The sequence below is a fragment of the Triticum aestivum genome, chromosome 4B (assembly GCF_018294505.1).
Source record: "Triticum aestivum cultivar Chinese Spring chromosome 4B, IWGSC CS RefSeq v2.1, whole genome shotgun sequence".
In the NCBI taxonomy this organism is placed as follows: Eukaryota; Viridiplantae; Streptophyta; class Magnoliopsida; order Poales; family Poaceae; genus Triticum; species Triticum aestivum.
In genome coordinates this window covers 474,457,943-474,530,031 of record NC_057804.1, presented here as the reverse complement: position 1 = coordinate 474,530,031, position 72,089 = coordinate 474,457,943, and the positions used below count along the sequence as shown (strand labels likewise).

At 45.4% G+C, this 72,089-nt stretch overlaps 1 protein-coding gene across 1 annotated transcript; it reads left to right on the top strand.

The window, feature by feature from the left end:
- The first annotated feature begins 39,485 nt into the window (after nt 1–39,485).
- On the top strand, nt 39,486–48,619 carry LOC123092793 (acyl-CoA-binding domain-containing protein 5). The gene is made up of 5 exons (XM_044514620.1): nt 39,486–40,976; nt 47,401–47,506; nt 47,607–47,695; nt 47,958–48,019; nt 48,268–48,619. Exons 1-5 carry the CDS (start codon nt 39,664–39,666, stop codon nt 48,294–48,296), a joined length of 1,599 nt encoding a protein of 532 aa, XP_044370555.1. The 5' UTR covers nt 39,486–39,663; the 3' UTR covers nt 48,297–48,619.
- The last annotated feature ends 23,470 nt before the right edge of the window (nt 48,620–72,089 follow it).

Here is a 72,089-nt window from a genome sequence, read left to right as displayed (position 1 = left end):
TTTAATTCTTTCTACAAAAGATATGCCCACGCTCTAACAAATAAGTGAAGCAAAAGAGCATTCTACAAATGGCGGTTTTCTATGTGTAAAGAAACAGGCAATCCAAACTTCAAATGATATAAATGAAGCACCTGAAGCATTCTATAAAGCCATACTCAAAAGTTATAAGTGAAGTGCATAGAGCATTCTATAAATCAACCAAGGACTATCTCATACCAGCATGGTGCACTACTAAAATAAAAATAAAAAGCACACGACGCTCCAAGATTTATGCATATCATGTGATGAATAAAAATATAGCTCCAAGTAAAATTACCGATGATCGTTAAAAGAAAGAGGGGATGCCTTCCGTGGCATCCCCAAGCTTAGTTGCTTGGGAGTCCTTGAATATTACCTTGGGGTGCCTCGGGCATCCCCAAGCTTAGGCTCTTGCACTCCTTATTCCTTCATCCATCATGATTTCACCCAAAACTTGAAAACTTCGATCACACAAAACTTAACAAAAACCCTCGTGAGGTCCGTTAGTATAATAAAACAAATCACCACTTTAAGTACTATTGCAAACCCATTCATATTTCATTTTTGCATTTTAGCTACTGTATTATAACTCCTCGATGGCTTATACCACCAATAAAATCGATAGTTTTATCAAAACAAGCAAAACAATGCATCAAAAACAGAATATGTCTTAAACAGGAGAGTTTGTAGCAATCTGAACATCTACCATGCGTTTGTAACTCCAAAAATTCTGCAACATTAGGAAAAAATAAAAAGTTTGTATAGAAGTAATGTGCAAAAAGTTTCAGAACCGTTTGACTTCCCAATAAAACATGTAAATTCACGCGCTACAACCAAAGTTTTTGTTTTTCCACTGCACATACCAAACAAGCAATCTAATCATCCTAAAGGAAAATCTTGGCACATTATTTTTATAATACAATGAATTTATACAAGGGTATAATTATTTTTGTTCAAAAGTTTCTATAATTCAAGATTTGCAAAATTTCCGTCGGCATGAAAAAAGTTCAAGGAGCTCCCCCACTTCAACGATGCCCGTCCTTCTTACTTTCACTTTTATTTTTGAAAAGTTTTAGGTTTCCCACTTTATTTTTTTGTTTTTAAACTTTATAAAAGCACTCAACAGAAATAAATGACTCTCTAAAACTTTCGGGTTGTCTCCTGATGTCTACTACACAACCTTGTTCTTGTAGACGTTGTTGGGCCTGCAAGTGCACAGGTTTGTAGGACAGTAGCAAATTTCCCTCAAGTGGATGACCTAAGGTTTATCAATCCATAGGAGGCGTAGGATGAAGATGGTCTCTCTCAAGCAACCCTGTAACCAAATAACAAAGAGTCTCTTGTGTCCCCAACACACCCAATACAATGGTAAATTGTATAGGTGCACTAGTTCGGCGAAGAGATGAAGATACAAGTGCAAAATAGATAGTAGATATAGGTTTTTGTAATCTGAAATAATAAAAAAACAGCAAGGTAACAAGTGGTAAAAGTGAGCGTAAACGGTATTGCAATGATAGGAAACAAGGCCTAGGGTTCATACTTTCACTAGTGCAAGTTCTCTTAACAATAATAACATAGATAGATCATATAACAAGCCCTCACCATGCAACAAAGAGTCACTCCAAAGCCACTAATAGCGGAGAACAAACATAGAGATTATTGTAGGGTACGAAACCACCTCAAAGTTATTCTTTCGGATCGATCTATAAAAGAGTTTGTACTAGAATAACACCTTAAGACACAAATCAACCAAAACCCTAATGTCACCTAGATACTCCATTGTCACCTCAAGTATCCGTGGGCATGATTATATGATATGCATCACACAATCTCAGATTCATCCAACCAACATAAAAGTACTTCAGGAGTGCCCCAAAGCTACTACCGGAGAGTCAAGAACGTGTGTCAACCCCTATGCATAGGTTCCCAATGTCATGAAACCCGCAAGTTGATCACCAAAACATACATCAAGTGGATCACAAGAAATACATCAAGTGTTCTCATAAAAGACTCGATCCAATAAGATAACTTCAAAGGGGAAACTCAATTCATCACAAGAGAGTAGAGGGGGAGAAACATCATAAGATCCAACTACAATAGCAAAGCTCGGGATACATCAAGATCGTGCCATAGAGGAACACGAGAGAGAGAGATCAAACACACAGCTACTGGTACATACCCTCAGCCCCGAGGGTGAACTACTCCCTTCTCGTCATGGATAGCGCCGGGATGATGAAGATGGCCACCAGTGATGGGATCCCCCTCCGGCAGGGTGCCGGGAAGGGCTCCCGAGAGGTTTTTGGTGGCTACAGAGGCTTTCGGCGGCGGAACTCCCGATCTATCTTCTGTTCTGGAAGTTTTAGGGTACGTAGGTATATATGGGTGCAGGGGGTACGTCGGTGGACCTCTGGGGTGCTCACAAGGCAGGGGGCGCGCCCAGGGGGGCGCCCCCCACCCTCGTGGGCAGCCTGGGACTCCCCTGACATGCACTCCAAGTCCATCAGGTTGCTTTCCTTCCAAAAATAACTTCTCCAGTTGATTTCGTTCCGTTTTGACTCCGTCTGATATTCCTTTTCCTCGAAACACTGAAATAGGCATAAAACAGCAAATCCGGGCTGGGCCTCCGGTTAATAGGTTAGTCCCAAAAATAATATAAAAGTGGATAATAAAGCCCAATATAGTCCAAAACAGTAGATAAAGTAGCATTGAGCAATCAAAAATTATAGATACATTGGAGACGTATCAAGCATCCCCAAGCTTAATTCCTGCTCGTCCTCGAGTAGGTAAATGATAAAAAAGAATTTTTGATGCGGAGTGATACTTTGGCCTAATTTCAATGTAAATCTTCTTAATTGTGTCATGAATATTCAGATCCATAAGATTCAAGACAAAAGTTCATATTGACATAAAAGTAATAATACTTCAAGCATACTAATAAAGCAATTATGTCTTCTCAAAATAACATGGCAAAAGAAAGTTCATCCCTACAAAATCATAGAGTTAGGCTATGCTTCATTTTCATCACACGAAGATGTTCCCAACTTCTATACCCCCGATGACAAGCCAAGCAATTGTTGCATACTTAAATAATCTCAAACTTTTTCAACCTTCACGCAATGTATGAGCGTGAGCCATGGATATAGCACTATGGGTGGAATGGAATATGATGATGGGGATTGTGTGGAGAAGACAAAAAAGGAGAAAGTCTCATATTGACGAGGATAATCAACGGGCTATGGAGATGCCCATCAATTGATGTCAACATGAGGAGTAGGGATTGCCATGCAACGGATGCACTAGAGCTATGAATGCTCAACAAAAGAAAACTAGTGGGTGTGCATCCCACTTGCTTGCTCATGAAGACCTAGGGCATTTGAGGAAGCCCATCGTAGGAATATGCAAGCCAAGTTCTATAATGAAAAATTCCCACTAGTATAAAAAATACAACTTACGAGACTCACTACATGAAGAACAAGGTGCTACTTTGAAGCACAATATATGAGACTCACTACATGAAGAACAAGGTGCTACTTTGAAGCACAAGTGTGGAAAAAGAGATAATAGCATTGCCCTTTTTATTTATTTTCTCGTTTTTTGGGCCTTTCTCTTCTTTTTTTTGGCCTTTCTCTTTTTTTTTGTTTGGGCAATGCTCTAATAATGATGATCATCACACTTCTATTTATTACAACATAAGGATTATGACTCAAAACTTAGAACAAGATATGACTCTATATGAATGCCTCCGGTGGTGTACCGGGATATGCAATGAATCAAGAGCGACATGTATGAAAATTATGAAGGTGGCCTTGCCACAAATACAATGTCAACTACAAGTTCATGCGAAAAGCAGTATGACAAAAGTAATGTATGTCATATGAACGGAACGGTGGAAAGTTGCATGGCAATATATCTCGGAATGGCTATGGAAATGCCATGATAGGTAGGTATGGTGGCTGTTTTGAGGAAGGTATATGGTGAGTGTATGGTACCGGCGAAAGTTGCGCGGCACAAGAGAGGCTAGCAATAATGGAAGGGTGAAAGGGTGCGTATAATCCATGGACTCAACATTAATCAAAAGAACTCATGCACTTGTTGCAAAAATTTAGAAGTCATCAAAAATTAAGTACTACGTACATGCTCCTAGGGGGATAGATTGGTAGGAAAAGACCATCACTCGTCCCCGACCACCACTCATAAGGATGCACAAGCCAGGTACACTTCATGTTTCAAATTTGTTACACAACTTTAACCATACGTGCATGCTACGGGACTTGCTAACTTCAACACAAGCATTCTTTAAATTCATAATCACCCAACTAGTATGACTTTAATATCACTACCTCCATATCTCAAAACAATTATCAAGCATCAAACTTATCTTAGTATTCAACGCACTCAAAAGAAAGTTTCACATATCTTGAATACCAAGTATATTAATATTAAGAAAATTACCATGCTATTAACGACTCTCAAAATAATATAAGTGAATCATGAGAGTTCATCTATTTCTTCAAAATAAAACTACCACCATGCTCTAAAAGATATAAGTGAAGCACTAGAGCAAATGACAAACTACTCCGAAAGATATAAGTGAAGATCAATGAGTAGTCGGATAATTGTGCAACTATGTGAAGACTCTCTAACATTAAAGAATTTCAGATATTGATACTTTATTCAAACAGCAAGCAAAGCTAAAGAAAACTACATTGCAAGGATAGCACAACTCATGTGAAGAAGCAAAAACTTAGGCTCAACCGATACTAATCGATAGTTGTTGAAGAAGAAAGGTGGGATGCCTACTGGGACATCCCCAAGCTTAGATACTTGAGACTTCTTGAAATATTATCTTGGGGTGCCTTGGGCATCCCCAAGCTTGAACTTTTGTGTCTCCTTAATTCCTCTCATATCATGGTTTCTCTTTTTATCAAAAGCTTCATTCACAATAGACTCAACAATAACTCGTGAGATAGGTTAGTATAAACCAATGCAAAACCTTATCATTTTCTACTGTAACAAATCACTTAAATTATTATTCAACATTGCATACTAAATGCCTCTGTATATTTAATACTCCTATCCTCAAATAGAATCATTAAAGAAGCAAACATACGCAAACAATGCAAACATAACAGCAATCTGCCAAAATAGTACAGTCTGTAAAGAATGCAAAAGTATCAATACTTCCCTGACCCCAAAAATTATGAACTAAAATTCCCACTGTAATAAATTTATCAGAGCTTAATATGCAAAAATATTCAACGTTATACCATTCTCTGACTTTTCTAGGGAATTTTTGCAACAGCGGTAAACTTTCTGTTTTCAAACAGCAACATGCATACTAGCAAAATAAGCATGGCAAAGGCTATCCTTGACTTTTTTATTGAAACTAAATATTAAAAACATTATTATAACTAACAGCAAGCAAAAACTAGCAAAATAAAATGACGCTCCAAGCAAAACACATATCATATGGCAAATAAAAATATAGCTCCAAGTAAAGCTACCGATGAACGAAGACGAAAGAGGGGATGCCTTCCGGGGCATCCCCAAGCTTAGTTGCTTGGTTGTCCTTTAATATTACCTTGGGGTGCCTTGGGCATCCCCAAGCTTAGGCTCTTGCCACTCCTTATTCCATAGTCCATCGAATCCTTACACAAAACTTGAAAACTTCAACCACAAAAAACTCAACACAAAACTTGTAAGCTCCGTTAGTATAAGAAAATAAAACCACCACTTAGGTACTGTAATGGACTCATTCTAAATTCATTGGTGTAATATCTACTGCATTCTAACTTCTCTATGATTCATACCCTCCGATACTACTCATAGATGCATCAAAATAAGCAAACAACACAATGAAAACAGAATCTGTCAAAAACAGAACAGTCTGTAGTAATCTGTATAAAACGTATACTTCTGGAACCCCAAAAATTATGAATTAAATTTCTGGACCTGAGCAATTTGTCTATTAATCATCTGCAAAAAGAATCAACCTAAAAGCACTCTCCAGTAAAAAAATGGCAGCTAATCTCGTGAGCGCTAAAGTTTCTGTTTTTCACAGCAAGATCACATAAACTTCACCCAAGTCTTCCCAAAGGTTCTACTTGGCACTTTATTGAAACAAAAGCTATAAAACATGATTACTACAGTAGCATAATCATGTGGACACACAAAAACAGTATGGATAAATATTGGGTTGCCTCTCAACAAGCGCTTTTCTTTAATGCCTTTCTAGCTAGGCATGATGATGACAATGATGCTCACAAAAAAGATAAGAATTGAAACATAACGGGAGCATCATGAAGCATATGACTAGCACATTTAACTCTAACCCACTTCCTATGCATAGGGATTTTGTGATCAAACAACTTATGGGAACAATAATCAACTAGCATAGGAAGGTAAGACAAGCATAGCTTCAAGAATTTAAGCACATAGGGAGGAAACTTGACATTATTGCAATTCCTACAAGCATATGTTCCTCTCTCATAATAATTTTCAGTAGCATCATGAACGAATTCAAAAATATAACGAGCACCTAAAGCATTTTTTTCATGATCTACTTGCATATAAAATTTACTACTCTCAACATAAGCAAATTTCTTTTTATGAATAGTAGTGGGAGCAAACTCAACAAAATAACTATCATGTGATTGAAAATTAAGATCAAGATGACACATTTCATGGTTATCATTATTCTTTAAAGCATACGTGTCATCACAATAATCATCATAGATAGAAGGCATGCTTTCATCATAGTAAATTTGTTCACCAAAGCTTGGGGGACAAAAAATATCATCTTCATCAAACATAGCTTGCCCAAGCTTGTGGCTTTGCATATCATTAGCATCATGGATATTCAAGGAATTCATACTAACAACATTGCAATCATGCTCATCATTCAAATATTTAGTTCCAAACATTCTATAGATTTCTTCTTCTAGCACTTGAGCACAATTATCCTTTCCATCATACTCACGAAAGATATTAAAAAGGTGAAGCGTATGAGACAAACTCAACTCCATTTTTTTGTAATTTTCTTTTATAAACTAGACTAGTGCTAAAACAAGAAACAAAAAGATTCGATTGCAAGATCTAAAGATATACCTTCAAGCGCTAACCTCCCCGGCAACGGCACCAGAAAAGAGCTTAGTTGGCGGAGTGTGAGTACCCTTTACCTAGCCTCCCCGGCAACAGCGCTAGAAAAGAGCTTGATGTCTACTACACAACCTTCTTCTTGTAGACGTTGTTGGTCCTGCAAGTGCACAGGTTTGTAGGACAGTAGCAAATTTCCCTCAAGTGGATGACCTAAGGTTTATCAATCTGTAGTAGGCGTAGGATGAAGATGGTCTCTCTCAAGCAACCCTGCAACCAAATAACAAAGAGTCTCTTATGTCCCCAACACACCCAATACAATGGTAAATTGTATAGGTGCACTAGTTCGGCGAAGAGATGAAGATACAAGTGCAAAATAGATAGTAGATATAGGTTTTTGTAATCTGAAATAATAAAAACAGCAAGGTATAAAGTGGTAAAAGTGAGCGTAAACGGTATTGCAATGATAAGAAACAAGGCCTAGGGTTCATACTTTCACTAGTGCAAGTTCTCTCAACAATAATAACATAGATAGATCATATAACAAGCCCTCAACATGCAACAAAGAGTCACTCCAAAGCCACTAATAGCGGAGAACAAATGTAGAGATTATGGTAGGGTATGAAACCACCTCAAAGTTATTCTTTCGGATCGATCTATAAAAGAGTTCGTACTAGAATAACACCTTAAGACACAAATCAACCAAAACCCTAATGTCACCTAGATACTCCATTGTCACCTCAAGTATCCGTGGGCATGATTATACGTTATGCATCACACAATCTCAGATTCATCCAACCAACATAAAAGTACTTCAAAGAGTGCCCCAAAGCTACTACCGGAGAGTCAAGAACTTGTGCCAACCCCTATGCATAGGTTCCCAATGTCACGAAACCCGGAAGTTGATCACCAAAACATACATCAAGTGGATCGCAAGACATACATCAAGTGTTCTCATAAAAGACTCAATCCGATAAGATAACTTCAAATGGGAAACTCAATTCATCACAAGAGAGTAGAGGGGGAGAAACATCATAAGATCCAACTACAATAGCAAAGCTCGGGATACATCAAGATCGTGCCATAGAGGAACACGAGAGAGAACACGAGAGAGAGAGAGAGATCAAACACATAGCTACTGGTACATACCCTCAGCCCCGAGGGTGAACTACTCCCTCCTCATCATGGATAGCGCCGGGATGATGAAGATGGCCACCGGTGATGGGATCCCCCCTCCGGCAGGGTGCCGGGAAGGGCTCTCGAGAGGTTTTTTGTGGCTACAGATTCTTGCGGCGACGGAACTCCCGATCTATCTTCTGTTCTGGAAGTTTTAGGGTACGTAGGTATATATGGGTGCAGGGGGTACATCGGTGGACCTCCGGGGTGCTCACGAGGCAGGGGGCGCGCCCAGGGGGCTCCCCCCACCCTCGTGGGCAGCTCGGGACTCCCTTGACGTGCACTCCAAGTCCATCAGGTTTCTTTCCTTCCAAAAATAACTTCTCTAGTTGATTTCGTTCTGTTTTGACTCCGTCTGATATTCCTTTTCCTCGAAACACTGAAATAGGCATAAAACAGCAAATCTGGGCTGGGCCTCCGGTTAATAGGTTAGTCCCAAAAATAATATAAAAGTGGATAATAAAGCCCAATATAGTCCAAAATAGTAGATAAAGTAGCATGGAGCAATAAAAAATTAAACGTATCATCTCCCTGGCAGCGCTTTCTTTAAAGCCATTAAGCTAGGCATATAGTGCTCAAGTAATGGATCCACCCGGATCCCAAGGTATATCAAAGCCAATTTTAATTAACAATGATTTTCAATTTAGTAGTGAGCACAAAGTAACATATATCATGTAATGACAAAGTCTAACTCTCTTCCTATGCATCGGCATGTCATAAAAGAACAATTTATGCACACAAAGTAAAGGCCAATGCATAGTATAAACAGTTTCTTGCAATTTTATCATATTTGAAACATAGAGAGGCGGAGATGTAGTTCCTCTTTCATAATAATTGCAAGTAGGAGCAGCAAGCACATGCATATTATATTTATCAAAATCATCATGTGCAATAGTAGAACGCAACCCATCAATATAATCCTTAATAAGCACAAACTTCTCTGATATAGTGTAGTTGGGAGAATTCAAAAAGATAATAGGACTATCATGTCTGGGTGCAATAGTAAAAATTTCATTCTTAACATAAGGAACTATAGAAAGTTCATCTCCATAAGCATCATTCATATTGGCATCGTGGCCACAAGCATAGCAAGCATCAAGTTCATCAAAAAAGGATATTTCAAACAAATTAAAGGGATCATAGCAATTATCATAACAATCATCCTTCGGTAAGCACGAAGGGAAATCAAACAATGTATGAGTTGAAGAGTTACTCTCATTACAAGGTGGGCACAGATAGCTAATCCGCTCTTCCTCCTTTTTTTCTTCGCTCTCCTCATCATCTTTTTCATCCAATGAGCTCACAATTCCTGTATTTTCTTCTTCCATAGATTCCTGCAACATATTAGTCTCTTCTTGGACACAGAGACTTCCTCAATAAATGCATCAATATCGACATTATATTCATAATTCTCATAGCAATATTTAAGTATAGAATAATTTTAGGCCTATAAACATCATCATCAAAAGCTTCACACTTTTCAAACAAAGATTCAATTTCATAAGCACCCTTAAAAGCAACGAATTCTTCTATTTGTCCACATCATAGTAATCATATATACCATTAGCACAAGAAGCCAAGGTTTCATTATCATTAACTCTACAAGAAAAGGGAGGGTCTCGAGCCTTCATCCTAGAGCAACAAGTATAATCATATCTCTGGCATAAATTCCAAGCATACCGATGCAACATATAAATTTGATCCCATAATAATTCCCCTTTTTGAGTCAAGCAATAATCTCTAAAGTATTCAGGTTGATGCAACGTATCTCCCATTATATAGTTGAATGGGGTTTTGTCAGGATTATTAAAGTAGTGCATAATATCTCTCACATAATGAGCATCGAGGGTTTTAGGAGGTTCCCCATCTCCATGAGTAGCAAGTACACCTAATTTGTTTGCTATTTCGTGTTCCATATCCATAACTAATGATAGAGAACAACTTAAATAGCAAATAAAATCTACCTAGTGATAAAGCAAACAAGCACACACGAGAATATTCACCCCACGCTATTGCTCCCCGGCAACAGCGCCAGAAAAGGTCTTGATAACCCACAAGTATAGGGGATCAGTTATAGCCTCTTTCGATAAGTAAGAGTGTCGAACCCAATGAGGAACTAAAGGTAGAACAAATATTCCTCAAGTTCTATCGACCACCGATACAACTCTACGCATGCTTAATGTTCGCTTTACCTAGAATAAGTATGAATTTAGAAGTATTTTGTAGGTGTTGTAGGATAGGTTTGCAAGATAATAAAGAGCGCATAAATAAAAAGCAGGGGTTGTTCAGATAAAGAAGCAACTAAATTAGTTATAGTAGAGAGCTTTTTGTCACGAGAAAGTTATTAGTCCCTAGGTAGTCGATAACTAGACCGGTAATCGGTATTGCAATTTTATATGAGGGAGGCATAAGCTAACACACTTTCTCTTCTTGGATCATATGCACTTATGATTGAAACTCTAGCAAACATCCGTAACTACTAAAGATCATTAAAGTAAAACCCAACCATAACATTAAAGTATCAAGTCCTCTTTATTCCCATACGCAAACAACCTCCTTACTTGGGTCTATGCTTATGTCACTCACGCCACCCACCATAAGAAAATCATGAACATATTGCAAACCCTACAACAGGGATCCCTCACGCTTGCGCAACACAGAGAGCACCATAGGACAACACCAATAATTAAACATGCAACTCAAACCAATCATGATCACCAATCAACCCATAGGACAAAATGGATCTACTCAAACATCAAAGGATAGCCATACATCATTGGGAAATAATATATAGCATTGAGCACCATGTTCAAGTACAGATTACAACGGGGAGAAGAGGTGTTACACCACTGCATAGTGTTGGAAATATGCCCTAGAGGCAATAATAAAAGGATTATTATTATATTTCCTTGTTTATGATAAGTGTCTTTTATTCATGCTATAATTGTATTATCCGGAAATCGTAATACACGTGTGAATACATAGACCACAATATGTCCCTAGTGAGCCTCTAGTTGACTAGCTCGTTGATCAACAGATAGTCATGGTTTCCTGACTATGGACATTAGATGTCATTGATAACGGGATCACATCATTAGGAGAATGATGTGATGAACAAGACCCAATCCTAAGCATAGCACAAGATCGTGTAGATCGTTTTGCTAGAGCTTTTCCAATGTCAAGTATCTTTTCCTTAGACCATGAGATCGTGTAACTCCCGGATACCGTAGGAGTGCTTTGGGTGTACCAAATGTCACAACGTAATTGGGTGACTATAAAGGTGCACTACAGGTATCTCCGAAAGTGTCTGTTGGGTTGATACGGATCGAAACTGGGATTTGTCACTCCATATGACGGAGAGGTATCTCTGGGCCCACTCGGTAATGCATCATCATAATGAGCTCAAAGTGACCAAGTGTCTGGTCACGGGATCATGCATTATGGTACGAGTAAAGTGACTTGCCGGTAACGAGATTGAACGAGGTATTGGGATACCGACGATCGAATCTCGGGCAAGTAACGTACCGATTGACAAAGGGAATTGTATACGGGGTTGCTTAAATCCTCGACATCGTGGTTCATCCGATGAGATCATTGAGGAGCATGTGGGAGCCAACATGGGTATCCAGATCCCGCTGTTGGTTATTGACTGGAGAGCCGTCTCGGTCATGTCTACATGTCTCCCGAACCCGTAGGGTCTACACACTTAAGGTTCGGTGATGCTAGGGTTGTATGAATATGAGTATGCAGCAAACCGAAAGTTTTTCGGAGTCCCGGATGAGATCCCGGACGTCACGAGGAGTTCCGGAATAGTCAGGAGGTAAAGAATTATATATAGGAAGTGCAGTTTCGGCCATCGGGAGAGTTTCGGGGGTCACCGGTATTGTACCGGGACCACCGGAAGGGTCCCGGGGGTCCACCGGGTGGGGCCACCTATCCCGGAGGGCCCCGTGGGCTGAAGTGGGGAGGGGACCAGCCCCTGGTGGGCTGGTGCGCCCCCCTTGGGGCCTCCTGCGCCTAGGGTTGGAAACCCTAGGGTGGGGGGTGCCTCCACTTGCCTTGGGGGGCACTCCACCCCCCTGGCCGCCGCCCCCCTTGGGAGATCTCATCTCCAGGGCTGGCCCCCCCTGGGGGCCTATATAAAGGAAGGGGGAGGGAGGGCAGCCGCACCCTGAAGTCTTGGCGCCTCCCTCTCCCTGCTACACCTCTCCCTCTCGCAGAAGCTCGGCGAAGCTCTGCCAGAATACTGCTGCATCCACCACCACGCCGTCGTGCTGCTGGATCTTCATCAACCTCTCCTTCCCCCTTGTTGGATCAAGAAGGAGGAGACGTCATCCGCTCCGTACGTGTGTTGAGCGCGGAGGTGTTGTTCATTCGGCACTTGGTCATCGGTGATTTGGATCACGACGAGTACGACTACTTCAACCCCGTTCTCTTGAACGCTTCCGCATGCGATCTACAAGGGTATGTAGATGCACTCCTCTCTCTCGTTGCTAGATGAACTCATAGATTGATCTTGGTGAACGTAGGAAATTTTTTATTTTATGCAACGTTCCCCAATAGTGGTATCAGAGCTAGATCTATGCATAATTCTCTATTGCACGAGTAGAACACAAATCAGTTGTGGGCGTAGATCTTGTCAACTTGCTTGCCACTACTAGTCTTATTTTGCTTCAGCGGTATTGTGGGATGAAGCGGCCTGGACCTACCTTACACGTACGCTTACGTGAGACAGGTTCCACCGACTAACATGCACTATTTGCATAAGGTGGCTAGCGGGTGTCTGTCTCTCCCACTTTAGTTGGAGCGGATTCGATGAAAAGGGTCCTTATGAAGGGTAAATAGAAGTTGAAAAAATCACGTTGTGGTTATTCATAGGTAAGAAAACGTTCTTGCTAGAACCCAATTGCAGACACGTAAAAGATGCAACAACAATTAGAGGACGTCTAACTTGTTTTTGCAGCAATTGCTATGTGATGTGATATGGCCAAAAGTTGTGATGAATGATGAATGATATATTGTGATGTATGAGATCATGTTCTTGTAATAGGAATCACGACTTGCATGTCGATGAGTATGACAACCGGCAAGAGCCATAGGAGTTGTCTTAATTATTGTATGACCTGCGTGTCAATGATTTAATGCCATGTAATTACTTTACTTTATTGCTAAATCGTTAGCCATAGTAGTAGAAGTAATAGTTGGCGAGCAACTTCATGGAGACACGATGATGGAGATCATGGTGTCATGCCGGTGACGAAGATGATCATGGAGCCCCGAAGATGGAGATCAAAGGAGCTATATGATATTGGCCATATCATGTCACTACTATATAATTGCATGTGATGTTTATTATGTTTATGCATCTTGTTTACTTAGAACGACGGTAGTAAATAAGATGATCCCTTATAACAATTTCAAGAAAGTGTTCTCCCCTAACTGTGCGCCGTTGCTAAAGTTCGTCGTTTCGAAGCACCACGTGATGATCGGGTGTGATAGATTCTTACGTTCACATACAACCGGTGTAAGACAGTTTTAACTTGATGAGCCTAGCATGTACAGACATGGCCTCGGAACACAGAGACCGAAAGGTCGAACATGAGTCATATGGAAGATGCGATCAACATGAAGATGTTCACCGATGATAACTAGTCCGTCTCACGTGATGATCGGACATAGCCTAGTCGACTCGGATCGTGTAACACTTAGATGACTAGAGGGATGTCTAATCTGAGTGGGAGTTCATTAAATAATTTGATTAGATGAACTTAATTATCATGAACTTAGTCTAAAATCTTTGCAAAATATGTCTTGTAGATCAAATGGCCAACGCTCATGTCAACATGAACTTCAACGCGTTCCTAGAGAAAACCAAGCTGAAAGATGATGGCAGCAACTATTCGGACTGGGTCCGGAACCTGAGGATCATCCTCATAGCTGCCAAGAAAGCATATGTCCTAGAAGGACCGCTAGGTGAAGCACCCATCCTAGAGAACCAAGACGTTATGAACGCTTGGCAGTCACGTGCTGATGATTACTCCCTCGTTCAGTGTGGCATGCTTTACAGCTTAGAACCGGGGCTCCAAAAGTGTTTTGAGCGACACGGAGCATATGAGATGTTCGAGGAGCTGAAAATGGTTTTCCAAGCTCATGCCCGGGTCGAGAGATATGAAGTCTCCGACAAGTTCTATAGTTGTAAGATGGAGGAAAACAGTTCTGTCAGTGAGCACATACTCAAAATGTCTGGGTTGCATAACCGCCTGTCCCAGCTGGACATTAACCTCCCGGACGAGGCGGTCATTGACAGAATCCTTCAGTCGCTCCCACCGAGCTACAAGAGCTTTGTGATGAACTACAATATGCAGGGGATGGTGAAAACTATTCCTGAAGTATTTTCAATGCTGAAGTCAGCAGAGGTAGAAATCAAGAAAGAACATCAAGTGTTGATGGTCAATAAAACCACCAAGTTCAAGAAGGGCAAGGGAAAGAAGAACTTCAAGAAGGACGGCAAAGATGTTGCCGCGCCCGGTAAGCCAGTTGCCGGGAAGAAGTCAAGGAATGGACCCAAGCCTGAGACTGAGTGCTTTTATTGCAAAGGGAAGGGTCACTGGAAGCGGAACTGCCCCAAATACTTAGCGGACAAGAAGGCCGGCAATACTAAAGGTATATTTGATATACATGTAATTGATGTGTACCTTACCAGTACTCGTAGTAACTCCTGGGTATTTGATACCGGTGTCGTTGCTCATATTTGTAACTCACAGCAGGAGCTGTGGAATAAGCGGAGACTGGCGAAGGACGAGGTGACGATGCGCATCGGGAATGGTTCCAAGGTCGATGTGATCGCCGTCGGCACGCTACCTCTACATTTACTCATGGGATTAGTTTTGAACCTCAATAATTGTTAATTAGTGCCAAATTTGAGCATGAACATTGTATCTGGATCTCGTTTGATGCGAGATAGCTACTCATTTAAATCCGAGAATAATGGTTGTTCTATTTATATGAGAGATATGTTTTATGGTCATGCCCCGATGGTCAATGGTTTATTCTTAATGAATCTCGAATGTAATGTTACACATCCTATATACCTAAGAAGTTCACCCCCACTATCCTATTTATCTCAACATGCAAACTGTCCACATCAGCAACCATGCCATCTAAGCAAAAACTGATTTCATTTGCAGCCACATCAGCAGTACCCCAACAGCGCTGCCGCCGACACAACTCCGTCAACAAATCATACGACTTGGTTTTTCTTTAGTACGCAACGATCCTGGTCACCGAAGCGACCCGTCATTTGCATATGATTAACCTTTTCTTAGTAACGCAGCCATCCATCTCGTTCGCTGAACTGATCCGTCGTTTCCTTCGGATTCAATTTTTAATTGATGCGTTGTAGTCTTGCTCAGCGAAGTAACCCATCGTTTCCTATTCATAACGGACCATGCATCCTTTTATAACTTGAAGAGCCCAGATGCATCATCTCTCACTTCCCGACGCATCTCATCTTCCCTCCTATAGTATTTCGCCGAGTTGCGGCTGTCGGAACCCAGCTCCGGCGTGAGCGACCACGATGGCAAGATGGGGTTGGATGTTGCGCCACAGCTCTGTCCCTGGACTGAACCATCACACGCCCATAGTGTGTCGCTTGCTCTCGCATGTGCGCACTCGGCACTCCTCGGTGATGCGGCCGTGCCTACGTCGCCAGCTCCATCCGGGCAGTTGTACGTACGGCTCGCCGGCATGGCTCCAAACGAGCACGTTGATTCTCTGGTCTCTGCTCCTAGCGTTTTGCACTCTTACCCCATGAATCAGTGGTCAGACCGTGGAGAAGAAAGCGAAACCAGTCAATTGAGTACTGCGAAGGAAATCAATTGAGTAAGGGATCGGTTGCATCAATACACATGTACATCAGTTGCATCTACAGTCCAACTGAACCGGCGCAGGAGGACTGCTGGCCGGTGCGGTCGGAGCTACGCATGAGGGTGGGCAGAGCAGGATGAAGAGCTTGACGCTCGATTCTTCCTCACACCCCGTGCTCGCTCTCCCTCCTTCTCAACCGATCCCCTCCTCAATCTCAGGAGAAGCCGTTGCCGGCTAACTCAATTTCAGGCCTTGAGGGTGGGCTATCGGAGCAGGGGGTTGCTCGAGGAGCGGCAGGATGGGAACCGAAGGGCTGGAGGGGCAGCGGGGTGGCGGTTGCGCCGCTGCACCATGCCTGGCCGAATCGTCGCATGCCCATAGTACGTCGCTGGCTCCCATATGGGTTTCACTCAGTCGACCACCACCAACCGGCTACATGGGCTTCAGTGCTTCAGCCGCCCCCGGCTGCCTGCCACCCCCACAGCCCGCACCATCGCGGCGCCATCAAGAATCTTGCCACTGCCTGCCGCCCTGCCGTACAACCCTCAATACCTCCTCATTTTCCTTCGGCCTGGAGCACGGCGAGCCGGTCGGCATGGTGTGCAGTGCCGCGGTGGGAGAGGAAGAAGAGGGCCTATATTCGCAGTTGGGACCTGCTCGCATGTACTACCAATCTGCTTTCCTTACTCATGTCTCTTCTATTTTCCCAATGCCACTAGAGCCAGTTTAAGCACGTGGGATTTTATTCGGCAATGATAAAACCCGAACGTCCAGATTTTAAGCATGGCAACCCCAACGTTTTTTATGGCAACTTTAGTTCACGTATGGTTGACAAACATTGCAATTTTCTGACAAAAAAATGAACTGAGACAAAGTTGTCATGCCTTAACAATTAAAGTTGCCATGTAAAAACGTTCGAACTTCTCCCTATCATTGGCGCATTGTTCCTGTGCGCAAGGTAAATGAAAATGCATGACTCTTTACCTAATTTACTTTTCATTATCAAATCTAAAGGTCAATAATGTTACTATTGATATATATTGCACTTGATCTTCTTTTTTTGCGGGGTATATTGCACATGAACTTGAATTGGTAACCAATTAACCATCACATATAAGGATTGAAGGTTGGTACTTGACAACTCTTCCATAACCAAGATAACCTCTTGGCAATGAAGCATTGATAATCCAACAAGATGAAAGGTTGATACATACTCTGTCCATGTCACATTGTTCTTGGAATTGTCAATGTCAATTTAGTGTTATATTTCTCATTTACAACAAGATCCTTAATGTCAGCTATGAGTACCACAACAATGCACGGTGTATCATCGTATCCTACATAACCAAATTGATTATTCCAGTAATATATTTCTCTTAACATGTACACACACAACCTTAACAAACAAATACAATAAATCATATTTATTTTTTAGTTTTACTTCTCGGATTAGCAATCAAATATTCATCTTTAAAAAAACAAATTTCATCAAAATATATTGTAACCAATTCCCGCAGCAACGCGCGGGGTATTATCTAGTATTCATAGTGTGAATACCAAAAGATGTAAAGTTGATAACGATAGTCCCACATACTTGTGGCACTGCCGCCTTGGTCACATTGGTGTCAAGCGCATGAAGAAGCTCCATGCTGATGGACTTTTAGAGTCTCTCAATTATGAATCATTTGACACATGCGAACCATGCCTCATGGGCAAAATGACCAAGACTCCGTTCTCCGGAACAATGGAGCGAGCAACCAACTTATTGGAAATCATACATACCGATGTGTGCGGTCCAATGAGCGTTGAGGCTCGCGGAGGATATCATTATGTTCTCACTCTCACTGATGACTTGAGTAGATATGGGTATGTCTACTTGATGAAACACAAGTCTGAGACCTATGAAAAGTTCAAGGAATTTCAGAGTGAAGTAGAGAATCAACGTGACCGAAAGATAAAATTCTTACGATCAGATCATGAAGGAGAATATTTAAGTCACGAATTTGGTACACACTTAAGAAAATGTGGAATCGTTTCACAACTCATGCCGCCTGGAACACCTCAGCGTAACGGTGTGTCCGAACATCACAATCGCACTCTATTGGATATGCTGCGATCTATGATATCTCTTACCGATTTACCGCTATCATTTTGGGGATACGCTCTAGAGACAACTACATTCACTTTAAATAGGGCTCCGTCTAAATCCGTTGAGACGACACCGTATGAATTATGGTTTGGGAAGAAACCTAAGCTGTCGTTTCTAAAAGTTTGGGGATGCGATGCTTATGTCAAGAAACTTCAACCTGAAAAGCTCGAACCCAAGTCGGAAAAATGCGTCTTCATAGGATACCCTAAGGAAACCATTGGGTATACCTTCTACTTAAGATCCGAGGGAAAGATCTTTGTTGCCAAGAACGGATCCTTTCTGGAAAAAGAGTTTCTCTCGAAAGAAGTAAGTGGGAGGGAAGTAGAACTCGATGAAGTACTACCTCTTGAACCGGAAAGTAGTGCAGCTCAGGAAAATGTTCATGTGGTGCCTACACCGACTAGGGAGGAAATTAATGGTGATGATCAAGGTACTTCGGATCAAGTTGCTACTGAACTTCGTAGGTCCACTAGGACACGTTCCACATCAGAGTGGTATGGCAACCCTGTCCTGGAAATCATGTTGTTAGACAACAGTGAACCTTCGAACTATGAGGAAGCAATGGCAGGCCCAGATTCCAACAAATGGCTTGAAGCCATGCAATCCGAGATAGAATCCATGTATGAAAACAAAGTATGGACTTTGACAGACTTGCCCGATGATCGGCGAGCGATAGAAAACAAATGGATCTTTAAGAAGAAGACGGACGCGGATGGTAATGTTACCATCTATAAAGCTCGACATGTCGCTAAGGGTTATCGGCAAGTTCAAGGGGTTGACTACGATGAGACTTTCTCTCCCGTAATAAAGCTAAAGTCCGTCCGAATCATGTTAGCAATTGCCGCATACTATGATTATGAGATATGGCACATGGACGTCAAAACGACATTCCTTAACGGCTATCTTAAGGAAGAACTGTATATGATGCAGCCGGAGGGTTTTGTCGATCCTAAGAATGCTAACAAAGTATGCAAGCTCCAGTGATCCATTTATGGGATGGTGCAAGCATCTCGGAGTTGGAACATTCGATTTGATGAGATGATCAAAGCGTTTGGGTTTATGCAGACTTATGGAGAAGCCTGCATTTACAAGAAAGTGAGTGGGAGCTCTGTAGCATTTCTCATATTATATGTAGATGACATACTTTTGATGGGAAATGATATAGAACTTTTGGACAGCATTAAGGCCTACTTGAATAAGTGTTTTTCAATGAAGGACCTTGGAGAAGCTGCTTACATATTAGGCATCAAGATCTATAGGGATAGATTGAGACGCCTCATAGGTCTTTCACAAAGCACATACCTTGATAAGATTTTGAAGAAGTTCAAAATGGATCAGTCCAAGAAAGGGTTCTTGCCTGTATTACAAGGTGTGAGATTGAGCTCGGCTCAATGCCCGACCACGGAAAAAGATAAAGAAGAGATGAGTGTCATCCCCTATGCCTCGGCCATAGGATCTATCATGTATGCCATGCTGTGTACCAGACCTGATGTAAACCTTGCCGTAAGTTTGGTAGGAAGGTACCAAAGTAATCCCGGCAAGGAACACTAGACAGCGGTCAAGAATATCCTGAAGTACCTGAAAAGGACAAAGGACATGTTTCTCGTTTATGGAGGTGACGAAGAGCTCGTCGTAAAGGGTTACGTCGACGCTAGCTTCGACACAGATCTGGATGACTCTAAGTCACAAACCGGATACGTGTATATGTTGAATCGTGGAGCAGTAAGCTGGTCCAGTTGCAAGCAGAGCGTCATGGCAGGATCTACATGTGAAGTGGAGTACATGGCAGCCTCGGAGGCAGCGCATGAAGCAATATGGATGAAGGAGTTCATCACTGACCTAGGAGTCATACCCAATGCGTCGGGGCCAATCACTCTCTTCTGTGACAACACTGGAGCTATTGCCCTTGCCAAGGAGCTCAGGTTTCACAAGAAGACCAGGCACATCAAGTGTCGTTTCAACTCCATCCGTGAAAATGTTCAAGATGGAGACATAGACATTTGCAAAGTACATACGGATCTGAATGTCACAGATCCGTTGACTAAACCTCTTCCGTGAGCAAAACATGATCAACACCAGAACTCTATGGGTGTTCGATTCATCACAATGTAACTAGATTATTGACTCTAGTGCAAGTGGGAGACTGTTGGAAATATGCCCTAGAGGCAATAATAAAAGGATTATTATTATATTTCCTTGTTCATGATAATTGTCTTTTATTCATGCTATAATTGTATTATTCGGAAATCGTAATACACGTGTGAATACATAGACCACAATATGTCCCTAGTGAGCCTCTAGTTGACTAGCTCGTTGATCAACAGATAGTCATGGTTTCCTGACTATGGACATTAGATGTCATTGATAATGGGATCACATCATTAGGAGAATGATGTGATGGACAAGACCCAATCCTAAGCATAGCACAAGATCGTGTAGTTCGTTTTGCTAGAGCTTTTCCAATGTCAAGTATCTTTTCCTTAGACCATGAGATCGTGTAACTCCCGGATACCGTAGGAGTGCTTTGGGTGTACCAAACGTCACAACATAACTGGGTGACTATAAAGGTGCACTACAGGTATCTCCGAAAGTGTCTGTTGGGTTGACACGGATCGAGACTGGGATTTGTCACTCCGTATGACGGAGAGGTATCTCTGGGCCCACTCAGTAATGCATCATCATAGTGAGCTCAAAGTGACCAAGTGTCTGGTCACGGGATCATGCATTACGGTACGAGTAAAGTGACTTGCCGGTAACGAGACTGAATGAGGTATTGGGATACCGATGATCGAATCTCGGGCAAGTAACATACCGATTGACAAAGGGAGTTGTATACGGGGTTGCTTAAATCCTCGACATCGTGGTTCATCCGATGAGATCGTTGAGGAGCATGTGGGAGCCAACATGGGTATCCAAATCCCGCTGTTGGTTATTGACCGGAGAGCCGTCTTGGTCATGTCTACATGTCTCCCGAACCCGTAGGGTCTACACACTTAAGGTTCGGTGACGCTAGGGTTGTATGAATATGAGTATGCAGGAAACCGAAAGTTGTTCGGAGTCCCGGATGAGATCCCGGACGTCACTAGGAGTTCTGGAATAGTCAGGAGGTAAAGAATTATATATAGGAAGTGCAGTTTCGGCCATTGGGAGAGTTTCGAGGGTCACCGGTATTGTACCGGGACCACCGGAAGGGTCCCGGGGGTCCACCAGGTGGGGCCACCTATCCCGGAGGGGCCCGTGGGCTGAAGTGGGGAGGGGACCAGCCCTTGGTGGGCTGGTGCGCCCCCCTTGGGCCCCCCTGCGCCTAGGGTTGGAAACCCTAGGGTGGGGGGGCGCCTCCACTTGCCTTGGGGGGCACTCCACCCCCTGGCCGCTGCCCCCTTGGGAGATCTCATCTCCAGGGCCGGCTCCCCCCCTAGGGGCCTATATAAAGGAAGGGGGGAGGGAGGGCAGCCGCACCCTGAAGTCTTGGCGCCTCCCTCTCCCCTGCTACACCTCTCCCTCTCGCAGAAGCTCGGCGAAGCTCTGCCGGAACCCTGCTGCATCCACCACCACGCTGTCGTGCTGCTGGATCTTCATCAACCTCTCCTTCCCCCTTGATGGATCAAGAAGGAGGAGACGTCATCCGCTCCGTACGTGTGTTAAATGCGGAGGTGCTGTCCGTTCGACACTTGGTCATCGGTGATTTGGATCACGACGAGTACGACTACTTCAACCCCGTTCTCTTGAACGCTTCCGCACGCGATCTACAAGGGTATGTAGATGCACTCCTCTCTCTCGTTGCTAGATGTACTCATAGATTGATCTTGGTGAACGTAGGAAATTTTTTATTTTATGCAACGTTCCCCAACACATAGAGGGGGGAGGTGGTGATGGCGGCAGCGAAGTTGTTGGTGTAGATTGCCGTCACGGTGATGGCCCGGGCGACATTCCGACGCCACCGGGAGAGAGGGGGAGAGAGCCCCCCTTCTTCTTCTTCTTCTTCCTTGACCTTCCCCCTAGATCGGATCTCTCTCTCTATTTCCTTCTGTTTCTGTGCTCCCTGATTCTGCCCTTTCATCGTTTCTTAAATTCCCGGAGATCCATAACTCTGATTGGGCTGAAATTTTAACATGCTTTTTATCCGAATATTAGCTTTCTTGCGGCGAAATAAGGGAATCAACTGCCTTACAGAGTGGCCACAAGGACCAGGGGCGTGCCCGACTGCTGGGGCGCGCCTTCCGTCCTTGTGGACTCCTCGGGCACCGTCTCGCGTTGATTCTTTTTCCCAAAAATCACGTGTACTCCAAAAAAATCCGAGTAAGTTTTTATCGCGTTCGGACTCCATTTAATATGGATTTTTTGCGAAACAAAAAAATATGCAACAAACATGAACTAGCATTGGGCATTGGATCAATATGTTAGTCCCAAAAATAGTATAAAAAGTTGCCAAAAGTATATAAAAGTTATAGAATATTGGCATGAAACAATCAAAAATTATAGATACGACGGAGACGTATCAGTGCCACCAGGATAGGATTACCGGCCAATAATGTTTTAATTTGCTCCAATGCAGCCGCTGCCTCATTAGTTAACTCAAAGTTTTTGGTTTGTTTAAGCAGCTTGTAGAGTGGTAAGGCCTTTTCACCAAGTCATGAAATAAAGCGGCTCAAGGCCGCCACGCAGCGGACCAATTTCTGGACATGTTTTAGCTCGGTAGGAACCACTAGCTGGGATAGGGATCGGATTTTGGACGGATTAGTCTCTATTCCTCTATGGGAGACAATAAATCCGAGCAGCTTGCCCACGGGTACCCCGAAGACACATTTTCCCGAATTGAGTCGTATGTCGTAAGTCCACAGACTATCAAAGGTTTGGTGGAGGTTGTCCACCAGATGACTAACATGCTTCATTTTAATGACCACGCCGTCCACATATGCCTTGACAGTTTTGTCGATTTGCTCTACCGGACATGTCTGGATCATGTGTTGGTAAGTAGCACCTCATATTTTAATCCGAAGGGCATTGTGTTGAAGCAGAATGACCCATAGGGGGCGATGTAGGTTGTGGCCGCTTGATCATACTCTTTCATTTTAATATGATGGTATCCAGAGTAGGCATCCATAAAGCACAATGAATCATGTCCAGCGGTGGCGTCTATGATCTGGTCTATGCGGGGCAGGGGGAAAGGATCCTTGGGACAGGTTTTATTTAGGTCCTTGAAATCGACGCACGGCCACCAGGATTTGTCCTTCTTGGGCACCATAACCAGATTAGCTAGCCACTCGGGATACTTGATGTCTCGGATGAATCCGGCTTCGAGCAATTTTGCTAGTTCTTCACCCATGGTCCGATGCTTGGGTTTTGAAAATCGGCGGAGTGCCTGTTTGGCTGGCTTGAAGCCTTTAATTATATTCAGGTTGTGCTCAGCTAGATTTCATGGGATGCCAGGCTTATCTGAAGGGTGTCGGGCAAAGATGTCCCAGTTTTCACGTAGAAACTTGCACAATGCCTCATCAACCGCGGGATCCAACTAAGCTCCAATGGATGTTGTCTTGTTAGGGTCCATCGGATGTACTTGAAATTTGATAATTTCGTCTGCTGGCTTAAAAGATGTGGATTGGGCCTTTTGTCGAGGATTACATCGTCCTTATCCACCATTAAACGGAGCACGGTTAATTCCTCGGCAGCGAGGGCCTCGGATAATGCCTCGAGGGCGAGCGGTGATGTTTTGTTCTCGGCCCGAAGAGTCTATCCGGATTACTTGTCGTTGTGATCACGCCATTAGACCTGGCATCTTGAGTTTCATATACCCATAAATGTGGGATAGCATGGAATCATGCGAATGCATCACGCCCCAATAGGGCGTGGTAACCGCTGCGGAAGGGTACAATGTGGAAGAGAAGTTCCTCGGATTGGTAGTTCTCAAGAGTTCTGAATACTACATCAAGAGTAACGCGGCCAGTGCAACATGCCTCTTTTCCGGGTATGATCCCTCGAAAGATGGTGTGACTTTGCTCGAGTGAGATCTATCGAACTACATTTTATCCAAGGTATCCTCATAAATGAGGTTCAACCCGCTGCCGTCGTCCATTAGCACCTTATGAAGTCAGATTCCATCCACAATGGGATTGAGGACAAGGGTAGCAGGTGCTCGGATAGGGCGGGGTCTCGGATGATCTTCTTCACCGAAGGTGATAGGTGTATCTGCCCATGAGTCCATTGCTACCATATGGTGAACTTGATCGAGCTATCTGTAACACCCCGGATGCAACTTTCCATATTCGTAACTCTAACTCTTGCCTTTTCCGGAGATGCGATATGATATTTCCTTCGTGGTTGGGTTTTGTATTTTGTTTTGCATTTTGTTCATGTCATTCATTTCATCTCATCGCATCATTCGCATTGCATTGGCACTCTGTTGCCGTCATTGTTTTCAAACTTGCATTCGCTCGTCGTTGTCGTTTCTCCCTTTGCCTTCATCATCGTCCCTCGGACCGCTTTGCCTTTGTTGACCGTTCCAGACCAACTGGGTTTTCGATTCACTCTTGTCAAACCACCTAATCCCTCTTTGCACAGTGCATCGAACCCCCTTTGCAACCATGTCCGAAACTTGCCCGAACCCGACCCGCTCAGTCTTTACCGTTGCATTCAGATCATCCCCAAATATCTACAAAACATCCCCATTTTCTTATTTAGACGCCCTACCTATTTATTTCTCGACCGTCCGATTGTGATCGGAGGAATCTTCAGGAGGCTTGTCCCATCAGTCCAATCCCGCCGCCGCCACCCGGTCTCGATCCACCTCAGGATCCCCTTCTCCTCGTTTTCCTCCACCCACCAACAGGAGCTCGAGCTCTTTCTCTCCGACCCCGAGCACCAAATCCACCCCTCGCCGAGCCTCCGTGCAGCAGCAGCCTCCCCGTGCGGATCTCCTGCATCTTCGTCCTCCAGCCGTGCCCGAGGCAATCGCCTCCTCTGCTTCCCGAGAGCCACCGCGGCAACAGATGCAGGTCCCCTGCCTCGTCCCCTTGCACCGCCAAGCCACCCAAGCACCTCCTCTTCTCGAGGACCGAGCTCGTCCAACCTCCCGTAAGCCCGCGCCCCATCCTGATTCAGGAGGAGAGAAGCTCCTCCCAAAGCTTGTTTCTTCGCCATCGCCGTTCGGCGCCGTCGGTGAGTCGTCCGCCAGGAACTGCACCACGCCCCTGCATCCTCTGTATCCCTCTCTTCCTTCCCCTCGTTTCCTCTCCCGTTTCTCTCTTCTCTCTCACAATGCTCTCTCTCTGTCTCAACCGGGAACTGTGCTGCCATGACCATCGCCCTTGTGTTCCCTCGCCCGGAAGCCGCTGCAGCCCCTCGACCTGGATCCACGCTAGCGCCACCAAACCACCCCCGCTTCCAGCGCCGGCGATCGCCAGACCAACAGGCCAGCCCCTTGCGTCCCTCCTTCTGCTTCCTTCGCTCTTCATCCACGGGATTTTGTTGCCTCGCTGACCGCCGCAACCTGCAGGAGCTTCAGGGAAACAGCGCTGCCGCTTTAAGCCTCCCCAAGCCGACCCTTCCTGGCCAGATCCGCCCCGCCTCCACCTCACTGGCCTTCCCTGCAGCCCGCCGTCGCTCCCCTTCAAGTCCCACGCCGTCGTTGCTGTCCCCTGCACCGTCGTTGTCTTCTGTCGAGCACGAGCTCGATCGCCTGCTTCCCTGCATCGAAGGAACCAGGCACGTTGACCACTCCTGGGCCGGCGCGCCTCCAGATCCTCCCGTGGCCCAGTAGCAGCCAGGCCCAGTCGCGCCTAGTCGGCCTGTCCGCCTCCTGCTCCACCAGACGGGCTTGGCCCATGTGTGAGCACCCACATCCCTCCTCTCTGTTGGCCCAGTCCGCCCAGATTTGGCCCATGTATTTTTTTTCCATGCACTGCAAATTTTTCCAATTATCCAGAGACTGCATATTTACAAATTACCCCTCCATGTTCATGCATTTAATATCTCACAAACCGTGCATCGGATTAAAATGTTTTATATATGTAAAATGCTTAGAATTTTGTGTAGATTAATAATATGCCATTTTCATCCATGGTTAAAATGTTTAAAATTCTGTTTGTTTAAATTTGGTCAAATGCCATGTTAAAATGCTTTATTTCATAACTAAATAACCGTAGCTCCATTTTAAATAAACTTTATATATAAATGGGGTGGAAAATGCCTACTTTAACATGGTCCACTTTATTTTCCTGTTTAACAACCTTAAAATATGTTTTAGGGCAGAACAGTACCAAATTCATAATTTGCATATGGGGATTTTCGGGAATTGTTGTTTGTTGTTTCTGACCTCATTTAAACTTGCCTAGATAGGTAGTTTTATTGTGTTGCACCTCTTGCCATGTTAATAATATTTAATATTGTTGGGTAGCATAAACGAGAGTGAATTAAATAATTGGATGTGGTGTTTCGTCAATATGCAACTCGTTGCATATTGAGCTCCACTTAAATTGTAGTATTGTTTGTTGCACGTTGCCATGCCATGACTCATTAAACCGGACATGCATCATGTCATGGTTATGCTTGAGTGTTTACTATGTTGTTTGCTTCTTTCCGGTTTGCTTCTCTCGTCGGTTTCATTCCGGAGTTGTGAGGATTCGTTCGACTACTCCCATTCGTCTTCTTCATGGACTCGTTCTTCTTCCTAGCGGGATTTCAGGCAAGATGATCGCTACCCTGGATCTCACTACTATCATTGCTATGCTAGTTGCTTCACTCTATCGCTTTGCTGCGCTACCTGTCTTTTGCTCTTCAAGCCTCCCAAATTGCCATGAACCTCTAACCTTTGACACCCTTCCTAGCAAACCATTGCTTGGCTATGTTACTGCTTTTGCTCAGCCCCTCTTATAGCGTTGTTAGTTGCAGGTGAAGTTGAAGATTGCTCCATGGTGGACAGGATTTTTGTTGGGATATCACAATATCTCTTATTTAATTAATGCATCTATATACTTGGTAAAGGGTGGAAGACTCGGCCTTATGCCTGGTGTTTTGTTCCACTCTTGCCGCCCTAGTTTCCGTCATACCGGAGTTATGTTCCTGGATTTTGCGTTCCTTACGCGGTTGGGTGATTTATGGGACCCCCTTAACAGTTCTCTTTGAATAAAACTCCTCCAGCAAGGCCCAACCTTGGTTTTACCATTTGCCTCACCACCACCTATACCCTTCCCTTGGGTCGGCCAACCCGAGGGTCATCTTTCTTTTAGCCCCCCCCCCCCCCCGGGCCAGTGCTTGTCTAAGTATTGGTCTGAACTGAGTTGCCTGCGGGGCCACCTCGGGGCAACTTGAGGGTTGGTTTTACTCATAGCTAGTCTCATCCGGTGTTGCCCTGAGAACGAGATATGTGCAGCTCCTATCGGGATTTGTCGGCGCATCTGGCGGCTTTGCTGGTCTTGTTTTACCATTGTCGAAATGTCTTGTAAACCGGGATTCCGAGTCTGATCGGGTCTTCCTGGGAGAAGTTATATCCTTCGTTGATCGCGAGAGCTTATCATGGGCTAAGTTGGGACACCCCTACAGGGTATAAACTTTCGAGAGACGTGCCCACGGTTATGGGCAGATGGGAATTTGTTAATGTCCGGTTGTAGATAACTTGACACCAGATCCGAATTAAAACGCATCAACCACGTGTGTAGCCATGACGGTCTCTTCTCGGCGGAGTCCGGGAAGTGAACACGGTTTTTGGGTTATGTTTGACCTAAGTAGGAGTTCAGGATCAGTTCTTGATCATTGCTAGTTTCACGACTGTTCCGTTTGCTCTCTTCTCGCTCTTATTTGTGTATGTTAGCCACGATATATGCTTAGTCGCTGCTGCAACCTCACCACTTTACCCCTTCCTTACCCATTTAGCTTTGCTAGTCTTGATACCCATGGTAATGGGATTGCTGAGTCCTCGTGGCTCACAGATTACTACAACAACAGTTGCAGGTACAGGTTATGCGATGATCATGACGCGAGAGCGATGCTTGCTTGCATTGAGTTCTTCTTCTGCTTCTTCGATCAGGGGATAGGTTCCAGGTCGGCAGCCTGGGTTAGCAGGGTGGATGTCATTTGAGTTTCTGTTTGTGTTTCATCCGTAGTCGGATGGTGCTCTTATGTAAGATGATGTTGTATTCGTGTGGCATTGTATGCCTTATGTATGTATCCCCATCTATTATGTAATGTTAATGTAATGATATCCACCATGCAAAAGCGTTTCAATATGCGGTTCTATCCTTGGTGGGACCTTCGAGTCTCTTTGGGATAGTATCGCATCTTGGGCGTGACTAGTTGGTATCAGAGCCTTGACCGACCATAGGAGCCCCCTTGTTTGTTGGCCGTTGTTGAGTCTAGAAGAAAACTATTTCGAGTCTTAGGATTATATATATCGGAGAGTAGGATTCTTTTTACTCCTCAGCCCCTTCGTCGCTCTGGTGAGGTCTCCTGACGTAGATGTTTTGACTTTCCTCTCCTCAAATTTCACTAAAAAAAATTTAGGATCACACGGGTATCTTGGAATCGTTCCGATGGTTTTGTGACGAGAACATTGTTCTTGGTGCCTCATGTCTTTTATGTGGCAGTGACCCGGGAAGTTGAGCTCCGAGGTGTTGTCGTCACAATTTTATCGTTGCAGTTCTGGAATACCTGAGTTTTGCCGACATCGAAAATCTCTTTTATGCAGTTGTTGGTGAGATAACCTCGACGCCACCCAGTACTGGGGCGGGAGTTTGGGAGTATTGCCATAGCTCGTATAACGGATGCTTTTTGAAGGTTGAGGTACACGATTTCCGGAGGTTTCTTGGTTATGTGTTGACGGATGGATACAGCTTGGATGTAGGTATTGTTAGTTTGGGTGAGATATTTATTGCTTCCCCTGTATCCCCAACACCAGATTGCATAACCAGAATGTTTCGGGAGTTTATAGGTGGGAATTCAAGTAGCTCCTAGAATATCTTTCCGACAGATGCATGATATGGGATTGGGTAAATCTCTATCATATGTATTTGTTCTGGCTTATTCTGCAAGCCAAATCCTTTGTTTTGTTTTATTTGTGGTATTCGAGTTGCTTCGAAGTCAAATGTTGAATCCATACCTTTCCTAAACGATGTTCTCATATTGCTATGTGAATACTAATCCTTTTTTATCATTGAGGTTGTCATGTTAATCCTTTTCCAACCGGTGCGCTTCTCTTCAAGATGATCCCATCATTCTCTCCATCCGCAAGATCAATTCTAAGTTTTCTTAACGGTGTTTGTTTCGTTGATCCCAAGTTGTCTTTGTTTCCCCCCCCCCCCCACCACCCTTTTCTTCAAGGACTCAGATTTCTTAATCAAGTATCCATTTTTTCATGTGAAGTCTCTTCATTCTTTTCTTTCAATGTTCTTATCTGGTGATTCTCAGGAAGATACTAACGGAGCTTTGAGTTCATCATTCTTCGTGATTTTTCTTCTCCGGTGGATCCAATGCAAGCTTTTGATATTCATCATATCCCTTTCCTCGTTTCAGATGTTTTTCCATGCCGGTGTACCTCTTAATTGTTCACCTCTCTCTATTCTTATCCGGAGTGCTCAAGATATCTCAGAAGATTTGTGTTTCCATTCTTAATCCATTCAAGCTATTTGGAGATTGTTATCTCATTCAAGCCATTTAATTCAACCGGTGTAATCTCTCTTTAAAATCATTTTCAACGGTGTTTTCTTTTGAGTGGGCCCTAGCCCATAGGTCTTTTCCCAGGATCTTACCTGACTCTTTGAATTATCAGGAGCGATTCTCAAATTCATTTCCAAGTTTGACGTAAGAATGAATTTTCATCATCCACATGCCTTCTCCAAGGTCGTTTTCAAATTCTTTTCATCTTTGACTCAACCTTTCCTCTTTTATTTCTCCCGGGGTATCTCAACAATTCATGGTGGTGTTTCTCATTGTCATTCTCGGATTTTGAAGACCGAAGAAGAGTTCCTCTTAAATCCTTACCCGTTCTTCCAAAGATGTGTAGTCCAAGCTTGATGTCATCCTCTCATAATTGGTTTTGATTGTGAGAATTCTTTTCTTACCATCCGGAGAATTTCATGAGTTGTTTCCATTTCTTTCCTCCGAAGGCCATCATGTCATAATTCTTCATTCTCAGCATGTTACTATCATTCTCCAAGTCTTACCGGTGCATCGTTCAAATACCCTCTAATCAGTTCATGATCTCTTCGTTCTCATGTATCTAAATCCCCTCAAGTATCTTCATTCATTTTCCAATTCCTCCCGGTGATTTGTTCCTTTGCTACTTTCATTTTCAATTCTTATGGTGGTTCGTTCAAGATTTCACTTCCTTCGTCATCATATCAAATATTCGTTGTTTCCAAATCCCACCGGTGGTTCCATAAATACCTTCTCAAGTTTACACTATATCCCTCTTAATCCTTTCTACGAGAATAAGTAGTATGCCAAATCCATTGCTTGTCATCAATTTAATTTGATGAAGGATAAGCATACAATAAATCTTATTCTTATTTCCTCAAGGTGATTCAATTCTTTCCTTCCGGAGATTGTTCATGATGAAGTAATTCTTGGCTCTAGTGTTTCATCTTCTCTTTTTCCAAAGTTCCAAGCTCTCTCAATTATATTGCCGTGAAGCTCCATCTAAATCATCGCAAGGCTTCACCTTGTGTTTTCAACTTCTCTTTCTTTTCATCATCCTTTTATTACCGGAGTTCTTCATGTAGGCTCTACATGGTGGTTCATCAAGGAGCCCTTTCATTCTTAAATAGTTCGTCAAGATTTCTCACGGAGTTAAGATCCGCCAAGCTATACTCAAAAAAATAAACATGGTGCCCAACACATGTTTTTTTCTAAGGAGTTCAAGTATTCTTCATCTTGCATTTCGAAGTGCAATTCTTTCTACCTTATCTTTTGAGGTGGTGTTATGTCACTCTTGACAATTTCCTTCATGTTTCATGATTCACATGTTGTCAAGAATGAGGTATATTTAAATCCATCAATCTCTTCGTTGGAGTTATCTTGGTATAGATTTCACCTAAAGCCTTCCCTAAGGAATGTTGCTATTTGCGGTGCTTATCAATGATCTGAGTTTTCTCCTATCCTCTCGGCGAAATAAGTTGTTATCTCTTCTTTGATCTCAAGCAAGAAATTGTTTTTCGTTAGTGGCAGAATTTCACCTCAAGTGTTGAGATGTTTCCATAAGCCCACTACAAGCTTATTCTTTTCGTTGTTGGTTTCCCAATAACTCCGTTATAACCTTCTTGGAAGGGTGCTTTCCAAGCTCATTTGTGACAGAAGTTGGCATTTTCTACTCCATTATGTTATTCCAATGATCTATCTTCTATTCTTTCTTCTAGAGGCATTGTGATGTTGCTCTTTTCACTCATCATCTCGAATTGTGAGGATCGTGTTCTTTTCTTGCTTATCCATTTAACCGGAGTGTTGTATCATCTCTTCAATATCTTTTCATCTCATCAAGTTTTGCCCCCTTCTCAGTCGGAGTGCTGTCAAAATTATATCAATCTTATTCCTTCTCTATCTAGTTTTAACCGGAGGGGTTTCAATATCTATCTTATCACTAAACCTCTTGGTACTCATTGTATCCCTTGTTCCCCTTTTCTAACGGAGTGTTTTCAATTTTGTTCATCTTTGTTGTTTTCTTTCTTTCATTTTGCTCAACCTCTCAAGGTTCCTGGTTTCACTCGTTTGTCGAAGAAGCAACTTAGTTTTACCTCTTCTCTTCCTCTTCCGTTTCACTCCGGTGCCATCCTAGATCTCGGGACGAGATCCTCTCGTAGTGGTGGAGTGTTGTAACACCCCGGATGCAACTTTCCATATTCGTAACTCTAACTCTTGCCTTTTCCGGAGATGCGATATGATATTTCCTTCGTGGTTCGGTTTTGTCTTTTGTTTTGCATTTTGTTCATGTCATTCATTTCATCTCATCGCATCATTCGCATTGCATTGGCACTCTGTTGCCGTCATTGTTTTCAAACTTGCATTCACTCGTTGTTGCCGTTTCTCCCTTTGCCTTCATCACCGTCCCTCGGGCCGCTTTGCCTTCTTGACCGTTCCAGACCAACTAGGTTTTCGATTCACTCTTGTCAAACCACCTAATCCCTCTTTGCACAGTGCATCGAACCCCCTTTGCAACCATGTCCGAAACTTGCCCGAACCCGACCCGCTCAGTCTTTACCGTTGCATTCAGATCATCCCCAAAAATATCTACAAAACATCCTCGTTTTCTTATTTAGACACCCTACCTATTTATTTCTCGACCGTCCGATTGTGATCGGAGGGAGGAGATAGCCCCTACCCAAAAATCCACTCGCTATGTAAAGTAGACCAACCCTAATCTTCAGGAGGCTTGTCCCATCAGTCCAATCCAGTCGCCGCCACCCGGTCTCGATCCACCTCGGGATCCCCTTCTCCTCGTTTTCCTCCACCCACCAACAGGAGCTCGAGCTCTTTCTCTCCGACCCCGAGCACCAAATCCACCCCTCGCCGAGCCTCCGTGCAGCAGCAGCCTCCCCGTGCGGATCTCCTGCATCTTCGTCCTCCAGCCGTGCCCGAGGCAATCGCCTCTTCTGCTTCCTGAGAGCCACCGCAGCAACAGATGCAGGTCCCCTGCCTCGTCCCCTTGCACCGCCAAGCCACCCGAGCACCTCCTCTTCTCGAGGACCGAGCTCGTCCAACCTCCCGTAACCCCGCGCCCCGTCCCGATTCAGGAGGAGAGAAGCTCCTCCTGAAGCTTTTTTCTTCGCCATTGCCGTTCGACACCGTCGATGAGTCGTCCGCCAGGAACTGCACCACGCCCCTGCGTCCTCTGTATCCCTCTCTTCCTTCCCCTCGTTTCCTCTCCCGTTTCTCTCTTCTCTCTCACAATGCTCTCTCTCTGTCTCAACAGGGAACTGAGCTGCCATGACCGTCGCCCTTGTGTTCCCTCGCCCAGAAGCCGCTGCAGCCCCTCAACCTGGATCCACGCCGGCGCCACCAAACCACCCCCGCTTCCAGCGCCGGCGATCGCCAGACCAACAGGCCAGCCCCTTGCGTCCCTCCTTCTGCTTCCTTCGCTCTTCCTCCACGGGATTTTGTTGCCTCGCTGACCGCCGCAACCTGCAGGAGCTTCAGGGAAATGGCGCTGCCGCTTCAAGCCTCCCCAAGCCGACCCTTCCTGGCCGGATCCGCCCCGCCTCCACCTCGCCGGCCTTCCCTGCAGCCCGCCGTCGCTCCCCTTCAAGTCCCACGCCGTCATTGCTGTCCCCTGCACCGTCGCTGTCTTCTGTCGAGCACGAGCTCGATCCCCTGCTTCCCTGCATCGAAGGAACCAGGCACATTGACCACTCCTGGGCCAGCGCGCCTCCAGATCCTCCCGTGGCCCAGTAGCAGCCAGGCCCAGTCGCGCCTAGCCGGCCTGTCCGCCTCCTGCTCCACCAGCCGGGCTTGGCCCATGTGTGAGCGCCCACATCCCTCCTCTTTGTTGGCCCAGTCCGCCCAGATTCGGCCCATGTATTTTTTTTCCATGCGCTGCAAATTTTGCCAATTATCCAGAGACTGCATATTTACAGATTACCCCTCCATGTTCATGCATTTAATATCTCACAAACCGTGCATCGGATTAAAATGTTTTATATATGTAAAATGCTTAGAATTTTGTGTAGATTAATAATATGCCATTTTCATCCATGGTTAAAATGTTTAAAATGCTGTTTGTTTAAATTTGCTCAAATGCCATGTTAAAATGCTTTATTTCATAACTAAATAACTGTAGCTCCATTTTAAATAAACTTTATATGTAAATGGGGTGGAAAAATGCCTAGTTTAACATGGTCCACTTTATTTTCCAGTTTAACAACCTTAAAATATGTTTTAGGGCAGAACAGTACCAAATTCATAATTTGCATATGGGGATTTTTCGGAATTGTTGTTTGTTGTTTCCGACCTCATTTAAACTTGCCTAGATAGGTAGTTTTATTGTGTTGCACCTCTTGCCATGTTAATAACATTTAATATTGTTGGGTAGCATAAACGAGAGTGAATTAAATAATTGGATGTGGTGTTTCATCAATATGCAACTCGTTGCATATTGAGCTCCACTTAAATTGTAGTATTGTTTATTGCACGTTGCATGCCATGACTCATTAAACCGGACAGGCATCATGTCATGGTTATGATTGAGTGTTTACTATGTTGTTTGCTTCATTCCGGTTTGCTTCTCTCGTTAGCTTCGGTTTCGTTCCGGAGTTGTGAGGATTCGTTCGACTACTCCCGTTCGTCTTCTTCATGGACTCGTTCTTCTTCCTAGCGGGATTTCAGGCAAGATGATCGCTACCCTGGATCTCACTACTATCATTGCTATGCTAGTTGCTTCGCTCTATCGCTTTGATGCGCTACCTGTCTTTTGCTCTTCAAGCCTCCCAAATTGCCATGAACCTCTAACCTTTGACACCCTTCCTAGCAAACCATTGCTTGGCTATGTTACCGCCTTTGCTCAACTCCTCTTATAGCGTTGTTAGTTGCAGGTGAAGTTGAAGATTGCTCCATGGTGGACAGGATTTTTGTTGGGATATCACAATATCTCTTATTTAATTAATGCATCTATATACTTGGTAAAGGGTGGAAGACTCGGCCTTATGACTGGTGTTTTGTTCCACTCTTGCCGCCCTAGTTTCCGTCATACCGGTGTTATGTTCCCGGATTTTGCGTTCCTTATGCGGTTGGGTGATTTATGGGACCCTCTTGACAGTTTGCTTTGAATAAAACTCCTCCAGCAAGGCCCAACCTTGGTTTTACCATTTGCCTCACCACCACCTATACCCTTCCCTTGGATCGGCCAACCCGAGGGTCATCTTTATTTTAGCCTCCCCCACCCCGGGCCAGTGCTTGTCTAAGTGTTGGTCCGAACTGAGCTGCCTGCGGGGCCACCTCAGGGCAACTTGAGGGTTGGTTTTACTCGTAGCTAGTCTCATCCGGTGTTGCCCTGAGAACGAGATATGTGCAGCTCCTATCGGGATTTGTCGGCGCATCGGGCGGCTTTGCTGGTCTTGTTTTACCATTGTCGAAATGTCTTGTAAACCGGGATTCCGAGTCTGATCGGGTCTTCCTGGGAGAAGGTATATCCTTCGTTGATCGCGAGAGCTTATCATGGGCTAAGTTGGGACACCCCTACAGGGTATAAACTTTCGAGAGCCGTGCCCGCGGTTATGGGCAGATGGGAATTTGTTAATGTCTGGTTGTAGATAACTTGACACCAGATCCGAATTAAAACGCATCAACCGCGTGTGTAGCCGTGATGGTCTCTTCTTGACGGAGTCCGGGAAGTGAACACGGTTTTTGGGTTATGTTTGACGTAAGTAGGAGTTCAGGATCACTTCTTGATCATTGCTAGTTTCACAACCGTTCCGTTTGCTCTCTTCTCGCTCTTATTTGCGTATGTTAGCCACCATATATGCTTAGTCGCTGCTGCAACCTCACCACTTTACCCCTTCCTTACCCATTTAGCTTTGCTAGTCTTGATACCCATGGTAATGGGATTGCTGAGTCCTCGTGGCTCACAGATTACTACAACAACAGTTGCAGGTACAGGTTATGCGATGATCATGACGCGAGAGCGATGCTTGCTTGCGTTGAGTTCTTCTTCTGCTTCTTCGATTAGGGGATAGGTTCCAGGTCGGCAGCCTGGGTTAGCAGGGTGGATGTCGTTTGAGTTTCTGTTTGTGTTTCATCCGTAGTCGGATGGTGCTCTTATGTAAGATGATGTTGTATTCGTGTGGCATTGTATGCCTTATGTATGTATCCCCATCTATTATGTAATGTTGATGTAATGATATCCACCTTGCAAAAGCGTTTCAATATGCGGTTCTATCCTTGGTGGGACCTTCGAGTCTCTTTGGGATAGTATCGCATCTTGGGCGTGACACTACCAAAGGCTCTTTTCCTCCGATTTTTGAGGAATACATTTTGTAGATCATTAGGATCTCAGCGTCATTATTCGAAGGCATTGTTGGACATCTGTTTGAGTATGAGCCTCTAAGGATGGCTTCTCCGCTCTTGGTGACCTGCCTGATCACCCAACAAGCTCGAAGGCTGTGGGTTGGGTTTCTATTGAGCAGGATGGAGTGTATAGGGCACGGTTTGTCCAGTAGTTCGTCAAGGACCGTTCTAGATCCTGCCCGGGGTTTCTTCTTTTTCTTGGGCAACTCATATTTAGCTGTCCGGCGAGAGTGTGCGCGCTTCACCCGGGCTCGTCTGGATTCCTCGGCTTGGATTGACTCTGTTTTCTCTTGCTAAGCCTGCCAAGCATCTTCCATGGCGCAGTATTTGCACACCAAATTTGATAGCTTAGAGAAGCTTTGAATGTGACGGCGAGCGAGGGCGTTTAGGACGCCTTCGTCTCGGCAGTTATGATAGAACGTCGCCAGAATTTCCTGGCTGTCGTAGTGTGCTATCTTGCTTTTGATAAGGAGGAATCTAGTCCAGAATTGCCAGATTATTTCTTCGGGCTGTTGTTTCACATACATTAGATCCCATATACCGGGCCGCCCGAGGTACTTGGAGAGTACTCGACGTGGGGGTGGGTCGGACAAAAAATTGATCCCAACAGGATGTGAGTCGAGGTCGTGTGCCGAATCGGACTTTGGCTTTGGACTCTTCCAAAGCGGAGGCCGGATTCTGAGCTAGACGACGAAGCTCGGTGATCGAAGATTTGTACCCGACTCGTTCTAGGCTCCAGAGGGAGCGGGGGCGAGTCTTCGGCCGGATCCTCGACCATGGCGAAGAAGTGAGTGACAGACGGGATGTAAATTTCCCTGTCGTCGACTCTAAGTCCGATCTGATTGCAAAACGAGGACTGGCCGTCGGCAATCCCTATGGCTTGGATCTGATCCAATATCCCGTTTAATAGTGAGAAATCTATCGGGTCCATGTTCTGGCAATGTTTAGGATTAATTTGCAGTTTTGCTGCGCTGGGAGCGTTCGAAATTGCCCTGGGGTCATGCTCGGTTGAGGCCGATCCTGTGTCGTTGAGCGTAGGGATAGGGTTCAAGCTTAAGGCTGGATCCGGAGTAGCGGCCAACCTGATAACGGGGTAAGCCGAACCTGAAGTCGAAGCCTCGGGGTTTGTGGGTCTTTCGGGTGAAGACGAGAACCCTGTGAGGACAAGGTCTCCCCAGGGGTCGGTAAGGAACTCTAGGTTTCCAAACCTGATCTCTCACCGGGAGCGAAAGTATTGACCCGACAGAGATGGCCGGTCGGATCAGCGTGTAGCATGATGCTGCCAAACGCGAAGAGCTGGCCGGGAACGAAACGTCCCATCACGGATGTTGTTGCTGGCGACTAGGCGAGCCATTGATCCTTGATGATTCTTCAGCGGAACTCTCAGTGAAAGCACCAAAGTCATTGTCAAAACCGACGGATCTCAGGTAGGGGGTCCTGAGCTGTGGATGTTGGATCGATGGGTAAAAGGGAACATAAAGACAATGCTTACCCAGGTTCAGGCCCTCTCGAGGAGGTAAAACCCTACGTCCTGCTTGATTGTGTTTGTATGACAATTACTGAGTTGATCTACCACGAGATCGGATGGACTAAACCCTAGGTGGGTATGGTGACAATGGTTCCGTCCCTCTACGGGATAAACCCTCCGGTTTATATAGACACCAGGGGTACTTAGGGTTACACATGGCCAGTCATCGTCAGTGGATAAACATGCTGGTTACGCTAACTAGGCTTGGAGGATATGCAAGTCTTCGGAGGTTTCCTTGTGGAGCACGGGGTCGCCTGTAATCCGGCCTTCCTTTGATTAATCAAGAGTGGCCCATCAGCGCGGCCCATGAGAGATAGGCCGGCAGCTCGAGGACCCCTTAGTCCGGGACACCCTCACCCGGGTCTGTCTTGTATCATTTACTAAAACCAAAAACACCTTGCTGCGTTTTTCTTTTATTTATTTTATTTTATATTTTTGTTTGATCTATCTATCTATCATCATACAATTTAATCTTGCTCGTAACCGTCAAGAGATTGACAACCCCTTGTTCGCGTTGGGTTGCAAGGATTTATTGTTTGTGTGCAGGTACTGCTTACATAGTGTTGCTTGGTTCTCCTACTGGATTGATAATCTTGGTTCTTAACCGAGGGAAATATTTATCCCTATTGTACTGCATCATCCTCTCCTCTTCGAAAAAATCCCAACGTAGTTCACAAGTAGCACGCGCCAACCATTGAGCTCGCTGCCAGGTCCAGGAGAAGGAGAAGCGCCCCACGACCCTGGCTCCAGGAACGAGCGAGGGAGATCTTGCCGCCACCGGCACTGCCAGACGGCAGGGAGGGAGAGGGGAGGGGGATCAACAACTGGCGTTTAGGGTTGGAGCGCCCTGGTCGCGCGAGGGGGGGGGGGGGTGACACAAGGCCGAGTCGTTTTTTTCTCGTGGTCTAGGCTCCCACGTGTCATGAGTGGCTACATCTCGAGCACATTGACACCTCCTAATGGCATTTTGAGCAAACGGTTAAAGATTGTTGGACCAACCGCTTCGGAAAGAACATACAAAATCGCAAAGCTTGCACATCTGGCCATGCTCATTTCGTGGTCCATATGAAACCAAAGAAATACACGGGTCTTTCCTAACCAATCCTCGTGCGAACAATTTTACTCGGCAACATCAAACTTGAAGCTTCTCTTTGCATGGCCAGAAGAGCCAAAAAATTTAGGAACCATCATTCTGGTTGAGTAGCAACTTTTGTAGTTCAGGGCTTGTAATAAACACTTTATTTTCTTCTTCACGAGTCAAATGTTTTGCCTTCGTTCAAAAAAAAAGGTGTGACGTTAGGAAGAGGAGAACGAAGGGGGAAGCAGGAAAGAAAGGAAATGGCCATGAATACCGCGGAGAAATTTCCCACCGAAAGCGCGCAGCACACGCAAAGCGAGCAAAAGGCCGAAACCCCCCAACCCAAATCTCCAAACGTTGGCGGTCCGGCGCTCGCTGTCTCCGTCGCCGCCCTTCTCGCCGATCACCCCGCCTCGTCGCGTAGCCGAGCGCAAGGAAACGAAAACCCCCTGACGGCGTCGCCCCAAGCGGCTCGCGGTCGACGAGACCTTTTCCGCTCTCCGCCTACGGCCCTCCCTCGTGGCGGTCGTATCCGCCCCCGAATATGCCTCTCCCTTTTGGCGCCCCACCCCCTTTACTCTCTCCCCACACGCACCCACCTCCGTCTCCACCCTCGTCTCTTCTGCTGCTCCCCCTTCTCCTTCTCCTGTAGCCCCCCTGTTTCCGCTTTCTCTTTCCCCCTTCTCCTCGCCGACCCAACCGAACAAGAAAAAGCAAGCGAGAAGCCGCATCCGCTGCCTCGCTTCCTCCCCCGCCCTTCCCCGCCCGGGATTCATGGAGCTGCTGTTCGAGCTGCTCCTCACGGCGGCGGCCACCCTCCTCGTCGCCTTCCTGCTCGCCAAGCTCCTCTCCGGGAACAATGATCCCCCCCGCCGCGATCGCGCGGCGGGACCGGCTGACGTGATCGCGGAGGAAAAAGCGGAGGAGGCGGAAGAGGAGAGGGTCATCGAGGTGGACGAGGTGGGAGCGTGGGCGGATGTGGCGGCGCCGGCTCTCGCCGAGGGGTGGGTCGAGGTGGAGAAGGCCCCCGCGACCGTCGCGGAGGGGATGACCGAGTGGGTGGCCGCGGAAGAGGGGGTTCCGGCCACGCTTGCTCCGGAGCTGTTCCTTGGCACCGTGTCGCGGGAGCAGAAGGAGGAGGGTGAAGTTGGCAAGAAGCAGTGCGATTTAACCGCGGCCGTCGAGGCGGCTGTCGAAGCGAAGCCGCGGGATTCCGGCGCCGAAGCTGCTCCCAGAGAGGTTCTTGACGTGGAGTTGGAGGAAGAGACAACCCAGCAGAATGATCTGGGTGCTGAAGTTGCCCCGAGTGAAGTCCCTGATGCGGGAGTGCAGAAACAGGAAGTTCATGCTATGGAAGCTGTTGAAGTGAAGCAGCTCCATCTGGATGTGGGGGCTGCTCCTGCAGAAGTTGTTGATGCAGGACTGGAGAGGGAGGAGGAGGGAGCTCAAGCTGCTGAAGTGATTCCGCGTGAATTGGCTTCCGAGACTCCACCTGCAGATGTTCTTGACATCGTACCTGGGAAGCAGCAGGAGCAAGTCATTGAAGCGAATCAGCATGAATTGGCTCACGTTGTGGCTCCAAGAGTGATTCCGGACGCCGCAGCAAAGGATGAGGAAATGAAAGAACCATCTGTGGAAGAAGTTGTTGTTCCACATGAAGAAGTTCACAACAAGGAGGAAGCTCGGCATGAGGCCGGCACGGATGATCAGCAAGAAAAATTGGTCCCTAAGGACGAGCCGGCTCTTAAGAAATCTGATGATCTAAATGTCAGCCAAGAAGACAGCTCTAATGACAAAGTGGATGTTCAGCTACCGGAGAAGGATACCACATTGCTAGGGATGCCGGAAGATGAGGCTAGAGCGAGCATGGAGTTTGAAGAGTGGGAAGGGATTGAGAGAAGTGAAGTGGAGAAGAGATTTGGTGCAGCAGCGGCATTTGCAGCTAGTGACGCCGGGGCGGCTGCTCTGTCGAAGCTGAATAGCGATGTGCAGCTGCAGCTGCAGGGACTTCTCAAGGTTGCAGTTGATGGTCCCTGTTATGACGCTGCACAACCACTTACACTGAGACCTTCTTCTCGTGCAAAATGGTATGTGTTTTATCTCTCTTTGACACTATGGTTCCACTTATCTTTCTTGTGATGCAGCAAGTCATATTAGTCAATGATATTTTACAAAACACGTTTGAGTACCCAACCCCCCTGCCAGTGGTAATAACATTGAATTCTTTCTATATGAACAACTGAATGGTTTTGTGCTTGGAAAAAGACCAAAAAGGTTGCTACATCATAATGGCAATCAAATTTATCTGGTACCTTATCTATTTCTTCTAATGGGGACTATGATTAAAAGCTAGTTTAAAAGTTGTGCACTTAAACCAGGTAACTAACTTTGTAGTGTTTAAGGATGTCTCCTGCTACATTGATCTGTCAGTGCATAAGGCTGAAATAACATGGACAACTGAATTGTTTGGTGCTTGGCTGTTGCAAGTTGGCAAAAGACACAAAAGGTAGCTACACCATAATGGCAATCAAATTTATTTGGTACGGTGTCTATTACTTCTAATGGGGAAACATGGTGCACTTAAACCAAGTAATTAAATGTGTAGTGTGTAAGGATGTCTCTCCTATAGTGTTCTTTCGTCAATGGATAAGGCTGCATTATTTACAGGAATCTTTTTGAGTTTTTTGAATAAACTATACATGAACAGATGAACCCAGTATTTATTTGACAGAGTGCAATTTAATCATTAACAGAAGCAGACGAAGCACTTTCTGTATATATGCACAACATGAATCAAGCATAGCAACCAAAGCATATTTATCAAGATACATGCAGTGTCATCATAGTCGATATATGATCAGTAATTGCCTAAGGTTTTGTAGGTAATTCTGAGAGGATTTTTGTCTTTTATTTGGAAGTCAAGAAACCAAAAATGGCATAATGAAACTAATAGAAGCAGTTCTCGGTATACATTTTGCAGCTAGGTTGACATTGTTGATATGTTCTGAATAAATTGCTAAAACTTTAACATCGTACACATAGCACATTTAATTAATACGTTGGCATATAAATTGTTTGTTATATCTCTATAGACCTCATCAGTTAGAAACCATTTGAAATTTGAAATGATGGACTGGCAGGCGGGACTCACCTGTTAGTGTACCCATCTATCTTCTTCACCTTTCCTGTAATTGGCACGTGGGACCCACTTGCAAGTGAGTGCGTAACAGAACAATTGAAATCATAGTGTTCTGTGCTCATAGGAATTACCTTATACACTATTTTATCCTCTCAGACATCCTCAGATCGCATTTGGTGCTAAGGCTGTATGTCTAAGGAATAGGTAATAAAAGGATTATAGCCCTTACCTACAAAGTGGAGGAATCCCACTGGAGATACCCATTGCTGATAGATATCCACCTGTACTCCAAAATTCGTCATTTTACCACACGTGTTTTCAAATTTTGGCAACAAAACATATTCTTAATAAAAACTATTTTATCACCTTTTAGTTTGGGACCATGTACGAAATTGTAAATCTTGTGCCATTATGACAAGTACTGTTGGGCTTTGTGTAAACTCAATGTTATAGGTTGGTCTGGTGCAATTTCCTCTGTAAACTGAATTGACAATTCTACATCAAGTGATTTATGTTCTGTCGATCTGCCTTCTGTCGATTTGTTCTCTAATTTGGCATAATTGACAGTAAGTAGGCACTGAACAACCTCTCTTGCCCAAGTTTTTTTGGGGTAAGGTACAGCAGTAGCAAAGAATTTTAATGCATACCTTATAGATTCTTGTGCAAATTTAGCTGGTGGCCCTGTGGTCATATCTTCAGAATGGTGTCATAACATGAGAAGCCTGTCCGCAAACATGCATATTTATGTTTAAACCTAGAGTGTACTGCTGTGATTTAGTCCATTTCAAGGGGAAGATACCTGTCCTTACCTGTTAACGCGACACAAACACCCTGTTTTGGAGCTGCAAATACTGCCTGAGATCCTACGTTCTGAACCCATCTGTGATAATATCCTAGGTCGTTGTTATCCATGAGTGTTTTTCCTTTCCTTTTTCACTTTGAAGAGCTATCCGGTAGAGCATTAATTGAGAAATGTTGTATCCTGATAGTCATTATCTTATGAGTTGTATACTGCAGAGTGATATTCTTGTAATGCAAGCATATGCTTAAAAATGTGAGAAAAGAAACTGGTAGATTTGTCTTTAGAGCCTTGTTGGCCAAATCTATAAGCCTTATATATTGATTAATTAAACAGACCACTGCCAACCAGTGGTGGTACACATCTAACAACCAAACTTACCTATTTTGGAACGAGAAGGTTCCATAGATGTTAAAATATGGAATGCTGGTCAAAAGTGTACTACTGAAATGTTGACGTACTAACACACACCTAACTGATATACATGACATGACATGGTCATGGCAGATATCTCGCAGCTATTTCTGATGTGTGATCTGTCAATCATATTTATTTACAAAGAACTGATTTTGGAGTTGTACTTGCAATAATTATGAATGTGCTACATACATGTATTTTGTTTCCAATAATTCTGTTGAATGTATCAAAGTACTTGGAAAGTATGAGTAAGAAAATGACATGAGGAAAATACGCACACGATATCCGGTAAGTGATATAAAATCTTGTAACGATTTTGACTTGACAATCATTCTACTATTTTGGACTTTTAGTGTTGAGTGCGGAACACCTTAAAGAAAAAATGGTTAGATAACGTCTATTGGTGCCATTATTTGACAATGATGTGCTACCAGTTGTTTGTAATAAATTGTATACTTTTGTATTCTTAGGGGTTCTGTGTAGGTGCACCATGCTTAGCTGGTAATAACTGTTGGATAATGAGCAACTGAGCTTTACTGATAGCCAAAGGCCAATACATATACATGTGTGGTAAAGTGCAGGAAACCCCTTATACAATGGGGATATACCGAAAAGAGACTATACACATCTAACACCCCCCCCCCCCTTCAAACTCATGGTGGATCAACAACACTGAGTTTGGAGAGAAAAAAGGTATGCTGCGCTCGAGTCTGTGCCTTCGTGAAGAAGTCAGCCAACTGTAACTCTGAGGGCACATAGTGAAGAGCGAGAGTCTGATCCTGCACAGCAGCACGCACAAAGTGGGCATCCACACCGATGTGCTTGGTGAGCTCATGCTTCACCGGGTCACGCGCAATACTGATAGCACCAGTACTGTCTGACAGTAAGGAATAGATGACACAGGAGGCACATAGCAGGGTGTATCGGGAAGGAGAAGGAAAGAGAGATCGTCCACAGAGAAACTCGAGGAAGAAGGACGTGGGTAGTAAGAACGAGACTCGTCAAAGGTCACATCACGCGAGATGCGCAAGCGACGACCCACAGGATCCCAACATCGATAGCCCTTGTGCTCATCACTGTAACCAAGGAAAACACACTCAACCGACTGAGCAGTCAGTTTGGTGCGTTCTCGGGGGGCAAGAAGAACATGGCACATGCATCCAAACATACGGAGAGTGGAGTAGTCAGGAGAGCGACCAGTGAGACACTCCAGAGGAATACCACCCTGCAAGGCAGTCGATGGCTGAATGTTGATGAGATAGGTGGATGCAGAGACAGCCTCAGCCCAAAAATGGGGTGGAAGGGAAGCAGCAATCATCATCGCACGAGCCGTCTCAAGTAAATGACGATGCTTACGTTCGGCAACACCATTCTGAGCATGAGCACCAGGGCATGAAAACTGGGCAAGAGTACCCTGTTCCGCGAGAAAACCACGCAACAGCTGAGAGATATACTCTCCAGCAGAGTCAGCACGAAAAGTGCGAATGGGCGTGGAAAACTTGGTGTGAACCATGGCAGCAAAACGTTTGTATATAGGGAGAACCTCGCTACGAGATTTCATGAAGTAGAGCCAAGTGTAGCGAGAGAAATCATCAATAAACAAAACATAGTAGTGGTGACCACCTTTTGAATCAAAAGGAGCAGGACCCCAAACATCAGAATGAACTAAGTCAAAAGGACGCTGAGATACAGACTCACTAGTAGGATAAGGTAACTGAGTCTGTTTGCCAAGTCTGCAACCATTACAATGTAAGGAGACATCTCCAGATACAAACCCTAAGAGGCCCTGACGAACTAAAGAAGACAAGCGAGAGCCACAGATGTGACCAAGGCGATGATGCCACTGCTGGAAGGACGCAGACGAGGAGGCAGCAAGAGCATGGGAGCTGGCAGAAGTGGTGGCAGCGGAAGGAACACAAAGCCAGTCAACCTCCCAAGGGCCCTCTGACTCACGGCGCCGGGGGCCAGCACCAACCAAAGCCTTGGTGCGACGATCCTGAATGGAGCAAGAGTCGGTATCAAGAATGACACGACAACCAGAATCAGTAAGTTGGGCAGCGGAAAAAAGATTCATGGTAAGGCGAGGAACATGTGAAACACTCGGAACAGAAAAAAATGGAGTGGAAAGAATACCACGACTAGCAACAGGAAGAGATGTGCCATCGGCAGTAAGAACATTAACAGGCGAATCAAGTGGTCGGAGAGAAGACAACGCGGAAGAATCAGAAGACATATGAAAGGAAGCTCCAGAATCCAGAACCCACGAAGATGTACCTGACTGTGTAGGTGCCGGTGATGGTGAGGAAGGGGATTCAGTCATAGCAGCAGCAGAAGCAGTCGACGAGGAGCCTGAGGAAGCAAGAAGACGCTTGAGACGAACAATGTCCTGGTCAGTGAGTGACGGAGTCGAGGAAGACACAGGAGTCCCACTGGAGGAGCGCCTCTGGTCTCGCTTCTTCTGGCGACAATCAGACTCTGGGTGACCTGACCGGGAGCAATAACCACAAACGGTGTCACGGCGCGACGTGCCCTTCTCAGCATAAGGAGGACGGCTCACCCCCCCTGGAGGAGTAGGCAAGAGCGGCGGAGCAGTGAGGCGAGCAGACGACGCAGGAGCCCGGGCGGCCAACACTGACGGAACCAGAAGCAACCCGTCAGAGCGAAGGCGGGTCTCCTCGGCACGAAGCTCAGCAAGTATCTCTGAGATAGGAACACGACCACGAGCAAGCAAGTGAGCACGTCGAGGCTCAAACTCAGATCGGAGACGAGATAAGAACTCATGGACCCTCTGAAACTCAAGATCAGACCGAGTAGTCTGACAGCAACGACAGGTTCCACAAACAACTGTCCGAAGAGAGTCAAGCTGGCGCCAGATGGCAGAGCACTGTGAGTAGAACTCATCAACAGAAGAATCACCTTGCTGAAGTGCATGCTCCTGGCGCACCACAGATAGGTAGAGAGCATCACCAGAGGGTTGATAGCGCTGACAGAGGTAAGACCACATCGCTGCAACTGTGCCAAGTCCCATGAACTCCGAAGCAAACTGAGGGAGGACACTCGCAGTGAGAACAGCAGCAGCTCGAGCATCATCATTGCACCACTGAGTGTAAGCAGACAGATCATCCCGGTACACAGAGAGAGCATCAGAATAAGCAGATACCTGCTGATCATAAGCATCAACCGCAGCATCATCCAGAGCCTTGGCAGCATCCCGGTCAGCCTGAGAAGCATCAGCAGCAAGGACCGGCGGCACTGGTGGGATTGGGGCCACGGGCGCAACCGGGCATGGCGGACAGGAGACCTTGCCAGAGAGAACACCCCACAAAAGGAGACCGCGCATATGGATACGCATGAAGCCCACAAACTCAGCATAGTTGGTGCCGTCGAAGATGACCGAGCACCGAGGGACCGCGACATAGCCCAAAGCAGACATGAGGAAGCCTCGCTGCCATTTTTTTTTTGGTCAACGGACCCTCAACTCGATCTGGAACGAGGGGATCTCGAACCAGGAAGCGAGCGAGGCCACAGAAAGCGACCGCGGGCAGGGAGCGCGTGATGCAGGGACTCCCCGATGCAGCCAGTCGAGCAGCTCAGGCGGGGGCCCGACCTGAGGGAGGAGCAGAGCGCGGCCCTGTGCGGGATCGACCAGAGGACGAGCCCGAGAGCGGCGCGGCCCTGTGCTGGATCGAGAGGAGCGCGCGGCTCTGCGCGTGAGGAAGAGGAGCGCGCGGCTCTGACGGGATCGAGCAGAGGAGGCGCTCCCGAGGCCGACCGGCAGGGGTTGGGGCGCGCAGGGGGTGGCGGAGCGCAGCCTTGGCGCAGTCCAAGATACGCCAGACGAGGAAGACGAGGCCGAACGGTACAGCCAGGGCGGCGGATCCGGACGAGACGAGTGCGACAGCGGCAGCCGGAAGCGAGCAGAGGCGGCCGGAGACGAGGTAGGCTAGGATGGGGGAGCACGGAGTTGCAGCGTGCGAGAGAGCGAGGGCAACCTAGCATCTGATACCATGTTGGATAATGAGCAACTGAGCTTTACTGATAGCCAAAGGCCAATACATATACATGTGTGGTAAAGTGCAGGAAACCCCTTATACAATGGGGATATATCGAAAAGAGACTATACACATCTAACAATAACCACTCGTTGTTCTGTCAGGGTCTCTTGGCAAAAGCTAGGAAACATGCATCCTGAGATTGCTATGGAAAAATACATGAATCTTTTGTCAGAATTTCTTCCTGGATGGATGGGAGACACAACCCCGGTAAGCTTTTCTTTTGTTAAAATGTATAACTTATGTTTACCCAACGTAATTTTTTTTTGCTTCAGAATAGAGCTAATGATTTATGAATATCATAATATAGAGCACAGAGAAACAGAAAGTTGATGTTGATTCTGAAGGGGCCCTTTTAACAATGACTACTCATACAAGTGACCCACAGATCAATCAAGGGTAAATTACTAATTACTGAATTGTGGACTTGTGGAGCGTTGCAAAATGACAACAGGGTTACATATCGGTGTTGTATTTGCCATTTGGACTGGTATGTATTGGTGCTGGTACAAGAATATTTTGGTGAAATTTCCAGCACTGTAGTTGTACCAGTTGTTTCCAATGGCAGTATGTACAACGATCTGGTATGATAACCCTGTTTCATGACTTTTATCAATTGATTATGACCCTGACTTGCTGGTGTCGATGAATTTCTTGACAGGAATGAAGGTAGTACTAGCATAGATGAAGGTCCACTAACAGTTCCTCCTAACCCCGAAAAAGGTACATGCTTCACATATATTTTCCATTGGCTTACTCACTCCTAGGAAATAAAATAAGCTGCAGTGATGTTAAATTTTCTGACAGCTCTTTGTAGTGATATGTATTTCTGGATGTTAATTTTAAATTCATCATAACCCTAACCAACCCAAAGTAGCTGAATTTGGACCTTTCATTTTCCAATCAGTTTGATTTTCTGCCTGCACACTTTATTATGTTTTATCAATTAAGCCCACCCTGTAAATTTTCAGGGCAGAGCTCTGACGTCCCTACCGAATGAACGTAACGGTCATCGAGTATTTCTTGCATCGGTGATGTCAGCGCATTGCTGAGATCGCTGCTGATGCCTTCCCCATAAGATTAGGTTTGTACAGTGTTTGTGGTTGTGCTAATATTAGTGCTGTAATGGGTGTTGGTACGTGTAATGTATATGACTGTATATATATCCCACAACGACCGCCTGCTGCCTGTATATCGGCCAGTATCAACCTTATCGTCAGGTTTAGTCTGTGTAACCGCATCTATGGTAAAGCGGTAATTGTATGCCATCTCGCTGTTTGGGATGAGAAATTAAGTGGTTGAAGAATGGATAATCCTACGTCCTACCCGTCTCGCGCTGAAATCATCTCATTTGTGGGACGTGCATGCTTTTCTCCATAACTTTGTTCAGTTGGTATTCTCCCCATGACTTTCACCCTATCTTCTTCAGTTGGATATAGTTCAGTTCCTTGTGTGGTGGATAACGAGGGTGCAGGTTATGTGTCGTGGTCATGGCATTCCATCATTTTCCGAAGCGGAATGGGCTCCCGCATGTCCACCAAGGTCCCGAGGGCTTTGGCTGCACGCCTAGACCAGAGGGTTGGATTTTTGCGCCTTCTGACGGAGAAGTGGCCAGATAGCAACGATGGCCCTTCATGGATCACGTGAAACCATATCTCTCTCCGAAATAAATGCCTGACAAGGACCGTGCGCTTGACATGGCTCGCGACAGGCCTTGGGACAGACAGAAGGACCGCGCAAATCGGCGTGGCTAACCGGAGCTCCGACACGTCCAGGGAACACGCATGTACCATACTCTGCGGTACGCTGGCCGTATGCCGCAGCACCAAAGGATCCATACGAGTCACATGACCCACAGGACGAGGGCCAAGGGAGCCCACCGCGGCACGGCGAGTCAAGCGCACCCCGTGGCCTCGTCCGGCCGATGCACGCCCGTGAACCCACCGCCCGCGCGTGCGCCGAACAAGGCCGGCGCAGTGCCAGAACGGACAGGCGCGCCACGACCCGGCTACCGCCAAGCCGGGGAGCTACCAGTACAGGGCACGGACGGGCTCATCGAGAGGCGGTGGACAGACCACGCAGATTATACGGTGCCGCCAAGAGTTGCGCTTTTCCTTTCGTTTGTGGTGGCGCCCGGTCGGGCTACTTTCGTGCTCGCGCGACGCATGCGAGCGCCCCACTCCGTAGCGTGTACATGGCCGTGGCGGCAGAAACCGCAAGGATAGCGCTGGCGAGTAGATGGATCATGGATGGATGAACAGTGTTCGTGTAGTAGCCTGCGTGCATGGATGCATACTCCGGGGTCTCTTTTTGGCCAGCCACTCCGGAAAGCGCGACAATAATTTCGGCTCGCGGGGAAACTGCGGGCATTATTCGGCCCACCGATCACGTTCCAGTCTACCAACCGATGTGGCGTGCGGTGCTTTTTCGAGTTTGGACCAGTTCTTCGTGTGGAACAGCTAGCTGAGCTGGGTTTAAATCCCTTGTTTGTTTTTCTACGTTTCTTTTGGTGAAGAAGAAGGCAAATGGAGGTAATGTAAAAGATTCTCGGGTAACACAAGGGTCAATCACGGATACACCGCAGGCAAAAGACACTGATAGTACTGGATGAATAAGCACAAGGTTGTACACTGTATTTCTGTCCGGCAAGTACAAGTACAAGTTCAAGTATTGCCAAGTGCATCTTCGTGATGATCAACATGACATCATCATTTGGAAGCTTACCACCTCGGGTCACTATTTGGCGGCCTCGGCATACAAAGGATCAGTTTCACAGTATCATGGCAACTGTGCCAGAAGGCTAAACCTTTTTTTTTTGCGTGAGAAACTTTTAATCTATTCATCTCCAATCATGATATTACAAAGAACATCAAAGGTAATAAAATTACAACCAGGTCCATGAACCACCTAGCAACGACTACAAGCACTGAAGCGAGACGAAGGCGCGCCGCCGTCATCGCCCTCCGCCCCCTCGTTGGAGCCGGGAAAACCGTGTTCTAATAGACAGTCGTGTAATCGTCGTGTTAAGGCCTCCTAGGACCAGTGCACCAGAGCAACAACCATCACCGATGATGAAAGTCGTAGATCGAAAGCATCAAACCTGTAAACACCCAAACCAAGACAAACACTTGATGGTTCATTTTGAGGCAATAACATCCACCATTTGTAAAAAAACGAAGACCGGATCCAAACAGACCCACTGAAGACCATCACCGACCGAATCCCGCGAGATTCGAAGGAGACACACCTCCAAACGCCCTACGACAACACTAGACATGTCATCAGAACGGGGATAGAACGTGAGAGACATTATTCCTACCGAGGGACATCGTTGCCGCGGCACAACCCCAACCAAGACACTGAACTTAACAAGAGAGAATGAGGTCCCTCCTGCCGGCGAGGGGCCGAAATCCTCCGCACCTCCAAGGCCCAAATTGTCATCGGCGATGTTGGGAAGCGTAGTACTCCCTCTATCCCATAATATAAGAACGTTTTTGGCACTACACTAGTGTAAAAAACATTCTTATATTATGGGACGGAGGGAGTAGAAAACAAAATTTTCGCGCCTACGCACACCCAAGATCAATATGAAGAAGCATAACGGGTTGTGAGGGAGTCCTGGATAAGGGGGTATCCGGACAGCCGGACTATATACTTTGGCCGGACTGTTGGACTATGAAGATACAAGACAGAAGCTTCGTCCCGTGTCCGGATGGGACTCTCCTTGGCGTGGAAGGCAAGCTTGGCGATTCGGATGTAGATCTCCTCCTCTGTAAACCGACTCTGTGTAACCCTAGCCCCCTCCGGTGTCTATATAAACCAGAGGGTTTAGTTCGTAGTACATAACAACAATCATACCATAGGCTAGCTTCTAGGGATTAGCCTCTCTGATCTCGTGGTAGATCAACTCTTGTAATACTCACAAGATCAATCAAGCAGGAAGTAGGGTATTACCTTCATCGAGAGGGCCCGAACCTAGGTAAACATCGTGTCCCCAGTCTCCTGTTACCATTAGCCTTAGACGCACGGTTCGGGACCCCCTACCCGAGATCCGCCGGTTTTGACACCGATATTGGTGCTTTCATTAAGAGTTCCACTGTGTCGCCGCGATAAGGCTTGATGGCTCGCCTCGTTGTCAAAGACAACGTCACCTCCGGTGGAGCCCTGGCTCTAGGCCAAACTCTCTGGCTGGGTGGCTTCGCTATGACCACCCGATCGGCTGTCGCGCCGACAATGACTTCTCAGGTCATTAAAAATAGCCTCCACATTGATTCGGAATTTGTCGAACAGATGGACCCAATGGAGCTCTTCTCCCTCAACGAGCTCTTGGATCGCATCGCCGCCCTGGGCGTCGCTACGGACTATGACCGGATCAGGCTTAAACCTGATCAAAGGGAGATTCACTCTCCACCGGCCACCCATGAGATAGCGGTAGTGGAAGAGCATCATCCTAATTCTCCCTCCACTTTGAGGACGAACTATGTCCGGATTTCCGAGCTCTCCGAGCCGGACACCCGCTCGCAGGAGGACATGACCCCGGTCCCAGACTCAGGATCGGGGGGCGGGCCGAAGAAATCAGGCAACGCCCCAGAACCCGAGCCGTTAAGCTCGGAAGCTTCTTTGCCCCTGGGTCCCAGATCGGGTCGGGATTCGGATTCAAATCCGCCCACGCACCCAGATTTATCCAATCTTTTCCATATCATACAAGAGCCCCAAGAAACAGTACATCATTACTGGGCCAGATTCCTCCTTGTGATAAACAGAGTCAAGGACTGTCGCGAGGCAGACGCAATCTCCCTCTTTTGCAAAAATTGCACGGACAAAGGGATTCTCAACGCTATAAGTCGTCGTGACATAGTACACTTCGCTGACTTAGCGGCCATAGTGCAAAAATACTGCGCGATGGAAAGCGCCTGGAAAACCCAAACAAGTTTTTGGGACAATCAGGCTCTAGCCAAATCCTCTGTCCGAACTAAAAGGGTAAACTCTCGTAAGTCACCCAATTCAAGTACCAAAAAAATAAAGCCCGCCGCAAGGCGCGGAACCGTATTGGAAGAATGGATAAACGGGTCGTGCAAGATTCACAGCACACCGGATACTATGCCAATGCATAGCCTTAGAGCATGTTGGATACTCCGGCAGGTAGCAAAGAGCGGCGAGGATCTCCTCATAAAACATACAACAGAACAACATCCCGTCGAAGACAACAATACGGTATTTACAGTCTTCGAGACTTTCGCCTCAAATAATAGGCGCAAGTGAGCTCAGCGCAGCCTCGCAGAAGTTTGCCACGTGGCAACAATAAACCCATGGAACGATATGGCTATAACTTACAATGCCAGTGACGAACCTCAATTCCGAACAGTTCGAGCACCAGCCGCCTTGGTCCTTAGCCCAATCGTGGATGGCTTCAGGCTCACCAAAGTGCTCATGGACGGCGGAAGCAGACTAAACCTCATCTATGAGGAAACCCTTAACAAGATGGAAATTGGCAAGAGCCGCATTGAATGAAGCAGCACGACCTTCAGGGGAAACATCCCTAGTCGGGAGGCACAATGCGCGGGAAAAATCACACTGGATGTGGTATTCGGCATGCCGGAGAATTATAGGTCCGAAGAAATTACATTCCAAGTGGCCCCGTTCAGCAGCGGATACCACGCCCTCTTGGGGCGGGACGCATTCACGAGCTTTCAGGCTGTACCCCATTATGGGTACATGAAGCTCAAAATGCCCGGGCCCAATGGAATCATCACTCTAGCTAGCGATACGGACGTCGCACTCCGCGCCGAAAATAAAACCGCCGCCCTCGCCCTGGAGGCATTATCAGAAGCCCTCGCGGCCGAAGAACTGACAACACTACGAGCAACTGTGGACGGAGACGACATTATACTCGACAAGTGACCTAAATCCACATCCTTCAAACCAGCGGACGAGATAGTCAAATTCCAGGTCCACCCAACGGACCCTTCGAAGACAGCTTCCATCGAGACACAACTGAACCCCACAATAGACGCCGCACTGCGAGACTTCCTGCGTGAAAATTGGTATATTTTCGCCTCGCATCCTTCAGACATGTCGGGCATCCCACACAGGCCGGCCGAACACAGCCTCAATATACTAAAAGGATACAAGCCAGTCAAGCAGACTCTTAGACGCTTCTCAGAGCCTAAGCGACAAGCCATGGGGGAAGAGCTAGCCAAGCTACTCGAGGCCGGATTCATCAGAGACATCAAACATCCGGATTGGCTAGCAAACTTGGTAATGGTACCAAAAAAGGATAAATCCTGGCGCTTGTGTGTCGATTTCAAAGACCTCAATAAAGCTTGCCCTAAGGATCCCTTCCCCCTCCCCCGCATTGATCAAATAATCGATGCCACCGCAGGACACGACTCATTGTGTTTCCTCGACGCATACTCCGGATACCATCAAATAAAGATGGCGGAATCCGACCAGGCCGCAACGGCTTTCATCACTCCGTACGGCCCCTTCTGTTTCAACACCATGCCCTTCGGGCTCAAAAACGCCGGCGCAAACCTATCAACGCATGATTCAGACATGCCTGGAAAAACAAATCGTCAAGACAGTAGAGGCCTACGTAGACGACGTGGTCATCAAAACAAGACACGTCGAAACTTTAATAGATGACCTGAGGCTTATGTTCGATAATCTCCAAACATACGACATCAAGCTCAACCCGGAGAAGTGTGTCTTCGGAGTACCCTCCGGAAAATTGCTCGGCTTCATCGTTTCTAATAGAGGAATTGAAGCCAATCCGGCAAAAATCTGAGCTCTGTCACAGTTGGCTATCCCAACAGACCTCAAGCAGATCCAGAAACTAACTGGATGTGTGGCTGCCTTAAGCCGCTTCATCTCCTGCTTAGGAGAAAAGGCACTACCCATGTATCGCCTTCTTCGACGCACCGAACACTTCGAGTGGACGGATGCGGCCACGACCGGATTGGAAGAAATAAAGGCACTCTTGGCCACCAACGCAGTCCTGACTGCGCCAAACATTGGCGAACCCATGCTATTATACATAGCCGCAACAAACCAAGTTGTGAGCGCAGTGCTCGTCGTCGAATGAGAGGCAGACGGACACAAGTTCCCACTCCAAAAGCCGGTATATTACGTGTCCACTGTCCTCACTCCATGCAAATCTCGGTACCCTCACTATCAAAAGATAGCGTATGCGGTCTTCATGGCATCCCGGAAACTATGACACTACTTTCAAGAGTGTTCGATCACGGTGGCCTCCGAAGTACCACTCAATGACATAATAAATAACCGCGATGCAACAGGCCGGATTGCTAAATGGGTTATTGAGCTCCTACCGTTCGACATAACATACAAACCACGGCGGGCCATTAAGTCGCAAGTACTGGCGGACTTTGTCGTCGAATGGATAGAGGCCGAACTCCCTAAAGAGTACGGCGCGTACTCAAATTGGATTATGCATTTCGGCGACTCTAAAATGCTGGCCGGATTGGGGGCAGGTGTCGTCCTGACATCCCCCACCGGAGACACGGTGCAGTACGTCCTCCAAGTATTATACACAGACTCCAACAATGCAGCCGAATACGAGGCTCTGTTGCATGGTCTTCGGATGGCAGTCTCCATGGGCATTCAATGCCTCGAAGTGCGCGGGGACTCGAACCTCGCAATATCTCAGGTAAATGGAGACTTTGACGCCAAGGACCCAAAAATGGCGGCTTATCACAATGCCATCCTCAAAATGTCAGCTCGGTTCGAGGGGCTCGAATTCCACCATGTGGTCAGAGAAAATAACCAAGCGGCCGATATCCTCGCCCGCATCAGCACTAGACGCGACCCCGTCCCACCTAATATCTTCTTAGAAAGGTTGTTCAAGCCGTCTGTGGCATGGGAAGGGGAGTCCGGCACTATTAGTCCGGCTCCGAACACAACCCCAAATTCTGAACCTTCTGACGTAATCGGAGGCTCTGCCACCGAAATAACATCTTCGGCCCACGAAATAATGGTTGTCATCGCCCCGTGGATCGAGCCCTTCTTGGCCTACCTTAATAGGCAAGAGCTCCCCGAGGACCAAAATGAGGTACGTTGTATTGTGCGACGCTCTAAAGCCTACAAAGTCCATGAAGGAGAGCTCTACAAGAAGAGCGCCACCGGAGTGCTCCAACGATGCATCACCGAAGAGGAAGGGTGGCAGCTCTTAGCCGAAATCCATTCCAGACTAGGCGGGCACCACGCGGCAGCCCGAGCTCTCGTGAGCAAGGCCTTTCAAACAGGATTCTACTGGCCAACAGCCCGGGCGGACGCACATGACCTCGTCCAACATTGCGTTGGTTGTCAACTATTCACCAATCAGAGCCATATGCCCCCTACCGCTCTCCAAACGATCCCCATAACTTGGCCCTTCGTGGTCTGGGGGCTGGATATGGTGGGACCCCTTAAAGGGGGAAGCCATAAGAAAAAATACTTACTGGTCATGGTGGACAAGTTCACCAAATGGATAGAAGCCAAACCAGTTAAAACGGCCAAATCCGGACCAGTGATAGACTTCATATCAGAGGTTGTACACCGCTACGGTGTCCCCCACAGTATCATCACTAACAATGGCTCGAATTTCACAGCCGAAGAGGTAAAAGCCTGGTGCAGCAAAATGGGCATTAAGCTCGACTACGCCTCTGTCTATCACCCCAAAACAAACGGTCAAGTCGAACGTGAAAATGGTCTTATTATGAGCGGCATCAAATCCAGACTAGTGCGATCCTTGAAGGAATCAGACATGCATTGGGTCGAGGAACTCGACTCCGTACTCTAGGGGGCTGCGGACCACGCCGAATCGCACCACCGGATACACACCATTTTTTATGGTGTACGATGCAGAAGCAGTGCTGACCTACGACATAATTCATGACTCACCTCGCGTGCGCATGTATGAAGAGAAGGAAGCCGAGCTAGACCGGCAGGATAACTTAGATGCTTTGGAGGAGGAGCGTGATGTCGCTAAAGCCCGTTCCGCATTCTATCAGCAACAGGCTCGAAGGTATCAAAGCAGAGAAGTACGGGCCAAAACTTATAACATTGGCGAACTTGTTCTACGCCTACCTGAGAAGAAGAAGGACAATCTCAAACCCAAGTGGGAGGGTCCCTTCATCATTGATAAAGTTCTCACCGGAGGAGCGTACCGTCTGCGCATCGCATCTGATAACAGACTCGAGCCGAACCCATGGAAAGCGGCTAGACTCCGGAGATTCTACGCCTAGCGCCGAACCCAGTGTTCGTCTCCTTCACTCTGCTTCTTCAATTATGTTCCCTTTCCTCCTTTCTCTCCCCTTTTTTCCTTTTTTTATAGCCTTAAAACTGTACGGATGCCCTGAGCACTCCGGCCGCATTATGCATGCACCCTATACCTGGGGGCTTCCTATTCGGAAGCTAAATATAACCACTTTTAATGGCTTCTTGCCAGCCACATATGCATTTTTCTTTCCATATGTGCCTTTTCTTCACCATTATATGCATCGATATGACTTAAGTTTTGGCCATGCTGGGTTGCCTGGCTCTTGTATTTATGCCCTACGTTCCCGTTAATTCGGCTAGGGCATAAGGGGGCACCTCTGTGATTATTACTGCCGGTTGAGCCGGATGTGTACCTCAGACTGGGTGAAGCCGAAAGCTAGCGTTCTTAAGGGAATATTCGGTCGGTGAACAAAAGATGTTCTCGTTCATAACAACAAAAATACCCAGATGTTTTGTTTCCTGCGCTTCTGTTTGCAGTTCGGACATGCACATCGATGCATGTGTACCTAGAGAAAGGAACCCCTAACGGAACTATTCTCTCTGAAAGATGTTTCTTACTATCCATGTAATATAACATAACTAGTTGGGTACTTGTCTGTTCAAGCACTTATGACCCCTATGCCTGGTTTCCATGCATACCCCAGTTTTTCATAACTGTGTGGGTATTCGGATACACCCTGGACTGTCGGATCCGGGGGCTGGAGCGGAAAGGTCTGCCATGACAAATGATTTTCAATCCGGCTAGGGAGTACATGAGCCCGTTCAAATTACATAATCATATCGACTGGTCGTACTCTTCCTCTATACCATCCAATAGGGTGTCTAACTTACAATCCTGCTGGGAATACTTTGCAGCTAACGCTACTTGATCATACACCAAACTAACGGGTATCTCTTGTTCATCTGGCCCAGCCGGTCCAACTTCGGCCATATGGTTCGAGTCAGCCTTGGCGTATCGCGTCTTCACCATGGCCCAAGCTTCTCTCGCACCTTGCCGGCAAGCTGATACCTTCCATAATCGGAAGTGCCGCTGTGCTCCTTTGAGCATCTCTACAAGCTCGCTCATGCCTCCTGGCAGGGAAGCGGACGGCCACAAAGCCTGGGCAATACCCTGCATCACCTGCAGAGCTCGTTCATGCAGTTGTGAAAGCTCTTGCAGCATATCGCCTGTGGAACCGGGCATCTCCTCTTCAGGGCGTCCCGTCAACATACCTGCAGACATAACTCTGTCAATACGCCTCCTCGCCAAACTATACCATAGTTTGTTCAAGCACTTACTATAAATGCCACGTCGAAGCCTCCAGTTCTCCTTCACGGAGTCCGCGAGCTGAGCCCGAACATCTTTCAATTCGACGCTCAGTTGGAGATTAGCATCTTGCAGCTTATTCCTCTCCTGAATAGACTGCGTCAGCACGCCTTCAGCTGACTTCGCAGATGCAGCTCATTATCTCCCACAGTCTCCGGATTTCCTCCGGGATTGTCTGCCAAATATTTCGTCAGATTTATAAACCATGCCGAACACGCAAACTGGTAGAAGGAAATTGTTACCAGAAGAAATCTTTTTGGATCCCTCTTGTTCGACTACATTAGCCTTCATCTGGGCCTTACACTCCTCCAGCTCTTGAGACAACTGGGTATTCTTCTCTACAAGAACCTATGCATTTAATGATCCTTAAATCAGTTGTGCCAACTGTTTCAAGTCTCAAGGGCTACTACTACACATACTTATTAAATTCTCTTACCTGTATATCCTTCACATACTGGTCCGTTGCTCTGGCAAGTCCATCTTGAGCAGCGCGGATATAGGCGTGTTCGGAATTGAAGGCATTGAACGCCTCTTCAAAAAAATACCACCGCGGAGTACGGCCCGTCGGCGCCGGTGATTCATGGCGCTCTCCACTTCTGAATTTGTGGCGGAAAGCATATCTATATCCTCCGCAGGAGGACAGTTTGGCACTGTCCCCACATCAGCCTCCGCCTGTGAATCCGGTCCAGGAATCCGGCTGCTGGAGGCGTGGCCGGTAGGGTCCCCGGACATAGCCGGTGCTTCTTGACAGGACATAATTAAAGCCGTCATGCCTCGAAAAATGGACCAAATAGACCACGGGGCAAGTTCAATGAATACCTCTGCGCATGTGTGCCGCTCCTAACCGCCTTCCTTTTAAGCCTACCTTGTCTAGGCGCCTCTTGCTGAGAGGCCCCCGCGGGTTCCGCATGGCGTCCTGACTGCCATTCTATAAAAACACGGCGTGTGATCATAAGGTACGACAAAGCGAAGGAATCCTTTTGGAAGCTTGGAACCCCGACATTACTTACATGCGACACGGGAAGCAGTCCGGGATAATCCGCGATGATGGCCACTAAAGAGCCACCACTGCTTGCCTGATAGAAAGTCCCGTCGATGAATTCCACGGATATGTCCGGATCTTCTTCAAATCCGGGGTCGAGAGCCCGGCCGGGATCCTCTGGCTGCGGAGAGGGGCTGTTGAACTCTTTCACAGCCTTCCTTAGTTCTTGTTTTGAAACAGCAAGGTAAATAATTGTGGCAAAGAAGGTAAGAACGAATAGAGTTGAGTAAAAGATGACAACTTACCCAGCTTCGGGAGTTGTACATGGAAAATCCATCCTGCAGTTTAATGCAGAGGAACTCCTCTTCTTCTCCCTTGTACAATTCAGATAGTATCCTCGCCAAAGATGTGGCGGAGTCCGGACCTTTGCGACCGCAGCGGGAGGCATCGTCTTCTCCATTGAAGTGCCACATGGGTTTTCCCCTATATTGAAGTGGCTCCACTCCCCTTATTATGCATATTGACATAACTTCAATTATTGTCAATCCTGATTTGGCCAGGGTTTGTATACGGCTCATCAGATAGAAGACTTCCCTGTTTTCTTCCTCCTGGGGGCTCCGAGGGCGCCAGCTTTGGCGTTTCTTCAGCGGAGTATTGGTAAACTCAAGAAGGCCCGTTCGAACTGGGTCAGGAAGGGGAATGTCATCAACATAAAACCACTCCGAGGGCCAGTCTTCGGACGCCTTCTTGGGAGTACCGGACAGGTATCCGATCTAGGCGATGCGCCATATTTTGGCTCCGCCCACTTGATATATAGATCCCTCCTGGTTGCGGGGGATGAGGCAAAATAACCTCTTCCATAGCTCGAAATGAGCTACGCAGCCCAGGAACAGCTCGCAGAGGGCAACATAGCCCGCAATGTGCAGTATGGAGGCAGGGGTAAGATTATGCAACTCGAGACCGTAGAACTCTAGGAGCCCGCGGAGGAATGGGTGGATTGAAAACCCGACGCCTCTTAGCAGATATGGGACAAGGCATACCCGCTCCCCCCGAGATGGGTTATGGAATCTCTCCGCTTGCTCCCCGCCATTATAGGTGAATAGTCCGGATCGGACGGGGACCATGTATGCGGGCGGAAGGAACCCTTTGGTCTGCAGCTCTATTAGGCGGCTGTGAGGGATGGAAGACTTTTCCCAATCCCCTGGCTTCGAGCTGGGGGAGCGGCGAGCAGGGCTGCGGCGACCGGTCATGATGGGATGGCCTCTTTTGGGCGCGCTCTGTGGAATGCTTGCTTGGGGGAAGATGGTGTGATTTGGATCTGAAGATCCCCGTCTCCTCAAATAGACGGCTCACTTACGGGATTAGGGTGGCGAATGCAAAAATGCCCCGGCCCCTCGTCTTCGATCGACACATGGAGGTGGCCATTATTGAAGCACAGAAGCCGAGGAGTACAACCTTACTGGGAGGCCGGACACTATTTGCTATGACAGGTGCACCGGATTTGGAGAAGAACCCGCCTTGCAATGCCGAAGACAATCTGCATGCCGGACTCATCGTCATTGAAGCCTGGTTCAGGGGCTACTGAGGGAGTCCTGAATAAGGGGGTATCCGGACAGCCGGACTATATACTTTGGCTGGACTGTTGGACTATGAAGATACAAGACAGAAGCTTCGTCCCGTGTCCGGATGGGACTCTCCTTGGCGTGGAAGGCAAGCTTGGCGATTCGGATGTAGATCTCCTCCTCTGTAAACCGACTCTGTGTAACCCAAGCCCCCTTCTATGTCTATATAAACCGGAGGGTTTAGTCCGTAGGACATAACAACAATCATATCATAGGCTAGCTTCTAGGGTTTAGCCTCTCTAATCTCGTGGTAGATCAACTCTTGTAATACTCATATCATCAAGATCAATCAAGCAGGAAGTAGGGTATTACCTCCATCGAGAGGGCCCGAACCTGGGTAAACATCGTGTCCCCAGTCTCTTGTTAGCATTAGCCTTAGACGCACAGTTCGGGGGCCCCTACCCGAGATCCGCCGGTTTTGACACCGACAGGTTGTGATCACGATCGTTACCGTCATCGAGTTGCAGCAGAAGAAGATCGTGTCGGTGTAGATTGTACTTGGAGTCCCTTGAACCGAAGACTGAAAGCACGACCTCTCTACTTGATTGCAAGCGTGAAGCCTTCACGATCCGGTAGCGATTTTCCTGAAGGAAATATGCCCTAGAGGCAATAATAAAGTTATTATTTATTTCCTTATTTCATGATAAATGTTTATTTTTCATGCTAGAATTGTATTAACTAGAAACTTAGTACATGTGTGAATACATAGACAAAACATATTGTCCCTAGTATGCCTCTACTAGACTAGCTCGTAAATCAAAGATGGTTATGTTTCCTAACCATAGACATGTGTTGTCATTTGATGAACGGTATCACATCATTAGGAGAATGATGTGATGGACATGACCCATCCGTTAGCTTAGCATTATGATCGTTACAGTTTCATTGCTACTGCTCTATTCATGACTTATACATGTTCCTCAGACTATGAGATTATGCAACTCCCGAATACCGGAGGAACACTTTGTGTGCTATCAAATGTCACAACGTAAATGGGTGATTATAAAGATGCTCTACATGTGTCTCCGAAGGTGTTTGTTGGGTTGACATAGATCGAGATTAGGATTTGTCACTCCGTGTTTCGGAGAGGTATCTCTGGGGCCTCTCGGTAATGCTCATCATTATAAGCCTTGCAAGCATTGTAACTGATGAGTTAGTTGCGGGATGAAGTATTACGGAACGAGTAAAAAGACTTGCCGGTAACAAGATTGAACTAGGTATGATGATACCGATGATCGAATCTCGGGCAAGTAACATACCGATGACAAAGGGAACAACGTATGTTGTTATGCGGTTTGACCGATAAAGATCTTCGTAGAATATGTAGGAGCCAATATGAGCATCCAGGTTCCGCTATTGGTTATTGACCAGAGATGTGTCTCGGTCATGCCTACATAGTTCTCGAACCCGTAGGGTCCGCACGCTTAACGTTCGATGACAATTTATATTATGAGTTATGTGATTTGATGACCGAAGTTTGTTCGGAGTCCCGGATGAGATCACGGACATGACGAGGAGTCTCGAAATGGTTGATACGTAAAGATTGATATATTGGAAGGCTATATTCGGACATCGGAAAGGTTTCGAGTGATTCGGGTATTTTCCAAAGTACCGGAGAGTTACAGGAATTCGCCGGGGGAAGTAATGGGCCTTAATGGGCCATACGGGAAAGGAGAGAAGGGCCTCAAGGGGTGGCCGCGCGCCCCCTCATGGGCTGGTCCGAATTGGACTAGGAGGGGGTGGTGCCCCCCTCCTTCCTTCTCCCCTCTTCCTCCTTCCCTCCTTCTCCTACTAGGAATAGGAAAGAGGAGGGGAATCCTACTTGGACTGGGGAGTCCTAGTAGGATTCCCCACACCTGGCGCGTCCCCTTGGGCCGGCCACCTCTTCCCTCCCCTCCTTTATATACGTGGTCAGGGGGCACCCCATAGACACACAAGTTGATCTTTAGCCGTGTGCGGTGCCCCCCTCCATAGTTTTCCACCTCGGTCATATTGACGTAGTGCTTAGGCGAAGCCCTGCACCGGTAACTTCATCATCACCGTCACCATGCCGTCGTGCTGACGAAACTCTCCTTCGGCCTCAGCTGGATCTAGAGTTTGAGGGACGTCACCGAGCTGAACGTGTGCAGATCACGGAGGTGTCGTGCGTTTGGTACTTGATCGGTTGGATCGCGAAGACGTTCGACTACATCAACCACGTTACTTAACGCTTCCGCTTTCAGTCTATGAGGGTACATGGACACACTCTCCCTCTCATTGCTATGCATTACCTAGATAGATCTTGCGTGACCACAAGAAAATTTTGAAATTACTACATAACCCAACATCGCCGTCTAGAGCAAATCGTTGCCTGAGAATTAGAGGAAGGAGACTAGAACCACACTGGGCTTCTAATTATGAGGATTAGAGGACTAGATCAATCTCTAATTAGTGAACTAGGACCAACTAGAATTAGGGCTAGAAGAACTAGAGGAGGCTCCAAAACTTGTATATTCAATTGTGGCCAATACCTCAAGTATATATAGGTTGGAGGGGAAGAGAAGGGCTGCCACGAAGGAGGGAAAGCCTCCTTGGAGCGCCGTCCTGGGGGGGGGGGTTGGATTCCTCCCCAACTCCCAATTCGGCCTCCTTCCTTGGGGAAGGAGGCACTTTCCCACTCAGGTTTTTTTTGCCCAAGTTGCCTTCCACCTCTTGGCCTTTTTAGCCCTGTTGATATTTAAACTAAATATAAAATGTTCTAAATACTTTTAGACCATTATATATATAAGCATCTCTATAAACTTTTTCCACCTATGTATATTTTATCAATAATACCCGGCATTACCCGATATTCACTGAAATCCTTCCGGTGACCCCGAAACGCTTATGGATCCTCTCGGAACTATTCCGGATATTAATGAAACGATTCCACAAATATATTATCATCACTCCCGTCCTACTAACACTAAGTAATTCGTGATTTCCTTAACCTTGTGACCCTGTAGGTTCGGTAACTCATAGACATGAACAAAATCGTTCGTTCAATGACCGACAGCGGGACCATGGACGTCCATATCGATACCTATAAGCACACAAATGCTATTTCGAGCGAAACTTTGGTTATCATGTGGTGTTCCCTTTGCTTAGCGATACTTCACAAAACCTGGGAGGCGTCGGTATCCTCCTGAGTCATCCCTTGCTCACTATACCAAAATCCTCGTTAGCGATTTTGTTCTTCTTTCTCGTTATTGTGTTTCAGCATCCCCGTGACGAGTCACCTATGCTTGGCCAAGCGATGATTGATGCCATCTGATACTTCTCCAACATATCTATAATTTTTGATTGTTCCATGCTATTATAATATCAATTTTGGATGTTTTATATGCAATTATGTGATTATATATAATTTTTTGGGACTAACCTATTAACCTAGTGCCGAATGCCAGTTGCAGTTTTTTGCTTATTTTTGGCTTTTCAGAAAATCAATATCAAATACAGTCGAAATGGAGAAAAATCTTTGGATTAATTTTTTCTAGACCAGAAGTGACTTACTAAGAATTGGGAGAAGACCAGAAGAGTCACAAGGGAGTGACAAGCTCTCTAGGCATGCTAGGGGGGTTGAGTTTGTGGGCCCCTCATGGCACCTATTGACCTAATACGGCCTCTATAAATTCTCAAATATTTCCAATACACCAGAGAGCCACCTGAAACACTTTTTCGCCGCTGCAAGTCTCTATTCTTCCACGATCCCATCTGGAGGCCTTTTCCGGTACTCTGCCTGAGAGGGAATCGATCACGGAGGGCTTCTACTTCAACCTTGTTGCCCTACCAATGATGCGTGAGTAGTTTACCACAGACCTATGGGCCCATAGCTAGTAGCTAGATGGCTTCTTTTCTCTCTCTTTGATTTTCAATACCATGTTCTCCTCAATCTTCTTGGAGTTCTATCCGATGTAATCTTCTTTTGTGGTGCGTTTGTTGGGATTCGATGAATTGTGGGCTTATGATCTGGATATTCATGAGAAATATTTGAGTCTTCTCTAAACTTATTTATGAATGATTGTTATAGCCTTGTATTTCTCTCTGATCTATCCGTTTGGTTTGGCCAACTAGATTGATTTATCTTGCAATGGGAGTGGTACTTTGTGATGGGTTCCATCTTGTGGTGCTCTATCCTAGTGACATAAAGGGACAAGACAAGTATTTGTATTGTTGGCATTAAGGATAAAATGATGGGGTTTATTCTTGTTACTTGAGTTTACTCTATCTACATCATGTCATCTTGCTTAAGGAGTTACTATGTTTTTTATTAACTTAATACCCTAGATGCATGCTGGATAGTGGTTGATGGGTGGAGTAATAGTAGTAGATGCAGACAGGAGTCGATCTACTTGTCTCAGACATGATGCCTATATACATGATCATTGCCTTGAATATCGTCATAACTATGCGCTTTTCTATCAATTGCCCAACAGTAATTTGTTTACCCATTGTATGCTATGTGTTCGAAAGAGAAGCCTCTAGTGAAAACTATGGCCCCAGGTCTCCTTTTATCATATATAAAAACACAAAAATACCTTGCTGCAAATTTTATGTCCTTTATTTTTTTGTAGTTTATTTTATCTATCTACCACTAGAAGATTTAATCATTGCAAGTAACCGCCAAGGGAATTGACAACCCTCTTGTTTGTGTTGGGTGCAAGTATTTGCTTTTGTGTGTGTAGGTGCTACTAACGAGGTTTTCTGTGATTCTTCTACTAGATTGATAACCTTGGTTCTTAACTGAGGGAAACACTTATCTCTATTATACTGCATATCCTCTCTTATTAGAGGAAATCTCAATGTAGCTCACAAATAGCACCGTCACATTGAGAGGGCCCTAATAATATCTTTCCCTCGTCGGAGGAGCAAATCCCCCTCTTGAGCTATCCAACCACTTGTCAAACTTTCCGATGAACCTGTAAGTTGTCGTTATGATAACCGTGTTACAGGTGATGTTTGAGCAACCCCAAAGCCCATCGTATGGTAAGAAGTGACCACGATACTCTCATGGCCTAAGGAGCAAGATCACATGTTAACACTATGTGTTATTACAATTGAATGCAGATGATATTAATCCAATTCATAACAAACAAGTTTGGGTCAATTCACTATGATCTTTCTTTTGACGTCATAATCTCAATGTTGTATTAGGACTATCATTACACTTAACGATATCCTAAGATCCAGAAAACATGATCACCAACAACACTTGAGCTAGTCCTAGAGGCAAGACTAGAACCTTTTTATTTAACCATTTATCATTCCACACGTGCGTATGAGTTTTTCACTAAATTGCATATTTCAGGATCATAACAGTTATAGCATAAAATATAAACTCTTACTTATGAATATGAAACTATAATAATATAAATATTATTTCCTCTTGGGCATATTTCTAGTAGTTTCTCACTTGCATTAGACTCAATAATCTAGCTAGCACTTTGAACTTTCACACCAATGGCAATCCGGTGTCAGTACATGCTTTGCTTGTGGTATAGACTTCGTCCTATAGAATATGACAACTTCAGGCCGTGTGTATCATTTGCATTTCTATGCATCCATCATGCTTTCAAATGAATTTATAATTTATGTGAAACAAGCTTAGTATATATTGAATCACTGACAAGACCTTTGATTCCTTAGATTGAACCATAGAACCACTATATGAGAACAATGTTCTATTTGCACAATCATCTAAAAACCATACTAAGTTCATATATGAACCTTCGATTCATCACCCTCTATTGTTGCTTCTAAAGCGACAATATACTCAGCCTTCTGTTATAGAATTCATCACAATAACTTTCTTGGACCAATTCCAACTTACTATGCCACCATAAATCATTTAATTGAAATCAAAATTCGCTTGGAGCACAAATTGAATATTTTTGTCGATGTACTACTTACATCAAGCATGTATTGATGTAAACTCCTTATACCAATCTCTTCATTTTCTTCGTATGCGAGAAACATGTCGTGAGTACTCAACGACATTTTCACTGTTGTCTTATGATCAACAATTTAACCTTTCTGGTAACTTTACTCACAACTTACTTGGAGTACTGGACTTATCTGGTTATTTACATACCATGGAATTAACACAAGTGTGATCGAAATCATGTATTTCACTCATCAGTATTTCAAGATATCGATTCTTGCTAAGAACTCCTTCCATGTGTCTTTCACAAGAAAACTCTTCTTGACCTTTTCATACTAAACTGCTTTAGTATTTTGTCAATATGTATTTTGGCTAAGCATGATTAGAAACTACTATCTTCATATATTATTATGTCTAATACAAGGACTATGTTGCCTAAGTACTTTACTAAAAAACTATTTTCAATAGTCTTAATCCATATCAAGAAATTTATATAATTTCCAATCAATAATGTGTCATGCACACACAATGTTTAGAAATATTATCATGCTCCCACTTACTTATAAATACAAGCATCTTTGTTTCTATCGGTGAAATCATATTATTTGATCAATTCATCAAAACAAAGATTCCAACTCCACTATGCTTGATTTAGATCATTACTGGATCTCTTGAAGTTTGCACACTTACTAGCATCCTCTGGATCGAGAAAGTTACCTAGGACCATATCAAATATACAACCTTGGTTCCATTTCCATCTCATGGGAATCATTTTGACAACCATGTGTTATATCTCATAATTGAAATATTTAGTAATTGCTAGTTTAATCCAAACTGACTTTTAAGTATTATTATTATGAGACAATCTCGTCATAATCAACTCCTTTATCTTGTCATAATCTATTTGCAAGAAGTCAAGCATTATAAATCATTTTTATCTTTGTCAATTTAAAGACTTTATACTTTAAGTCTTACAGAGGGTCTACCAAGCTCTAAACTTGAATTATGTGTATGGATACTATCTCAGATTGTTTTGGCGTATAGCCAATTCCGGAGTCAGATCCCATCAACGCTTCTATGTGTAGTATAGTTCATTGTTTGTTTCAATCGTCTGCATGCCATGTCTGTATGAATTTTCCAACCTGTATAGTTCAACTGTGTGTTCAACTGAAGTCTCTATATCCTATGTAGTGGCTTCTGTACGAGTCGCGGTAAGAAATTTTAGAACCACTTCTACCATTTATTTTGTTTGACTTGATCATGAAGATTGTGTAATCTCTTTGAATTGTACTGTCCACCCACTCACTCTTTTGCAGAAAACATTTTCTTCAAAATTTCTGCACTCTCTAGCAAAACACTTTGCTTTGGCGTAGTGATAGAGGAATTCCCAACTATTTGGGATAACCTAAAAAGTAGCACTTATTTCAACAAATTTGATGGTGCATTTTTCAATGTAAAAGCCATAGTCTCTAAAGTATGACGTTAAAAAGTATATTGGCGAAATAATGAATCTCATCTTGATTGCACCATGTCATACATATCGTGGTTACATCTACTCAAAACACTCTAATCTTAATAGTATTTCTAGGAGGTGAAAGCTATAAATTTTTTTACAGCTCATCAGACATTCGCTAAATTTATAACTCAAATTCTTTCTACAATCCAGTTATAGAATCATAATTTTGTTACAATCTGTTCTACTTCATTCTGGAAAAACCTTTGAAACATCTCAAAAGATCCAGTTTAATGTCTCAGTAAATATAAATATCTACTTGAGTCAGTCTTGAAGATAGATAAATCCACTGCTTGCAACAAAACTTATGGGACTACATACATCAATATGCATATTTCCAGTTATTTTGCTGCTCATCCTTCATGGCTTGTGAACAATATTTTAGCTTACATAATTATTTGGACGGAATTTGCAAGTGTCAGATGATTTGCAATCATAAGACTCCAAAATCAATTGCTATGGAATTTCTCCATCTGGGTTTCTTCAATGTGACTAAATGCAGTGCCACATATATGTGGTATTCTTTTAGTCTTGCGACATTTAGCGTCAGTGTTATGGATGTTCAATTCTATCATCAATATTCATAACTTACATCCTATTCACAGTAGGAGTATGATTCTTTTGTACATTACATTGAACAATTATTATTCTTTTATAATCAACCTCCTTGCAACTTCAATGCAATGGGCTAGAGTGTACAAAACTCTAAAATGAATTATGACAATAAATTCAAAGGTAATACATTGAAGAAAAATTATCATAACTTTTACATAATTTTCAACACATATTTTAACCTCATTAATTTGTTGGACATTAGGTCGTAGTATTCTTGCATCAATTCGCAATAACATGCAATCGTGTCAGTATCCTCGTGATAAACTTTTAAGCACAATTCCTGAAGAATTTAGTGTTCATAATTTAATCATAATTCTCAAGAATAACACTTTACTTGACCAACTTTCTCTACATCTTATAACTTGTATGACATTCATGATGTACATTCTAGTCTTGTTTTCTTTCCGCCTCTAAACTTCTTATAGGTTTACTTTCAATATTTCTCCCACTCAATAGAAGAACCATCTAACTTTTTAAGAGTGTCGTGAGCCCCAAACTTCACTAGGCATACAAGTCCCATTACATCCTTTGGTTTTGTTCTTTCTCTTTAAGTTCTCACCATCAACTCATGACTGGCTTTACATTTCAGAAAATGTTGTGTGGCACCGTATTCAGAAATTCTGCCATGGCATGAAATTATAGCTCCTCGTCTCGCGCCAAGTACACCTTCTCCATGTCGGGGTCCTCTATGTAAAGTTGCCACCGTCACCTGTAACCTCAAGGCTATCTCTATGATATTTACATTAACGTGGCAATCTCGTGGCTCCAACCATCATGCCGTGACGCGTAGGCCACTTAACATTACAACATATAACCATCTCATACTTAAACACATTATCATGATGAAGGCTATACCACATCATATGCATACCCTGCAAAACCAAGCTAGACGCCCTCTAGTCGGTTTTGTAAAAAAATAGTTACACGGTTTACCAGTTTTAACAAGTAATACTAGCTACATACATCCACAACATAGGCGCTGACTCTTGATGCTAGATTAAGTTTCGAGGTGTGTGAAATAAGAGACTTAATTAAAATCTCTAGCCCCACACTAAACTTTGTCAATATGCATGACCCCCTAGAAGATCATCCATCTTAGGCACCCTCTTGTGTAAATGATGGTTCACTATTCTCAGTTATGGTGAAGCCCAAGGAACTGCTAGCAGACCATCGACAGCTAGAGCCGATCGATTGTTAGAACCTTGTAACAAGGCGGCACCATGCTATCGATGAATTGAAATGAAGCAACACTCGAGGGAAGCATAGCAAGAACATCAACCCTCACAATCACATGTGATCTAGATCGCAACCTGCACCTACTCATATAACTGCTTTGATACCATTGTTGGGAAATGTAGTAGAAAACAAAATTTTTGCACCTACGCACACCCAAGATCAATATGAAGATGCATAACGGGTTGTGATAGATCGTTACCATCACTGAGTTGCAGCGGAAGAAGATCGTGTTGGTGTATATCATACTTGGAGTCACACGAACCATCGATGAATGATCCCTCGAACTTCCCACGAACAGTCCCTCGAACCAAAGACCAAAAGCACGACCTCTCTACTTCGTTGCAAGTGTGCAGCCTTCACGATCCAGTAGCACTTCGCCGTCAAGAGCTAATCGTTGCCGGATAATTACAGGGAAGAAACTAGAACCACACTGGACTTCTAATTATAAGGATTAGAGCACTAGAACAATCTCTAGTTAGTCAACTAGGACCAACTAGAACTAGGGCTAGAAGAACTAGAGATGGCTCCAAAACTTGTATATTCAACTATGGCCAATACCTCAAGTATATATAGGTTGGACAAGAAGGGAAAGCCTCCTTGGGGCACCGGTCTAAGGGGTAGGAGTTGGGCTCCTCCCCTACTCTCAATTCGGCCCCCTTCCTTAGGGAAGGAGGCACTTTCGCACTTTGGCTTTTTTGGCCCAAGTTGCCTTCCACCTCTTGGCCTTTTTAGGCCCATTGATATTTAAATTAAATATAAAATGCTACAAATACATCTAGACCATTATATATATATATATATATTAACATCTCTAGAAACTTTTTCCACCTATATATATATTTTACCAGTAATACCCAGTATTACCCGATATTCACTGAAACCCTTTTAGTGAGCCCGAAACGCTTCCGGATCCTCTCGGAACTAGTTCAAATATTAATGAAACATTTACACAAATATATTCTCATCACTCCCGGCCTACTAACACTCAACAGATCATGATTGCCTTAAGCTTGTGACACCGTAGGTTCGGTAACTCATAGACATGAACGAAAACGTTTGTTCAATGACCGACAGCGGGACCGTGGACGTCCATATCGATCCCTATAAGCACATGAATGCTATTTGAGTGAAACTTTGGTTATCATGTGAAGTTCCCTTTGGTTCACGATACTTCACAAAACCCGAGATGCATCGGTATCCTCCCGGGTCATCACCATGCTCACATACCGAAATCCTCGTTACTGGTTTGTTCTTCTTTCTCGTTATTGTGTTTTCGGCATCCCCATGAAGAAGTGTCTTGTGTCTGGCCAGATGATGATTGATGCTCTCACACCGAGAGGGCTCTAAGAACATATTTCCATCGTTGGAGGCGCAAATCCCACTCTTGAGCTATCCGGAAATTTGTTAAACTTTCTAATGAACTTGTAAGTTGACATTATGATCGTCGTGTTACATGTGACTATCCGTGTCAAAACCGGCAGATCTTGGATAGGGGGCCCAAGCTATATGTTTGAGGACCGATGGTAACAATGGACAAAGAACACAGTGTTTACCCTGGTTCGGGCCCTCTTAATGGAGGTAAAACCCTACTCCTGCTTGGTTATATTCGAAGGGTATAGGCGTTACAAGAGTTGATCTACCATGAGATCGTATTGGCTAATCCTAGATTGGCTAGCTTAGTAATGTTATGATCCTGCCTCTAATCTAACCCTCTGGTTTATATAGACACCAGAGGGGCTTAGGGTTGTACAAAGTTAGTTTAACAGAAAGGAAATAACATATCCAGACACCTAAACTTGCCATCCACGTATACGGGAGTCCCTACCGGACACGAGAGCTGATATTCTGTCTTGTATCTTGATGACCCATCAGTCCGGCCCATATCCAATAGACCGGACGCCCGAGGACCCCCAAGTCCAGGACTCCCACAGTAGCCCTTGAACCAGTCTTCAATGACGACGTGTTCGGTGCGCGGATTATCTTAGGCATTGCAAGGCGGGTTCCTTGAATAATACACATTAGTTTTACTCTATAATAGAATTGTATCCGACTTTTTATAGTTAACACAACCCTTAGCCGTGAAGGCAGGATATATAAAAAATAAGAATAGTGTCTTTTACTGACAACTTTTTTCGGCGAAGCGTCAGACTTGACCCTTCGATGTTTTGAACCATTTTTACATCCCGCGTTTCATGTTTCGAGGCCAAGCCCCATTGGCCCGTCCCGTCAAAACAAAGATAGTGCCCACTTAATACGAGATTGCTCATCAATAAAATTTGGGTAATCCAACCGTTTACGACACACGCTTTAATTGGGAATAAGCGAGCTTCAAGGCGCAAGT

What these genes read in the sequence shown, in the direction of transcription:
- LOC123092793 (XM_044514620.1), top strand. Translation starts at nt 39,664, where the DNA reads ATGGAGCTGCTGTTCGAGCTGCTCCTCACGGCGGCGGCCACCCTCCTC. An exon ending in GGATGGGAGACACAACCCCG is followed by an intron (nt 47,507 to 47,606) that starts GTAAGCTTTTCT and finishes ATCATAATATAG; the next exon opens with AGCACAGAGAAACAGAAAGT. An exon ending in GACCCACAGATCAATCAAGG is followed by an intron (nt 47,696 to 47,957) that starts GTAAATTACTAA and finishes ATTTCTTGACAG; the next exon opens with GAATGAAGGTAGTACTAGCA.